The sequence below is a fragment of the Microplitis mediator genome, chromosome 10 (genome assembly GCF_029852145.1).
Source record: "Microplitis mediator isolate UGA2020A chromosome 10, iyMicMedi2.1, whole genome shotgun sequence".
Classification (NCBI taxonomy): Eukaryota; Metazoa; Arthropoda; class Insecta; order Hymenoptera; family Braconidae; genus Microplitis; species Microplitis mediator.
In genome coordinates, this window is record NC_079978.1 from 11011674 (window position 1) to 11083762 (window position 72089).

At 31.3% G+C, this 72089-nt stretch overlaps 2 protein-coding genes and 1 pseudogene across 2 annotated transcripts; 1 reads left to right on the forward strand and 2 right to left on the reverse strand.

The window, feature by feature from the left end:
- Positions 1-25013: 25013 nt before the first annotated feature.
- Positions 25014-29480, forward strand: LOC130675883 (uncharacterized). Its single transcript, XM_057481780.1, has one exon. It carries the CDS (start codon positions 25014-25016, stop codon positions 29478-29480), a length of 4467 nt encoding a protein of 1488 aa, XP_057337763.1.
- A 5161-nt stretch (positions 29481-34641) lies between these two features.
- On the reverse strand, positions 34642-36787 carry LOC130675885 (BRCA1-associated protein-like; annotated as a pseudogene).
- A 10269-nt stretch (positions 36788-47056) lies between these two features.
- LOC130675700 (uncharacterized) lies at positions 47057-54753 on the reverse strand. The gene is made up of 3 exons (XM_057481532.1): positions 54209-54753; positions 49354-49485; positions 47057-49289 (listed from the first exon to the last, which is right to left on the reverse strand). The coding sequence occupies exons 2-3, from the start codon at positions 49421-49423 to the stop codon at positions 48277-48279; spliced, it is 1083 nt and encodes a 360-aa protein (XP_057337515.1). The 5' UTR covers positions 49424-49485; positions 54209-54753; the 3' UTR covers positions 47057-48276.
- Positions 54754-72089: the final 17336 nt, after the last annotated feature.

Here is a 72089-nt window from a genome sequence, read left to right on the forward strand (position 1 = left end):
GGATTTTGTTGAATCCGTTCTTAGCTGACTTTTACACTGAGAAAACAGTTTGTTTGACTCAAATACGCAGATTTATTTGAAATGAGTCAAAAATATATATATAATGTTAACAAATTTCTTTCATTTAAATATATATTACCTTGAATCACATACTACTTCAATTTGGTTTATTTAATTGAATCGACTCATTTATTTCATTTAAATAAAGATTTGTTAACTATTAACAAATCTCGCTTAAAGAAAATTACGCCTGGTGCTGCTACGGTCGCCACTTATTTTATCCCGTTAGATTCCTATATTCCAGTACATTGTCTTTTATTATAATTTAAATTATTTTTATAGAAATAAATAAAATAAATATATATAGATAAATATGTACTATTGGAATAGTTTACTAATAGACATTTATAATTATGATACTGAAGTAAGCAGATATCTGTCAATTTTTGTAATTGTTATTACAGGTCAACGATAAAAAATATATTTCAAAAAAAATTTGCACTAATAATTTTTTTTAATTTTTAGACGTGAAATTTTTTAATTAAAATTTTTTCATAATAATTTTATTGTTATAAAAGTCAAAAAAATTTACAGATGTCTGTCAATTTATAATAATAAAGTTAGTCGACATTTTTCATTTTGCTTTGTGTGTGAAATTAGAACTAAATAATATTTTTTGACTTCCCGCTAAGAAAATCGACGATTTTCGAGAAATTGGGAAGTAATTGTTTTCACCCTGATTCGCGAAAATCGAAATTTCATCAGATGTCGACGTTTTGAGGTCCTAGGAAGCTATTCTGACTATTTTCAGAATGATGTCCGAGTGTGTGTATGTGTGTATGTATGTGTGTGACCAGTCTATAACAGTTTAACTAATGAACCGATTCATATGTTGAGGCGGCAATCGAAAGAGCTTGTTGGCCATCAACTTTTCTGAACATTTCAGATCATTTGATCAAGTAGACTCGATAATATTGGCGAATTACGAAAAAAAAAATATATTTTTTTTTAGTTTTTTATTGATTTCTCAGAAACGACTCATACGATCAACTCCAAAATCTAATCAGCTCTAGAACTTGATAAAACTCGTCGATTGCCGCCTTAGCCATCTCAATCGGATACTTCGTTCGAGAGTTATCGCGGGCAAAAGAAATACCCGGGAAAAAATGATCAGACCTGATCTGACATGAACAGGCATGAGTCTTCAGGCCTGATCAGACATGAAAAATGACCATGCCTGACCAGGCCTGATCAGGCATGTTCAGGTCTGATCAGGTATATTCATGTCTGTTCATGCCCATCCGGGTAAAAAAATTATATACAAAAAATGGCCCTATATAATTATATATAATTATGTATAACTATATTCAATTATACATGTATATAATTATTGCTATAAAAATAAAAAAAATAAAAAATTAGGGCGTGTGCAGGATTTGAACCGTGGACCTTGCGCTCGAAAGTGTAACTCGCTACCCACTGACCTAAAAGATTTAGTTGAAAAGTAAGTTTCGTATGAACTTCAAGTAATAAAAATCTTATACGTGATAGATTCTTGGTCAACAAAATTTTAGATCTATGAGCAGACATGAACAGCCATGAACAGACATGAACATGCATGAACAGGCATGGACAGGTATGATCAGGCCTGAGCGTATTTAACGCTTCAGTCATGAACAGGTACACGGGAAAAATGCTGGAGTAGAATTTACCACACCAAACTAGTAAAAATTTTACTACACTTTGTGGTCGCCGCAATGACAACTGTAGTAACATAAGCCACAGTGTGCGTGATATTTTACTACTATAGGAGTTCTGCTTACTACTGTAATGTGGTAAAACTTTGTAGTTTCCACAACTACTCAATGTAGTATAAAATACTTATTTTGTGGTTTTGGGAACCACACAATTTTATATGAATTGGTATCTGTTACTATTTTTGGAGTATACGATACCAGATTACTTGTACAATCTACTCCAATATGTGGTAAAATGATTGAAAGAAGAAAATAACAGCGCCACCTATAACTTTTTTACTCCATTCTGTAGGTATTCTCAACTTGTGTCATTGTATTTATTATTATAAATAATATTATAAAACATTATAAATAATAATATATATAATTAAAAATATTTATATACATAATTAAAAATCGAGGCGTGCAATTATAATTTATATAATTTTAAAAAAATATATATATAACAAATATAATACAAAAAAATTTGTTTTGTATTACCTGTCATTCTTCCTTTTGCTTACCTCACCTACAACTTCTATTGAATTTTATTTCTATGCTCTTATCAGTGAATCGTGATTTTAATGCAATTTTTCTAATCATTGCCTATTGAGTATTTGTTATTTATTAGAATTATAACTTTGAAATCGATGTTTTTTATATTTTCTATTAATAAAAATTGATACTTAATTATTCTAAGTTTATGCTTATACGAGAATTTATTAATTACAAATATATTTTTAAAATTATCATTATCGGGTATTGATAAAAAGTAGGCTTTTGAAATTTAAGTCCTTATTATTTTAAGTTATCCATTAATAAATTCATTTTTATATCATTTTAATTTGATATACTGTAAGTCTGAAGAATCTAAGATTAATTTTTATATTTTTATAAGGTTTTCAATATCATAAATACTAATGATCGTTATCTAACAGATATTTAATTAATACATTACGAATAAAATATATTCTACTATGTTGTGGAGTAAAATGAACCACAGTGGTTATTTAATGCTAGTTCTTATTACTACTTACTGTAGTAAATGGTACTACAGGTTGTGTACCACAGTGTACTAGTAACTGTTACTAAACGTGTAGTTATCCTATATATTACTAGTCAGTGAAGTAAATGGAACTCCATTTGCAGTAAATTTAACTACACATTTTTTTCCGTGTATGAACAGACATGATCATGCATGAACAGGCATGGTCAGGTCTGATCATTTTTTCCCGGGTAGTAAAAAACGGTTTTTTGCGAATATCTTCGAAAAAACTGAACCAAACAATTTCAAAATTTTATCAGCTTTAGAACTCAATAAAATACGCCGATTGCCGCCTCAACCATCAAAATCGGTCAATTCGTTCCTGAGATATCGTGGGAGAAAGAAATGCTAATATCGGTTTTTTTCGAAAACAATGGCACACAAAAGTAATTTCGAGCTCGAAGAGCTCGAAAAAGTGTCCACAACATTGTTTTCGAGCTCGAGGAGCTCCTCAAGCTCAAAAACAGCGGGAAGTTTTGGGGCTTGCCCGCAGGGTCAACCGATAGACAGATTTTTTTTTACTGTTATACCAGAAAATCAGGTAGTATATAGAAAATAAAAAATTATGCCGCTGGGCTAAAGGGTTTTAGTCCAATAGCGGCTTAGCTCATCAAAAAATTCGATTTCCCATTTAAATAACACGGGAAATTTTTTTTTGTAACTTTGAGTGTTTTTACCTCGTGAACAAATCAATAGATCGCATTGACTAATACATATTTTTATAGGAAATTGAACGCTCTGCAAAAAAGGTCTCTTATCATTTTTTGATAAATCCATCTGTTGAAAAGTTATGGAAGCTTAAAGTCAAGTTATCGTAAATTTCGAGATCTTTTTACTTTTCCGGCAAAACTATCAGACTTATCACAAAATATCAAAGAATCTTTTTTGTAGACAATTTTATTTCCTACAAGTTATTATCAGTAAAATTTTTTTAAATTCCGCATTGTTTTCTAGTTATTTTCATTTTAATTTCAAGCTTTTAAAAAAGTAGTGTTCTGATCGATTTCAAGAGCTCGACATTTAAATGAAAATAACTAGAAAACAATGCGGAATTTGAAAAAACTTTACTGATGACAATTTGTAGAGAATAAAATTGTCAACAAAAAAGAGTCTACAACATATTATGGTAAGTCTGATAGTTTTGCCGGAAAAGTAAAAAGATCTCGAAATTTACTATAACTTGAATTCGAGCTCTAATAACTTTAGAACAGATGGATTGATCGAAAAATGATAAGAGACCTTTTTTGTAGAACGTCTAATTTCCTACAAAAATATGTATTAGTCAATTCGATCTATTGATTTTTTCACGAGTTAAAAATTCTCAAAGTCCGTTAGATAATCATGGTAAAATTAAAACTATGTTTAAAGATTTAAAAAATTGTTTTGATCACTTGAGTACGGAGCATTTGCGGTCAAAATTTTTTGCTTCGTCTGGAACATTTATACAACCCATTTCATATGTGATTGATCGAGTTTATGTAACCACAGAAAATAAAAAAAGGTATACAGGTAAAAATGTCAATATATACCATTAAGCCTTTGATTTAAGTCTTTTTTTGAAACAAGTGATACTTTAGATGTAACATTAAATTATATGTCGAGTATACCAAAAGATTCAACAGTTATGGAAAACTTTATTCAGGGTGAATTGTGGGCCATGAAACGATCAAAATATTCCGAAAAGGATATTGTAATTCCTTATTTTTTATCTGGTGACAACGTCGAGGTTAACAATCCTCTTAGCTCACATTCGGAGAAAGTAATGGCTATGTACGCGTCATTTCCGTCTTCGCCACCAAAGTGTAGATCACAGTTAAAAAACATGCTTCTTGTCCTTCTTTATGAGTCCAGGGTGCGTAACACCAATAATAAAATGATCAGTGCGAATAACATCTATCGTCCACTCGTAAATGGAATGAAATTTTTAGAAGAAAAAGGGATACAAATTAATACGCGTACAGGTACCAAAACAGTTTATTTTGTATTAGGTCTTATACTAGGTGATGACCTTGGGTTGCATGGGTTATTAGGATTCACCTAATCATTCGTGGCAACATATTATTGTAGATTTTGTAAATTAAGTAAAGATGCATGTAAAAATACCTTAGTTACTTTACCTGAATTGAAAATAACTCCAAAAAATTATGAAGAAGATATCAAATTGAATAATATTTCGAAGGCAGGTATCAAAGAAGAATGTGTATTCCACAAAGTAAAGTCATTTCATTGTACTCAAAATTTTAGTGTAGATAAAATGCATGATATTAGAGAAGGCCTAGCTCACGATGATATAATTGCCATTCTCAGAGCACTTGCCTTCGAAAATAGCGAATTTTATTCTTTTTTCTTGTCTGAATCAAATAGTCGCTTGCTAATGTTTGACTATGGACCAATTGATTGCTCTAATAAACCTCCCCACATTCGAGAGGAAGATATTGTAATGGGTGCACTTATTATATTAATTGAATTTGTGGTCTCAATACAATAAGTGTCCCACACATATGCAAAACTTGAGGTATCTTGCAAACCTGTCTAGCTGAACTCAGTATCTCCAAGTGAGGGTAAGCCCCTTACTGGACCACACAGTATTAAAACTAGAAGAGAGAATTCTTATACCTAACTTGTCAGAAAGGTTGTGTTTAATTACTTTTACACGTCAAATTTAAATATAAACAATTGCATTTATTCAGACAAAGCCGCTTTACAGATAATAATTGATGAGATGAACAATAACCAAAATGATTGATGAAACTGACTCGACTTATTTAATTAACGACAATGTGACTCTACTGACTCTAATTTAATAAACGACTCCAATCATAAAATATTATTTTACAAAACAAATAGTTAACCCGACAATAACCAAACGAGTTCACTTACTCCAACAATCTCCAACCTTTACCAGTCCTTCTTATTCCACCGATCCTTTTCCTCCAAGACCAAAACCATAACCAGTCCTTCCTTTCAAGTCCACCAAACTATTCCAATCCTTTCCAATCAACCAGGTCCAATCCACAATAAATATTATATAAAACACAGTTTAAATAAACTTAATTAAAAGAATAAGCTTCCACGAGCCGTGGGCTTATATGCTCTTGGCCCATTTTAATGATGACTAGCAGCCCGTGTAGTAGTAGTAGTAGTGGATAGAAATTTGTGAAAACCAAGATGTTAGTGGTAGTTGTAGCAAGGCACGTCCGTCCACGGCGGTTGCTGCGAGCCAAGAGACCGATCGCTCGTCGTCTCTGGCCCTCGTACCTCTCCACTCAGGTTGGCCAACCCCTAAAATAAAATGTCGGGACTCGACCGTAGCGACCCCGGCGCATCTAATTTAAAAATGACGGCAACCGAATAAACAAAGTTCGTAAAATATCTTGGAATTTTGATAAAAGATTTAGTTAATGAAAGTAATCCTTACTGGAATTTATACATCTTATTGCGAGAAATTTTAGATTTTACATTAGCCAAAAAAGTAACAAAAGAGCAAATAAAAGGATTTAAATTTGTAGTAATGCGTCATCATATATTATACAAAGAAAGACTGGTAAACATATTATACAAAGAACTGACTGGTAAACATTTAAAACCTAAATTTAATTTTATTACACACTATTCAGAAATATGTCAACAAAGTGGTCCAGTGTCTCATTTATCCTCTAGAGTCCAAACATACAAATTTAACAGCTTCTGCAGCAGTAAATAAATGTCGAATAAATATTTGTCTGTCTCTAGCCAAAAAACATCAATTAATGATGAATTATTTAATTATTTTAGATCAGTCTATAATTCCGAATTTTAGATTAGGTCCTATGTCCACCATCGAATCAAATGATTGACATCTATACAATATGCCAAATGAAATAAAAAATTCCAAGATACGCGTTACAAATTGGATAGAATCACATAATATTAGATATGCTCCTAAAGTGGTGTTGTTGTTAGGATACGAAAATTTAATGCCTATTTTAGTGGAGATACGATCAATTGTATCCGTCGATAGCATTGTAAATAATGTATATTTTATGTGTAAAAATTTAATAGTTTTAGGATATAATGAACAAGTCTATGGATTTGAAGTTGAGCGTTCTACTGTGATAACGTGGATTAATTTAAAAAATTTATCTAATATATTTCCTTTATACACAGAAAAAAAGGAATTCTTGGGTCCAGAAGAAAATCGTTTCCAAAAATAAATTCTTAAATTAAAATATCCTCTTTTCTTGTTTGAAAAAATTTTCTCTTGGTAAAAAAATTTTTTTTTTTTTAATTAGAGTATATAAAGCTCTTCAATAAAGAAATTCAATTTTGATTTAAAAATATAAATTTTTGCTTTAAATGTTTTTAGTTTCTCCGAACAAGAAAACAACTTGGTTGGCTCAAGAAAATTTAGCTCTTGGTTTTAGAAGATACTAACTCATTCTAAAAACATCGTTCTCTCGAATGTAGTCGATATCGATTCATTTCGATACATCGAGTTTTTAAACGGAGGCACATTTAACTTACTCCAAGTAAAAATTAATTTATTTAAAGATTTGATAACATTTAGTTCAAAATCAATGTAGACTTTATCTGAAAACAATTAATTTTAGATTAAAAAAATAAAAAACTCATTTTAAAACTAAATTATACATTAATGTAAAATAAAAAATACTTTTATTTTAAAATACAATAATTCAGTTCAATTTTAAATTAATTGTTTTTATTAAAAATTCAATTTTCAGAGTATATACAATTAATCATCAAAATATATTTTGATTTTTTATTACAATAAAAATTTTTTTTTTTTTGTTACAAAAATAAATGAAAGGTTAGGTTATTTACCCTGGCTTCATTGACAGCATCAACTGCATGACATATACCACACTAAAAAGGAAACAATTTTATGTAAATTTAGGATCAGAAATGATAACAAACGTGACTATCTGATATGCGATTAAAAGAAGCATAAATAATAATTAACTTACTTTTTTGTGATTGAAACGACACCATTTAACTTAACGTGAATCAGGAAAAAAAACCAGATATAATGACTAATAACTACAATAACTCACATTTTTACCGAACACTTTAATTCAAAACAATTTATGTATATGAATTAATTAATTGTATAATTAATAAACTAATACTATTAGAATATTGGTGTGTAATATATAATTGCACATATACGGCGCGTTAAATTTCATAGAACAAAATATTCTATATACATAAATGAAGAAATTTAAAATATTAATTCAAAAAACAATTTACTTTCTTTATTTATTTTTCTTTTTGAACTAAAATCATATATTTTTAACTCAAAACTTTAACCCATTTGGATCGAAAAAATAACTTTTTGAATCAAAATAATCAAAATTAAGAGAAAACATTCTTCAACCAAGATTTATTCTATTTTCCTAAATATCCTCTTGACTCAAGATAATTCTCTTTGAACCAAGATAACCTTTCGGTCAGTGTATGTACAAACTAGGGTGGGCCGAAAATCCACTTTTTTTAAATTTTCGTTATTAATACCAAAAATGTTATTCCTCGTACAAAAAAAAAATTTTTCGCAAACCAAAAAAAATTTTAGGTCGATATCTTAGGCTCGCCAAATCCCGCTAAAGTTAGAAGTTGTTTAAAATTTTTTTTCCAACACATTTTGATCGGAAATTTAATTCTCTACAAAAAAGGTCCTATAATAAAATCACGTAAAGTTGATAGTTACTCAGATAATTGCAATTTTGCTCTAAAAAATGAAATTTTTCAAGATATTATTATTTTTTCAGGGTAAAAAATTAATTTTATCATAAAAATTTCGTAGGAAATTTAATTTTTTACAAAACAGATCTAATGAAAATTTATTCAAATTTGATAGATACAAAGAAAATAGCAATTCTTGGTGAAAACCACCAAATAACGAAAAATGTGACTATCTAAACATAAAATTGCCAGTTTCTGAATAACTGTAAATTTCAAGTTTTTACCAGAAGACCAATTTTGTAAGAAATTTGATTTTCAATAAAATTTATGTGATAAAATTTATATTTTACCCTGAAAAAGTGATAATATCTTGAAAAATTATATTTTTTAGAACAAAATTGCAATTATTTCAATAACTATCAACTTTACGTTATTTTCTTATAGGAACTTTTATGTAGAGAATTAAATTTCCGATCAAAATAAGTTGGAAAAAAATTTTTAAACAACTTCTAACTTTAACGGGATTTGGCGAGCCTAAGATATCGACCTAAAATTTTTTTTGTTTTCCGAAAAAATTTTTTTTTGTACAAAGAAAAATATTTTTGGTATTAATATTGAAAATTCAAAAAAAGCGTATTTTCGGCCCACCCTAGTACATACATCACTAGATGATGAATTTTATGTTATTTTAGATTACACAAAATGTTAAAATAAAACTTACTTCATTAAAAAGAATCATTTCATACTTTATTATTTATTATCAAATTAGTTCCTACTAAATTCAAGAAGCAAAACAAATATTCTGGCCTAGTTTCAGAGTTCCAAAAGCTATAGATTGAAAGCTACAAATTTTTTTTTAATTTTAACGCCCTTGCACAGCCCTCTGGGAGTGAAATATCATAAAATTAGTTTTTAGTAAATTCAAACATGCCGAAAAAATATTATATCAAAGTTTCAGAGTTCTAAAAGCTATAGATTGGAAAATACAAATTTTTTTTAATTTTTAGCACCCCTGCACAGCTCTCTGGGAGTGGAATATCATCAAATTAGTTCTTACGAAATTCAAGAAGCTGTTATGTCCGGCTATTATTTAATTAATATTCGGGTAGCGTGGATTAGGCGTTCGTACTAACCAATGCAATTTTCGGCTCAAATGTTTAGTTTGAACCTTATTTTATTTTTAGGGATACGTTTCGATGTGGATCTTCTTTTAACTTTAGCTTATATTTAAATAGTAATTTATGGCTTCCTTATTTCCGCCTAAATTTGAGGCTGATTGAAATTGGATTATTGAGTAGAGAAAGATAAAGTAGCCACTTATGAATTTCTTACCTTTGCGCTGATATTTTCTTTGTTTACTTTTTGCTGTGATATTCCTTCGCAGTAAGTCCCTGGATCCTTGAATGTATTCTTCCGCTGTAGACCCTTGAATTGATTGCCGTCTCTCTCGTACAACCGATCTTCGAAGGAGGGTAGGATGTTAATACTAACTAACTTATTTTAATTAATCAAACACAAGATTGTTTTTCACTTTGCTTTGTCCTTTATTTTAATTTTAAACTTCAATTTTTAGCAATGACAAAATGCCTTTATTTTTCTTAAAGGGAAATAGAGATGATACTCTTTAAAGGCCTCTATCTTTAGTTTTGAACATTTGTTACACTTTTTGTATACACTGAGTTTTTTTCTTCTATTTTCTATGTTTTTAATTTTTATGTGTTCCCGGAATAAAATTCCTTTTAATTTTCCTGAACGGAAATAGAGGTGATACTCTGTTAAAGGATTGGACTTTTATTTTTGAACATGTATTCACTTTTCATTGCAATATTTAGTATCTCAATTTAATTACACTGGACAATTCTATTAAGCACTAAACTCACAACTCATAACCGATAACACTATTATTTATGGAAATTTTCTTTTTCTTTGTATTATAATTTTTTTTCTTTTTTCGTTACGCGATTTTATTAATTGCTTTCTTTAAGCTGTATATTTTAATATATTTTTCTTTCACTGATATAACTTTTTCTTTGCTTTGTTTTCTTTGTATATTTGTTATAAATATATAGTATATATATTAGACTGTGCCAAATAAATCGACTATTTTTTTTTTTTCGGTCCCATATCAAAATTTCGTTGAGAGTGACAAAAAAAAAATTGTGTGAAAAATTTGAGCCCTCCATCTTCATTTTTCAGTTAGCGCTCGCAAAAATAAGAATTTTCGCCAAAAATAGTTTTTTTTCACTTATTTTTTGGTTATAGACAATTCAATATACCAAATATAAAAAAAACCCTTGGTATGGTTTTGTAGGAAATTAAATTCTCTACAAATATGATTTCTTACCGAACTTAAAAAATCAACAGTTTTTTTTTTATAGCTGATTAAATTACAATTCGTTCTATAATTTTTATTTTTAATTATTGATGATCACTTATTAAACTACTTCCTGACGATAAGAACATACTAATGCAATTTTTCTAGGAATATTTATGATCTAAAAAAATAGTTTTTATGCTTTAATTGATTGTTTCCATTTTTATATAGTGGAAACCTAAACATGCAAACCTCTCAATAAGACAATTTATAGATAAATTGAGAAAAATACAGATAGCCCGAACTGGGAATCGAACCCAGACCAATTCGGTATCGCGCCGAGTGCTCTACCAGTTGAGCTATCCGGCCCTTTACTATATTCCTTTCAATTTGATCTATAACGGTACTATAGAAGTTAAAAATAATTTTATCACCTAATAAAATGAAGACAAAAAGATTAATTTTTTATTTATAAGTCTCATTGACTTGAAAATTATTCATGCTTTAAAATTAATAAAATATATATTTTTCTGTCATTTTTATTCGTCAACGAATTCTTCTATAGCCCTCGTAACTCGAAACGGCAGTTTTAAAAACCCCGCCAGTGTGCAACTACAAACATGATTTAATAGATGTCGTTAACATATACGTCACAGCTGGTTAGATAAAGTTGGCTACATTGACAGCTGACTACCCTCGCGGTTTTGGAAATACCGAAATAATATCAGAATTATACGGTATAAATACTGCATAAATAAGGTATTATTCAAGTTATTTTGGCCAGTTTTTTTGCCGCATTACTACCAAAAATTTACGAAAAAAATTTAGAATATTTACGGTAATAAAACAGAAAAAATACGGTATTTTAACAGCATTAAAACCGTAATTAGACAGCATATTTTCGGCATTCTTGCAGCATTAAACCGTTCTACCCGGAACAAAAATTATATGTAATTATATAAAATTTTATTTAATTATATATAATTATATATAACATTATAAAGTTATATGTACAATAACTGTCATGAAAAAAAAAAAAAAATAAACCCGCCAACTCGTGGGCTCGATCCCGAGTCCTAATGATTCAAAGCCTGATCTGTTAACCATTATGCCAAATCGCTTATTCGAAAGTTTATACTAATTATATTTATATCTATACAAACAAACTTAAGAAAATTGAAAACCTCAATTTTCCCGGATTCTTATTTTCACTTACATTCTTTTGTTTCAATAAGAAATGTGTGAACTAATAGAATAAAATATAAAATTTTACACTTTGCACATTTTCGATGATTTTAACCGCAGAAGCAAATATAAAATAAAACCAAATTTTTTACAATTTTTCATTATATCAGGATAAATCTGGCAAAATCGCAGGATATCTACTGTATAATTACCAAAAAAATACGATTTTATTATTATTAAATTATCGCATTATTGCGGTATTTATATAGTATTTTTTCGGTAAAAGTTCGGCATTTTTATAGTTTTTTTACGGCATTTTTTTGGTAAAAGTTCGGCATTTTTATAGTAATTTTACCATAATAATCTGGTAACTCTACAGTATAAGTACAGCAAAAAAACTGGCCAATATAACCATATTATTACCAAATTATTACGGTAAATTTACGGCATGTGTATAAATGCCGAAAATTTACGGCATTCGCAAAACCGCGAGGGTAGTATTTATTTTAAAATTTGAGACTATATTGATATCTTCGGAGATTAATTGTTACTCGTTTTGTAGAGATTTATTAGCTATGTCGGAAAATAGTTTAAACAGTGTTTATCTTTTAGGTGCCGTTCATAATAATTTGCCATCACGCTAGCCGCCTAAAAATGGCGACGTTTTGAATTATTTTATGTTTAAGTATAAGATCTTAAAGAAGACAGTTCGTGAATGTGTTGCAGAGATTATAGAAGAAGTTCAAGGAATTTGGAGTTATATGAATACACCATTGATAAAACATCAACATGCAATTAAAAAAATGGAAATGCTATTTACAGAATGGAGAAATTTAGATAAAAGTCGACTTAAAAAACATTCGGAGTTTCATGTAAGGGTTTGCCCTTGCCTCCCCGTACTAGGAAGTTCGGACAATCCTCCGATAGTAACTTGGGTATTTGAAGTTTTTGGGTTCTGAAATGTCTGACGCAGCTGAGTACGCAGCTCGATTTGGAATAGGGGAAAGGTTGTTAAAATAATATAACAATGATTCTAAATATAACTCTAGCTCTTTTATTATTAATAAATAATTAATTGTTAAATATATACACTTAATGTTCAATTTATTCGTAACTAATAATTAATAAATTAGAGGTTTCGCGATATAATTTTACTGCGCATGCGCCGCTTCCGTTTCACCGGGATACAAGTCCCAACTTTATTAATGTAAATTTTCCCAATAAATTTGATTGTAACAATAATTTACGAGTCTTTTATTTAATTTAAACTAGTAAAGGAATTCGGCCATGTCGAGAGAAAATTCTGACAAATAAAATTTACTGATAATAAATTACCGCATGCACAGGGATAGAAAATAATTTGAATAAATTTAATAAAAAGAGTTTAGAATAAAAAGACGATAAAATAAATGAAGGGATCTCCTCCACGTGTTTGACAAACTGTAATATTATAAAATTCCCAAAACCTTTATTCCAAGGGACTTACATCGACCTGCCCAAGGTGTTTAGCATTAGTGGTCATCTTAAATGCGTCGGCAGGATCCTTAGTTGACGAGACTCAAGGTGGAACGTAACAACTCTTAAACTTCACTTAGAAAATTATGGCGTCTGCCTGAATAATAAACTCGTGGTAGACAAGATAGCACAAAAGACTTGAGCGACCGCTCAGTTCAACAAGTTGGTGCGAATTAATTTTTGGTTTTGTCGTCTGACGACGAAGTGTCCAACCTACCCCTACCGTCGCGCCGTTAAACCAAATTCGACGCAAGGGCGGGTGCACAAATTAAAAGGCGCGAAATTTAGTTTTTGCTGACCTGGCAGTCAAACACCAGGTCACCCCGTTACATTCATCTGTTGAAAATAAAAAAATTTACTGATAAACTAAATGAATTATTTGATGTGAGATTAAAAAAAGATATATCTCATGACTCCTGTCCTGAAAAACTGTTTTCGTTAGTAAGAAGAAGTAAAGGCCGGTTAACACCGATACCAGATGACGTAGAAGATGAAAGTTTTCCTCTTGAACCAATAGAGAACGATATTGATGAAAATGGTAATTATTATAAACTTCTTATATGCTGACAAGACATTAAAATCTAATTTTTCTTAAAGTTTATTATTTAAAAATCTAATCATTCAATATTTTTTTTCAGTCTTAAGTCAAGCTTTATCTGACACATCTATTTCTTTTGGAGAATTGAGCAGATCATCTTCTAGTTCTTGTTCAAGAGCACCAAAAAGAACGATATCTAATTTTGAAGACGAACTTCCGCAAAGTTCACATGAAAATAGAATAGATGTTATGACTCCCGAATTATCATCAGCTTTGGACAGATCAAATGCTCTAGCAGAAATGCTGCTTATATTGTTATCGCTGTCGCAAAAAGTTTGGGTCATGATCCTAACAAAATCAATGTTAGCCATAGGTCAATACATAGAGATCGTAATAAAATGAGAAAAATGATGGCGACAGATATAAAAAATAATAATTCTGCTGTCCAGAATTTAGTATTACACTGGGATGGTAAATTGCTCCCAGATTGTGGTGGTACTCAGAAAGTTGACAGGCTTCCAATAGTTTTATCAGGTCTAAATTATGAACAACTTCTAGCAGTTCCAAAATTAAACAGTGGTACAGGATTTAATCAAGCTCAATCGATAGTCTCAGAGTTAAAACGATGGTACATTGTCAATAATGTTAAAGGAATGTGCTTCGACACTGCCTACGTTAACTCAGGTATTACATTTTTGTGCAGCTAGATTAAAACTATGTACTCTAAGCCAAAGATTATGCTTTATCGTCATTGGATTTTTCTCAATGGTTATTTGTATTGATCATTACCCGATGAGAAAAGATTTTGTCTAATTATATATGATTATATATGTTCATATATATGATCATATATGATTATATATAATCATATATGAAGCTATGTATAATCATGCATGATTATGTATGGGGTCATATATAATTATATATGACTCCATACATAATTAGATCTGATTATATATGAGTCTATGTATAATTAGATTTGATCATACCTGACTGTTATAACCCCATATATAATCATACATAAGTTTATATATGATCAGATCTATTTATATATAAGTCTATATATAATCAGATATGATTATACCTGGCTGTTTTAACTCCATATATAATCATATATGAGTCTATGTATGATCAGGTCTGATCATATATGAGTACATATATAATTAGATATGATCATACTTGGCTGTTATAACTCCATTTATAACCATATCTAAGTCTATATATGATCAGATCTGATCATATATGAGTATATACAATTAGATATATATAATCATATATGTCTATACATGATTAGATCTGATCAGACATGGCTAATATAAATTCATGTATAGTCGTGTATAAGTTTATATATGATTGGATCTGATCAGACATGACTGATATAAACTTATATGTAGTTATATATGTCTATAGATGATTAAATCTGATCAGACTTTATTGATATGAAACCAATAAATATTTAATTATGTATATACTTCCAATAAATATATATATATATTAAATAATATGACAATTTTTTAATATCAAATCTATTAAATTTTTATTCTGTCAACTATCAATCAAACTTAAATCCCCAATACTTAAAAAATGTTCAAAGGTTTTGGCGGCAATTCAAAAGTACAAAGTATCAATTTGATTATTTGAGTTAAGTGATGCCATAAACTTTTGCACGCCTCGGAAGCGAAGCGGAGAGGTTGTGTTTTATAACCAACCTGTCAAGGTCACACGATTTCCACTCATTAAAGTGCATATATTTTTTTTCTATTACTCTTACACATTATGAAAAACACATCAATATAAAGCTGAAACACTAATAAATAATCCTGATACTTTTTTTAATTTGTCTAATATGTATTAATATAAAAAAAAGTTCATTAAAAAAAATTTATCGTGGACGTCCATTAGTCTTTGGTTCAAAAAAACGGCGTGGTGCGGATATCTCGAGAACGACTTGACGAAACTACTTAATTTTTTTTCAAAATTTTCAGAAATAAGCAAAGAAGGTTCCTTTCGAAAATCACTACTGTAGGCCTTCTCGTTTTTTCAAAAATAAATCATTACGGTTAAAACCGGCAATCTTACATGTAAACAAACACACACTGCCGCCATTTTTCATTAGGAATGTTCTCCTTATTAATTTTTTTTTTACTTTTATTACCGTATATTTACCATGGAAATTTCTATGGGAAAAGAGCGGGATATTCAATTTTATTCGAAATTTAACTTTTAAAAAAAACCATAACATGAGCGTTCGAGGCGTGCACTTTTGGATTTTCCAAATTTTTTTTAATTTTAAGTGTATAGCAGACTGGAGGATCAGACTACAATCCATCGATAACCAAAGTTAAGCAGCATCGGCATGGGACATTAATTGGACGGGTGACCTCGTAGTAAAATAGTAGTCAACGGATAATAATTTTTTTTTTTTTATTATTTAATTTTAACCGACATTTATATTGATGAAGACAATAAATCGTAATTAAATTACTTAACTAATAATTTACAGATATTCTAAATGAGATTCTAAAAATGATTATATTCATTCATGCATGGTTGTATATAATCATATCTGTTCATATATAAACAGATCAAGTTATGTATGATCAGACCTGGCCAATTTTTGGATCTGATCATATATAGACAATTATGCATGATCATATATGATTAGACAAAATCTTTTTTCATCGGGTATTGACTGTGTTTAAAGGTGATGAGAATGGAGCAGCAGTATACATTGAGAAAGCTTTGAATGAAAAATTGCTCTGGTTTCCCTGTCGGCATCATATTTATGAGCTAGTTTTAAAAAGTGTTGCTGAAGTTGTCTGGCCTGTGTCTTGTGGTCCAACTCCTGCAGTTTTCAATCGATTCAAACGAGAATGGTCTACGATTGATCAGTCCCAGTTTGAAACAGGAATGGATGATCTAAACGTCAAGCAAATTTCGTGTGAAAAAAAACAAGATATTTTGGAATTTATTTTATATCAAATGAAGGTAAACTTAATCAACTAAATATCACTTTGTTTTTATACGACAAGTATCATCAACGGATCAATAAAAATATTCTGATTATTTTAGGAATTCCAACCTAGAGGGGATTATAAAAAGCTCTTAACTTTGGTCTGTATATTTTTGGAAGAAGTTCCACCTCAAGGTATTTCTTTCAAGACTCCTGGAGCACACCATCATGATCGATGGCTGTCAAAAGTAATTTACTGCTTAAAAATTTATTTATTTAAAAGTCAATTTAAACTTGCTAAAGTCGAGCTTCCTAAACTAACACAAGTTTGTATCTTTATTGTCGATATTTATATCAAAGGTTGGTATAATGCACCAATCAATATCTACGCTCCGTATCAGGATTTCATGTTCTTGAGTAGTATATTAGATTTTAAACACATAAACGTAAAATTTTCCGAAGCTGCATCAACTAAATTTCTTAGACATCTCTCGTACTTGGCCGAAGATCTTGTGGCATTATCATTCTTCGATGAAAGAAGTCCATCGGCCATCAAGATAAAAATGTTTCAAGCAATAAAAAATCGACAGAGTACAACAGAAAATACGAGAAAGTTATGTTTGAAACAAGAAGACTTTAAATCAATCGGCTCAAAAGATATAAGTGATTTTGTTACTCAAAAGTCGATGGTTTTATTCGAGAAGTTCGGTTTATCTACAAGTTTTCTTGATTTACCTGTAGATCGATGGGAATTCGATGACGAGTACCAGGCTTCTTTAGAAATTGTTCGATCAATAAAAGTTGTAAATGATATTGCCGAAAGAGCTGTAGCGTTAATTGATAAATATAATGATAGTCTCACTTGTGATGAAGAACAAAAACAGTTTTTATTACAAGTTGTTGCTGAGCATCGCAAAAAATATCCCAATTGTAACAAACGAAATTTATGTGAGTAATATGTTTACTCGAATCTCATAACTGATTTCAAAATAATTCAAGTAAAGATCTTATTAGTTTCATTTATATATTACAAGATTAAAAGTGTGTCTATCATAATTATATTAATTTTTTTTTTAAAAATGTAAGCTCTTAAAAACTAGTAAAACATATAAATAAAGACAATAATAAATATTAGCATACCATTTTTTTACTTTATTAAAATTTTTTAAGATATTTCGTTTTTAGTAATTATCTATTTCTATTAAAATACTAATGACTTTTCATTTAATCATAGGTTTGTGCAATTCTCACTGTAAACAGAAATTTAACCGAATTTTAAATCAATAAGGTGAAAAACAAAAAAAAATAGAATTGACATGTAATTCATTATTTTAAAAGTAAAGAATATAAATAACTCAATAGTATTTACATTCATTACGGCATAAAAACTATTTTTTTAGATCATAAATATTCCTAAAAAAATTGCATTAGTATGTTCTTTTCGGTAGGAAGTAGTTTAATAAGTGTTCATCAATAATTAAAAATAAAAATTATAGAACGAATTGTAATTTAATCAGCTATAAAAAGAAAGCTGTTAATTTTTTAAGTTCGATAAAAAATCACATTTGTAGAGAATTTAATTTCCTACAAAAACATACCAAGGGTTTTTTTTATATTTGGTATATTGAATTGTCTATTATCAAAAAATAAGTGAAAAAAAAACTTTTTTTAGCGAAAATTCTTATTTTTGCGAGCGCTAACTGAAAAATGAAGATAGAGGGCTCAAATTTTGACACAATTTTTTTTTCATCACTCAACGAAATTTTGATATGGGACCGAAAAAAAAAAAAATAGTCGATTTATTTGGCACAGTCTAATATATGGGTCATTCCACCAAATAAAATTATTTTTACGGGGCGACCCTCGTCGATTTGGTTCAAACTTTGTAGAGTCGTTCTATATATTAAAAAAAAAATTCTCTGAAAATTTGAGCCTTTTATATGCAGTTGTTTCAAAGTTATGATTTTTTAAATTTTTTAAAAATTTTTGTTTTTAACTTTTTCATTAATTTTTTTTAAGGACAAAAATTTTTTTTTTAAAATGAGCACATAACAGTTTTTCGTAGGAAAAATTCTCAGCTTTCCAATAAAAATATCTATTTTTCATTTTATATTACAAAAGACCTTTTAAAATTCGATTAAAGACGAAAAAACAAGTTTTATGACTGTGCGGCGCTTGATACATCTAATTTGATATTTTTTCTGAAAGCTGAGACTTTTTCCCACAAAATATGTAATTTTTACGATGTGCATATTTTTTGTTTGAATAGAATTAAATAAAATATAAACTCTCTATGATTAAAAAACGTTAATCCTTATTTTTTTTGAGAATGTTGATACATTTTTACCACATATATATCCTAAGCTATCAACAATAAGTGAGATAGGGTGCACTGCTTGTGCTTCTTTCACCGTTAATGACTCAAAGTATTGTACGTCCAAAACATTTATTTTCTAAAAAAAGTCATCATTCCCTGATTAAACCAAACGATTCCAAACGGTTTGCAATGTTAAATGCCCATAAAAAGGGTGATTCAAAAGTATTCAAAGTATTTAAAAGCCTTAAAAAGTATTTAAAAATTTTTCCAATCGTTTTAAGTCGTTTCTTTTAATAAGGGATGGTTATAACAGTGAAATCAACGCTGGTAAAATTTTGAATAGCCCGAATGTATCAACTTGCGGTGTGAGGATATGTTTTCAGGTATGTATCTGCAGTAAAGCTCTAAAAACAAAAATTATAAAACTATTTTTCATGATACCAGCATCAATGGTTCAAGTCTAGGAATTAGTAATTTGAACTTCGATTCTTGTGTTTTGTTCAATAGTGATTTCAGACTATTGATGTCATCTGCGTTAATGACAGTTCTGACTTTGTAATCAAGTTTTATAAAAATTTGTGTGCATAATAAATAGTATTTATGGTTTCTGTTTAACTATAAATTGCAAAGCATAAGTTAGGCGTACACTAATGGTTGATCGCACCATTGGGTTTAATATAACTTGATTCTAACTGGCTGCTGACACTGATAATAATTTTCAATGCAGGTAATCATGAAAAAAATAGTGTGTAACACTAGATGAAACACGACTTCAGATTGCAGTTATTGTCAGCTTTTGCCTACGGCTCGGGCAGCCTACTTTACTTTCTTCTGACATCGTTTTGTTTCATCTCTTGCCACACAATGAACTATTACAGTTTGTTAAAACTATAAAATCAATGACTTGTATTTAAATAATTATTGATTTTGTTCAAACAAAAAATATGCACATCGTGAAAATCATATATTTTGTGGGAAAAAGTCTCAGCTTTCAGATAAAAATATCAAATTAGATGTATCAAGCGCCGCACAGTCATAAAAATCGTTTTTTCGTCTTTAATCGAATTTTAAAAGGTCTTTTGTAACATGAAATGAAAAATAGATATTTTTATTGGAAAGCTGAGAATTTTTCCTACGAAAAACTGTTATGTGCTCATTTTTAAAAAAAATTTTTTCCTTAAAAAAAATTAATGAAAAAGTTGAAAACAAAAATTTTTAAAAAATTCAAAAAATCATAACTTTGAAACAGCTCCATATAAAAGGCTCAAATTTTCAGAGAATTTTTTTTTTAATATATAGAACGACTCTACAAAGTTTGAACCAAATCGACGAGGGTCGCCCCGTAAAAATAATTTTATTTGGTGGAATGACCCATATATTTATTTTATTTGTTTGGTAATTTTATTTCCTGAATAAAATTATTTGAGAAATTTTTGGAAGGATACTGCTGTACCTAATTGCGACTCTTCGCTGAAACTAATCAACTGATAACCGAAAAGCAAACCGGTGCTCGGTAGAGTGATTTGCTCTTGAAAAATTTTGTAGATGCAACCATGGGGGTCCGAGTTTGGAAAAGAGGGAGTTTTCTGGTGAGGTGTATCGTATAAAATGTCCTGTTGACGCAAATCAATTTAAGTCAATGCTAGTTGTGGGCGTTACCACGCATTAGAATAATTGTTGTAAAAAGTAAGTGGGGAACTTAAAAAGGATAAGGGAATGAAAGATAGAAGAAAGAAATCTGGTATGACGTTCTGTACGACAACAAAAACGAATAAGTAATGATAACGAAACAATTTTGTTATTGCAACAAATTCATTTATTACGATGCTATGTCCGCCGCTTAGATTTAAATTAATTATCCGGGATTTCTCCCTTTGGTAGCGATAGAAGAATTTAACGAGCGATTTGAAGGATCCGGACAACAGTAAAGAATACGAGGAAGGTTTTCACTTCCTATATTTATTATTTAATGTGGGTTTTTCGAAGAGTACGGACCCAAACGCCTTCGAGCTTGGTTACGTTGCATTTATATATTGATCAATAGAGAGAAAATATTTTAATTGTCTCTCACTTACCTTTAGATGAGTCTTTCTTCTAGTACGGCAGGTTGTATCCCTCCAGGTCTTTGCAGCTCACTCGGCCTCTTTCTGAAGACGTTGGTTGAATTGGCGCGGCTGGGGTAGTAGGATAGAATCTTATGTGCTATTTTCGAATGAACTCACTAAATTAAGATTATGATCTTTTGTCTATTTATTTACTTTTTTAATTACAGCACTTAAACACTATAACTGTTACAATAGTTTGCACTTATAAAAGATATAAAACCACTTAATTTGGTTATTATTAATTTTATTTACTTTTACTTATTTTTAAATTGCGTCCTTATGTAGCCTTATGGCTTTTTATGCGCAGATTTTCTCGACCCGAGATCGGACTACAATTACACTTGATTTTTGTGTCACTATTCGATCGAGTCGGAGTGATTTTTATAATAATTGTAAATAACAAAAGAATACCGCTGCACGATATGAAAATATCGGCCAAGTACCTTAATCAATTTACAATTTAACTGAATCTAAATATAAGATAAACCGCTGTTAATAAAATAATACCGCTACACGCTGGTTTATCGACGCAACATAAAAATATATCCTAACGCCACCTTCCTTCAGCAAAGATGTTTAAACAACATTCTTGGTCAAAAATTGCTCCAGAATCGTGGCAGTAACTAAACAGAGCGTATTTTTATTTTCCTTTTTTCTTTTTTCACAGAGCAGTACAAAATACAATTCATAAAGACAGGAAAAAGGAACTCAAAAATTCTTATCAAACTCTGGCGCAAGTTTCTGGAGTAACAATCTGGAACAATAATTGTTCAATTTATGTCTCTAAGTCATAATTTTGACATAATAATTTTTGCACTCCATTGCTCAATACTGTAACTGAAGAGTTTTTCTTATATTATTGACCAATAATTTTTTTTCCCGTCATTTTATTTTAACTTCCCGCTGAGAAAATCGACGATTTTCAAAAAATTCGGTAAGTTATTTTTTTTTTTTTCATTTGGATCTCTATTTAATTCTATTAGAGAAAAATGAAAAAGAAGGAATAAAGCTATAGACTATCAGCTAGTGATGAAAATCTACACTACTGTATTATAATACTGAGCAGTTGTCATAATATTAGTTATTTATATTTATTAAAAATTCATTAAATGTATCGGATTCGACAAAAAATATATTTAAAATATATTTATGTATCAGTAGCATTAAAATTATATGTTTCGACGGCTACTCTGTCAGTTCATACAACAATATAAATGATCCCCGTTAGAAAATTTAATTCAATGGGTAATGGAAATTTTTCCAATTATAAAATTGAAGTTAAGGGGGTTTACTCGTTTTTGTTGCACTCGAATGGGAGAACGAAGCTGTCGTTGCCCTGCTTAGAAAATCCGATAGATTCTTATACCTGTATGGATAAGGCCCTATACTTAACTATAGCACTTCTCATAGAACTCATTCATTCTTATAAAATCTCTATACATTGATGAGGATCTATTGGATTCTATGAGATTTTTTAAACAGGGTGTTGCACTTGTACAATAGAAAGAGGCTTTGTCCAAATTTATTTGCAACCAAATGAAAATTTTTAATAAATTAGACCGATGATCACTAGATTATAGATTAGTGTATCGAGCCTTGTTATCTGTCTTGTGATAAGAGCTTTCATTTGGGACTAATGTTTGGACAAAAATATATGCCAACCCTTCTTAACGATTAAAAACAAATTTCCTAATCAAGAAATTAAATTTAATGATTAATTGAAATTTTCCTCCTTAAATTATTGAATTTAATAATTACTGGAATCGTCAATGCATTACAAATAGTAGTGCGTTAACTAAAACTCAATGAAAATTATCAAGAAAATATCTATATATTTTTTAGAGATAAAAAAAACTTTCAAGTATAGCATGTTAGTTCACTTTAACAATTTTAACTATGTTAAAATTGCATTTATACATTGTATCTATGGAAAAGATATGCCAGAGTGATTAGCTTGCCAAGTCTGGTCGCACCTAAGTATTATGGTCGAATATTAGGGCGCCACTGGAAGATGGACTCGGCCTTCCAGAACCGGATGTTAATGTAATTTTATTATATGCTCAGGGTCGTTCTTAAATTTTATAATTTTGTGAGAGAGGAGAGGAATGATGAACAGGCTGCAATAAATTTTATTTAAAACTTTACTTTTAATTTTAATAACCTTAACCACCTTGCTTATTATTTATTTAACCTTTTATAACAATTAATTATCTTATGACAAACTATATTCTTATGAAAAACTAATTTCCTTATGACAAACTAATATCTCGTCCCCTGGATGGTTTTCCTTATGACAAACTAATTTCCTTATGACGAACTAATAATCTCGTCCCCTGAACGGTTTTCCTTATGACAAACGAAATTTTTCCTCGTCCCCTGGACGGAATCTTATGACAAACCAATACGTCTCCCGGACGTTTCCACACCCACACACTCCCGTTAAAATACCGTCCCCTGGACGTTAAACCTTAATACCAAATAATAATTTGTCCCCTGGACATTAACTAAAATTATTCTAATATCATCCTCTGGATGTATAACTAAAATTTACTGTTGAGAGTCTAGTTTATAAATTCATAAATTAAAGCAGTGGACATTTTTTATTAAGAAAAATATCTGGGAAATACCCAAACACATTTACACCAGATGTTTAGTTTTACTTGAGTACAAATATTTATTGCTCAAGGAATATTTACTTAAAACGTTTTATTACTCGGGTCCTTTAAGAAGGATCTAATCCGATAATTGTCCACTTTCACTTAAGTATTTTGACAACTTACCATAGAAAATATTTAAACAAAATTCAGTTACCTTCTCAACTTTATGAGAGCCTAATTTTTTAACTGCAAATACCTCTTTGGAATTCTGAGATCCAAAAGTTTAAATGTTAGAGACACTCTTCTGATGTCCTACCCTCCTGTTAAGGACTTGACAATTCAAGACTCTAGTAACCTAAGTACTCCCACCAAATTTGTAATAACCCACTACCTAAGTCATCCCCACTTTGTAAAATTATACCTGGCAACTACTTGTATGAATTTTTGTAAAACCGATATAATTACTGAACCTTCAGCTCTCGAGCTGTACACACGTTTTCAAAATAAAGATCACAAAACAGATTCATCGTTCAGTCACCATCATTTCAATAACATTAAGACAGGACACATCTAGTTTGTCCTCGCACGTAATCAAGCAAGTATTATCTTGTTTGATGCAAGTGCCTATACACAAAACATATGGTCCTTCGAGCCGGATAAGACCTCATACAGTGTAACTTATCTGTGCAATTATTCATTTATTAAAATTCATAATAATCGCGCAAGTGCAATGCAAGTGACGCGAAATACATATACGTTGTGAATTCGTCAAGTTCGCAAAAATCATCAAGTCATACATCAATTCATTGACATCGTTGGGGGACATCACCCACTAAGGAAGGAGGGTCTCCAACTATCATTCGACGGTCGTCATCGCAGCCAAAGACAGAGCATCATCGGCCAGTAATACAAAATCAGCTAAGTGTGAAAATCTCTTGTCATATATCTATCCTATCCTGTCCGTAGTAAGTGGTTTAATTTATTCGGTTTAATTCGTCTCCTTTGTCTTTAATATCGCAATAAATCAAAATGCCAGATACAGACGAAGTTATTAAGTTGAAAAAACAACGGGCAAGTTTAAAAACGAAATTCACTCGTTTTCTCACTTTCGTAAATGATGAGAAAAATAAAAACAACATCACGGAAATTAAATTGCGCATGGAAAAATTAGATGACATTGTAGAAAAATTTGAAGATATCCAATCGAGCATATCGGAATTGACAAAAGAATCAGCCGATGAATTTGTCGCGTTTGAAAAACAGTATTTTGAAAATATTAGTCGCGTTCATGATATGATTCAAAAACGTAAAGCGGAAACATCGGTAGCTGTGACAACCGCGGAGAATGGAAGTTCTTCAAACTCGTCGAAAATTAATATCCGATTGCCTAAAGTAGAGTTAATGACGTTCAATGGCACATTTGACAAATGGTTAGCATTCCGTGAAACATTTAAATCGGTAGTAGATAAAAATCCGGATTATGACGACGGTTTAAAATTAAATTATTTAAAATTATGCTTGAGAGATGAAGCATTAGCGGTTATAAATGCGTTAGAAATTACTGAAGCGAACTACAAGGTCGCGTGGGAGCTATTAGAAAAACGATACACAAACAAAAGAGTTATTATACAAAATCACGTCACAGAATTAATGAAATTGGAAAATATTCCAAAAGAATCGGCAAGCGACTTGCGGAAGTTACTTGATACAACTTATACACATATAAGATCACTTAAAACATTAGGCGAGCCCGTAGAGCATTGGAATACACTATTAATATACATAATTACTAGTAAAGTAGATAAAAACACACATCGCGAATGGGAAAAATCGATAACAGGTACCGAAATGCCAACATGGGAAGCGTTTACAGAATTTTTAGAACAACGATGCCAAATATTACAAGTCACTTCTATTAATTTGAATAATTTTAATGGAAATAACGTAAATGGAACTCACAAATTACAACACTCAAATAATAATCATAAAAAACATGCATTAACTTCAACGAAACGCGCATTCGCATGCATTGTCTGTCAAGAGTCACATAAATTATATGCTTGTGACGATTTTAAGAAATTAGGAATCAATGAGAAATACAATAAATTAAAGGCCGCGAAATTGTGCTTTAATTGTCTTAATTCAGGACACCGAAATAGTGACTGCAAATGGGCAGGGTGTAAGACATGCGGTAGTAAACATAATACACTCTTACACGTAGACAGAAACGACAAGACTACAGAATTTCAAAGAAAAGAATTAAATTGTGACCAAGAAACCCAATCAAACATTAAAGTATACAGCGCAATCATTTCTACGCAAGTATTATTATCAACAGCATTGATAAAAATTCAAGGTAAAACCGGAAAAATGTTTCAAGCTCGCGTATTATTAGACAGTGGATCCCAATCGCATTTTATTACGAGAAAATTCGCGGAGTTACTTAAAATGCCATTTAAAAGTGTTAACCTTCCGGTAGAAGGATTAAATAGAGTTGAGACGCGCATTAAACATGCTATTCAGACTAATATCTATTCGAGAACCACTGATTATCGTGAGAATATAGAATTTCTCGTCATTCCGCGAATATGTGAGTATTTACCGAACCAAGTAATAAACAAACAAATATTAAATATTCCACATAAAATTCAACTTGCTGATCCTGAATTTAATGAACCCAATGAGATTGATGCACTGTTGGGAGCGGAAATCTTTTATGATCTTTTATGTACCGGTCAGATAGAATTAACAAACAGTAAAGCGAAACTACACAATACGAAGTTGGGTTGGATCATTTCAGGAAAGATAATGCATAATGATACAACTGCAAAATCGGGTAAATGCATGATAGCTTTAAATTCATTACACAAAACTATTTCGAAATTCTGGGAAATAGAAGAAATTGAGAAACAAACATTTCTTTCCGAAGAAGAATTTCAAGTCGAGGAACATTTTAAACAAACAACGAAACGCGATCCGGTTACCGGAAGATACATAGTCAGGTTACCGTTTAATGAAAAAATTAATAAATTAGGCGAGTCATATACAATGGCCGTAAGACAATTTTATTCTTTAGAAAAAAGATTAGCAAAAGATCTAGCATTAAAAGCTCAATATATTGACAGTATGAAGGAAGCAATTTCACTTGGGCATATGCGCGAAGTCAATTTAAAAGAAATTCAAGGAAAACATTGTTTTCTACCTCATCACCCGGTAATTAAAGAGTCGAGTTCCACTACAAAAGTCAGAGTCGTTTACAATGCATCCGCGAAAACAAGTACAGGTATATCATTAAATGATTGTTTAAAGGTCGGTCCAGTCGTACAACATACAAGTTTTGACATTATACTTCGATTTCGTACACATCAAATCGTTATGTTAGCAGACATAGAAAAAATGTACAAGCAAATTTTATTGGATGCACGAGATGCACAATATCAGTTAATTTTATGGCGCGAAACTAGTAGTGATGAGTTAAAGGCGTTTATTATTCCAGTAGTTTTATTCGGCATTGCTTCAGCACCTCACTCAGCTACCCGAGTATTAAATCAATGTGCTGAAGATGAAAAAACGCGATTTCCACTAGCTAGTGACACCCTTAAGCGTGATTGTTACGTGGATGACGTGATGACTGGTGCGGATAACCTAGAAGACGCAATAAAATTACGCGAAGAATTAATAGGAATAACTAAAGCAGGAGGTTTTAATTTAAGAAAATGGGTCTCAAATAACCCAGAAGTCATAAAATCTTCATCAGATGACACGCGCGATATCAATTTATTAACATGCAATAACTCTGAAATGAAAGCATTAGGCATTCAATGGAACAATGTAAGCGACGAAATTAAGTATAAAGTTACCGAAGAGTCAAATTTAACAGTTACGAAACGAAGTGTGCTGTCAAACATTGCACGCCTGTACGATCCAATAGGATTAATTGGGCCAGTAATAGTGTCCGCAAAAATATTAATGCAACAATTGTGGCAATGTAATGCTGGATGGGATGAGACACTGCCTCCGAACATCTATACAGCATGGAATAATCTAAGAAAGCAGTTGCCGGAATTAAATAAAATTAAATTCGATCGAAAAATTATAATAAATAACGCAAAAAGAATTGAAGTCCACGGTTTTAGCGACGCAAGCGAAAAGGCGTACGGGGCAGTTATATACGTAAGATCGATAGATATTAATAACAAAGTCACGACTAATCTTTTATGTTCAAAAAATCGCATTGCACCGTTGAAAACTATATCACTTCCAAAACTAGAACTATGCGCGGCATTACTTCTCTCTCGTCTAATAGATACGGTCTTAAAGGCAATAAATAAACAAATAGATAAAATATACTTATGGTCAGATTCGACAATCACATTGCAATGGATTAATACTCAGCCGTACTTATTAAAAACTTTCGTCGCAAATCGGGTGTCAGAAATTCGGGAATTAACAAGCACAATGCATTGGCGACACGTACCCTCAGAAGATAATATGGCTGATGTTCTTTCACGCGGTCAGCTACCTGTAAGTTTTGTTGACAATGAGTTTTGGAAAATAGGCCCGAAGTGGCTAAGACTTGACGAAAAATACTGGCCGAGCCATAATATAGAAGCAGTCCCTTTACCTGAGTTAAAACCATCAAAACACACATTTACAACCGTCCAAATGCCTAATCCCCTCCTGACAAAATACTCATCAATAGACAAAACCAAACGAATAATAGCATATATATTTCGATTCAAAAACAACACGACAAAGACAAACGAGAAACTATCCGGATATTTATCTGTAACTGAACTCGAAAATGCGCTAATAAAAATATTACAAATGACACAACAGGAACACTTTCAAGAAGATTTAAAACAATTATCAAAAGCAGAACAGGTTAAAAAGAATAGTAGATTGGGAGCGCTTGATCCATTTATCGATGACAAGGGGATAATTAGGGTAGGCGGTAGATTGAAACATTCATTATTATCTTATGCAGAAAAACATCCTATTGTTTTACCAACACAGAGTCACATTACACGATTAATTATACAAAAGTATCACGCCATGACACTACACGGAGGAACTTTGGCGACTCTGAACGCAGTAAGATCGAGATATTGGCCGATCAATGGAAAAACGATAACTAAGGCAGTCTTACGCAACTGTATTACCTGTTTTAGAGCTAAACCCACAGATTACCCGTATTTTATGGGTAACCTCCCGCGCAACCGAGTAGTTCAAACACGTCCATTTTTAAATACCGGCATCGACTATTGTGGTCCCTTTTTTATTAAAGAAAAAAAACATAGAAATCGCGGTAAAATTAAGGTTTATATATGTATTTTCGTATGTTTTGCAACTAAAGCAATTCACATTGAACTTGCATCTGATCTCAGCACTGAAACCTTTATAAGTTGCTTGAGAAGATTCTTTGCACGACGCGGGCGGTCTTTAAATTTATATTCGGACAATGCCACTAATTTTACCGGCGCTAAAAACAATTAGATGAACTAATGAAAATATTCAATACGGAAACAGAACGTGAAAAACTTAATGATTTCTTTGTAAAAAATTGCACCGTCTGGCATTTTATACCACCCCGTTCACCACATTTTGGAGGACTGTGGGAGGCAGCGGTCAAGTCGTTCAAACATCATTTCTATCGAACGATTGGAGATGAATTATTTACTTACGAAGAATTAACCACCTACACCACTGAAATCGAATCAATCTTAAATTCACGACCCATAACCCCTCTGTCCGAAGATCCTAACGACCTGCAAGCCCTCACTCCTGCTCATTTCCTAATAGGAGATACATTCACTACTTTACCTGATACAGATCTCACCGAAGAAAAGGTCAATCGTCTTTCGAGCTGGCAACATATCCAGTACCTTAAACAGCATTTTTGGAAGAGATGGTACAAGGAGTACTTAAATCAACTCAATACACGTGCTAAATGGCAGAATCCTGTGGCGGATACCGTCAAAATTGGAACAATGGTTCTATTGAAAGAAGATAACACACCACCTCTACACTGGCCCCTTGGCCGAATCATGGAAATCTTTCCTGGTGACGACAACCACGTACGAGTGGTCAAAGTGAAGACACATTCCGGAGAATACAAACGCAACATCACGCGGATTGCACCTTTGCCAATTGATTAATAGAGAACAACTAATTAATGATCGTAGTCATTAAATTTGCTTCAACAAATAGTATATAGATTATAACCATTACCATAAAATGTCAGGTTACTTAATCATAACTCTCAATTTAAAAAAAAAAAAAAAAAAATCAAACCCTCAAATTTTATTAGTTGAACGCAGTTCGTTCAAGGTGGGCGGTATGTTGAGAGTCTAGTTTATAAATTCATAAATTAAAGCAGTGGACATTTTTTATTAAGAAAAATATCTGGGAAATACCCAAACACATTTACACCAGATGTTTAGTTTTACTTGAGTACAAATATTTATTGCTCAAGGAATATTTACTTAAAACGTTTTATTACTCGGGTCCTTTAAGAAGGATCTAATCCGATAATTGTCCACTTTCACTTAAGTATTTTGACAACTTACCATAGAAAATATTTAAACAAAATTCAGTTACCTTCTCAACTTTATGAGAGCCTAATTTTTTAACTGCAAATACCTCTTTGGAATTCTGAGATCCAAAAGTTTAAATGTTAGAGACACTCTTCTGATGTCCTACCCTCCTGTTAAGGACTTGACAATTCAAGACTCTAGTAACCTAAGTACTCCCACCAAATTTGTAATAACCCACTACCTAAGTCATCCCCACTTTGTAAAATTATACCTGGCAACTACTTGTATGAATTTTTGTAAAACCGATATAATTACTGAACCTTCAGCTCTCGAGCTGTACACACGTTTTCAAAATAAAGATCACAAAACAGATTCATCGTTCAGTCACCATCATTTCAATAACATTAAGACAGGACACATCTAGTTTGTCCTCGCACGTAATCAAGCAAGTATTATCTTGTTTGATGCAAGTGCCTATACACAAAACATTTACTATAAAATCATCCCCTGGATGTATAACTATTACTAAACTGTCCACGGGACTAAATCACAGATTTTCCTTGACATTAAATTTACTTTACTCAACTTTGCCTCACTCAATTTTCCAACACTTCAAAATATTCAATACTCAGTATAAATTTTCTCATTCTATAATTTACTGTCCTTTCAATCAATTAATTTACTTTTGTTTAGTATAATTTATAAATTAATTAATTTTTTCACTTATAAATTTCCCTAATTAATTTTCTCTGATTAAATTTTATAATTAATATTGCCACAATTTTTATTCATTCATTATTTTCAATTTCTAAATTTTCCACTGACAATTTTAACAATAAATTTATTTCACTTTTAAAATAATCCGTTTTCACTTTTTACTCACAATCTAATTTATCCAAACTCTAGTATCTTTTAATTAGTTTTTAGATATTTTATTTAACTTAAAATTAATTTAGTAATCACGTAATGACTAGAAATTGATTTCGGGTTGACTAGAATTTTTGACCGGTGAATTGGCGTCACGCGGTTCCCGATTTTTATCGAAGTTAATTGAGTAATTCGAGTAAATTAATGAATCTTCGAATTAATGCGGCTGACGGAATAAATTCCAGCCTGTATTAATCTTAAGATCAATTAATAAATTAATTTATAACGGCTGGAGAGCCTGGAATGAATTAATAAATTAATAGTTTTAATGACCGGATTATTTATGCGATAATTTTATTTTATTCTGGCTGTGGAGCCTTGAATAATTACAATAGAGTTTAGACCAGTTTTTAACGACAATTGACGTGACGGAACTTTCGAGAACACGAGATTGAACGGCTGGAGAGCCTGAACTATCCGTTTCTTTACGCGAGATCAACGGAAAGATATTAAGTAATATATTATAATTAATTTGCCAGATTAATAAAATTAATCAGAGGCCTGAATTAATTATAACTTACCTCCAATTTTAATTTCAGCAGTCTTTGGAATTTTTAAGTGATGACCTGCTCCGGCTGCTAGCAATCTCTCTGGTGTTAATTGAGTTTTCAGGTTTTCCGTTGCCCGGCTTTCTTTGTCCTCGTAATTCCTCTTTTTCGCCATCAATTTTATAATTCCTTTGGATTGTAATTGATAACCTGTCAATGAACAGTGCGTATAAGTAATTTGTAATTTATTAATTGGTTACCAAATGGCTTTAGAGAGCCTAAATAAAATTTCATTAATTAATATAATCGCCTCGTTCCACGTGAAGTGTGTACAGACGTAATTACTTACCTTTTATTTATGTGGTCTGATCCCTTTAGATATCCGAAGAACTCTGTCTATTTCACGTTCCGTTGGTATTTTTATAGTCTCGTTCCACCATTTCGGTTCACTCTCGAAAAACTTAGTCTAGGGGAGTGGCGAATATTCGGGTCTAAGTGATCGTGCGACGCCCGGTGACGAGTGGCATCACTAACTCGAAACTTACGAGGTCGTTGGCCGGTTACCGGCGGGAAACAAAATTCAAATTCAAATATTTAATTTCGAACACAATTATAATTCACCCTGTTACAAAGATGAACTATATTGGCAGTTCAACTGATAAGTACGCAAGCGTAACAGCAAAGTACATAACACGAAAGTATAATTCAAGTAAATTATAGAAAATATGAGTGTCAGTGCAGTATAAAACACGTTTTTATATTTCGTGTAGAAGCAGCTTTACATTTAAGCCTGAGTGATTGCCTCGTTTATCACAAAAAATCAGCGTGTCTTTTCTTTTAGAAAATAATGTATACTTTTTTATAAAATTGTTCAGTTGCAATTTGAACGAATGTAGACAATTTGCAAGTGTATGCATTTCGGATAGCTCTATTTTTAACTCCAGAATCTACCAAGAAAACAATCCTTTCTGCCCAAAAAAATTATTTACAAATGTAAGTGAATATTATTCGGATTGAGTTAGTGTAGTAAAGATATAGTAACTAGAAAAATTTCATTTAGTCAAGTATATATAGTCTTACTTGATGTATAATCAATTTCTTTATTAAAAGAAATGATCCAAGAGAATAAGTCTTTTTTCTATTTGATTTCATGATTGTTGAAATATTCTATTTACTTTTGATGAACACAGTTTTACAACATTAAGTGAATTGATAATTAATTTAAACATATAAATACGACATTAAAATTTTTTTATATTTTTTAAAGAAAAAATAAGTATTAATGTGACGAAAAAATACATTGAACACTACAAAACACCAGCGGAAATGTTAACACTCTGATGGTATTACTGTGACAGTGCAGTCAATATTGAATTTAAATGCAAAATGTGCAACCTTATCCATCGTGCAGACTTACAACCGACTTGCAAACTGTACACACTTTTAGAAAACTAAAAGTTCAGCTTTCTAATTTACTTAAAAAGGAGTCTAGAATAATATTTATATCGCATTATAATCACAGCCGTACTTATAGCAAATCAAAATGTGTCGCAGCCGTACACACTTTTAGAAAACTAAAAGTTCAGCTCCCTAATTTACTTAAAAAAGAGTCTAAAATAATATTTATATCGCATTATAATCACAGCCGTACTTAGAGCAAATCAAAATGATTCGCAGCAGTACACACTTTTAGAAAACTAAAAGTTCAGCTTTCTAATTTACTTAAAAAGGAGTCTAGAATAATATTTATATCGCATTATAATCACAGCCGTACTTATAGCAAATCAAAATGAGTCGCAGCCGTACACATTTTTAGAAATCTAAAAGTTCAGCTTTCTAATTTACTTAAAAAGGAGTCTAGAATAATATTTGAATCGCATTATAATCACAGCCGTACTTATAGCAAATCAAAATGATTCGCAGCCGTACACACTTTTAGAAAACTAAAAGTTCAGCTCCCTAATTTACTTAAAAAAGAGTCTAAAATAATATTTATATCGCATTATAATCACAGCCGTACTTAGAGCAAATCAAAATGATTCGCAGCCGTACACACTTTTAGAAAACTAAAAGTTCAGCTTTCTAATTTACTTAAAAAGGAGTCTAGAATAATATTTATATCGCATTATAATCACAGCCGTACTTATAGCAAATCAAAATGAGTCGCAGCCGTACACACTTTTAGAAAACTAAAAGTTCAGCTCCCTAATTTACTTAAAAAAGAGTCTAAAATAACATTTATATCGCATTATAATCACAGCCGTACTTATAGCAAATCAAAATGATTCGCAGCCGTACACACTTTTTAAAAATTATAAATTCACAATTGCACAACTTATTTGCTCATTTAAAAAATGAACTATAGATAAATTCACTACACGCAGAGAAAATATTAAAGTAATAAAAAAAAAATAATGACAGCTAAATTTTTTCATGAATTGTCAATTTCAAGTTTTCATTAATTATAAATAAACCCAAAGGGTTCGGATAGTCGTTTTCACAATAGTTTTTCTATTTTAGAATTCAAGAATAATAAAAAATAAACTGTATGAATCACTTGTTTATGTCTCACGCTATTGTGTTTACCAATATCTGTATATATTGACGAACATCACAGGTTTTTTTAAAAGTGTTTGTTTTTTTTTTCAATCAGTATTTTAAAAAAAAAAACGACTTGAAATTGTGTTTATTTTATTCATTAATAAATTATCTTTCAAATAGTACGAATTTTGTTCTAATTCTAAGTGAAGTAAGTAAATAGGTGAATTCTAACTTAACAGCATCAACTTTTTTATCTAATGCAGCTCCTTCGCCTTTACTCGGCTCGTGACCTCCTTGGACCATCTTTTTATCTTTATCTTGAAGTAAGCAATGAACGACATTGTCCCCGACATAGTTCCAAACTCTATTATTACCCAATTGCATGGCGTAAAAGTGATAAATATCACGGTAATGCTCAAATGCATGGCATGCCCTTGATGGTAACGTGAGCAACTAATATGACAGCAATTGAACAAATCCATAGAGCATCTTTACTTGTACTTCCAGCTAACAAAAAAATTTATTGCATAAATTTTATTTTATAACAAGTAAAGTTTATGGATAAAAATAAATTAGTTACTACACTCCATACAATGACTGTCTTCTAACAGATCTGGGGTTTATGCATATTGACATGCAGGACAAGAAGTATCACCCCACTTAACTAGACAATTTAAATGAAATGTATGATTACTAAATATCGTTTAATATTCCATCAACGCTTTCATCAATTCGTTCTAAACAAACTGGACATGGTGGTAGTTCCGTATGTCCCGCCAGGGGCATTCATTATCAGCTACTTCGATTCTTGAAATAAATACCATGTGACGTACAACATCTGGTTCAAGAGAGTTATAAGGAGCACCATTGCACATTTCATAAAATTGATTGGCAGCAGCCTAAAAAAAAATTATATCAAGTAAAGAATGGGGTGTATGAATAGTTCGAACTTATGAATTATTCATATGGAATCGAACTATTCGTAAGTTTTCGAATTATTCGTAAATTTTCAAATAACTTCAAAATTTTTTTTTAATGACTTAAAATTGTAACATTTTTTCTAATAATTCAAATTTTTGTAAGGTAAATAGAACTCAGACACGAATTTACTAAAAAATAATTTGTTGTTACTTTAAGAACGAAGCTCTCCATTAAATAAAAGTTGAATATTTGAAAGCTGATCAGAATTTTCTCGATTCAAATCAAGTAATTTGAAAAGTTCAAAATAATTCGACCATGTCCGAATTATTCGATTTTATCATACTCTTGAAAAAATCGAATTATTATTATTCTAATCGCTTCAAACACAATTGGCAACCTATAATAAAGAAAAATACAATGAACATTAAACATTGTGATTCGTTTTTTTCGTTTTATTAATAAATGAATTAATGAGTATTACTTGCCGATGAATGCATTGTAATAAGAGCCATAAATCGATTTGAATTATTATCTTGTTAAATTCGAAAATGTTATATATCTTGATAATTAACAGCTGTAAATGTTAGTAACTCATAATATTTCATTGTGGCTGGTACTGATAGTATACAAATTATATGACTTCTATCAACCGCATGATGCATGTCTGTTAACTCACTAAAAAGTAAATACAATATTTTTTTAGTTCATGCTAGATTCATTCTGACTATTTTTTATTTCACTTATTTACTTTTAAATTATTGTATAAAAATACATAACTTATTGTAATAATTTTTCCATCAAAAAATTCGTAACTATTTAATGAGTAAAATTATTATCTAAATTTTAGTCAGTATCATTACAAAAAAATAATAATGTTAATTAAAAAATGGTCAGAATTATAGATACATATATATTTATAAGTTAAAAATAACATACTTTTATTTATATAAATGTGCAATTCCTTGTGTAACTTCAACAATTCGATTGCCAGAGGAAAAATTTATTTGTTCGGTTGAAGGACAAAAAGTCGACTGTATGCCTTTTACTGTCCCATTTGATGATACTATATTAATCGAATATGGTAAATCTTCCGATTCAGACTTCGATATAAAATTAGATTTATTAAATCTTATGGGCAATGATGGTAATAATTAAACAGAATCTTCTGCAACATCTGGATGTTTCGATAGTACTATTCGGAGGTTCTCTTCGTCTTCGCATTTTTTTCGTGGCCAGTTCACTTTAAATTCAAAATATTTATATTAATATATTGTAGAAAAATGACACAACATAATTTTATAAACTTTTACGTACAGGAAGCTCCTTCTGATTTGGTATTTACAACTTCTATCCGAATAACGCAGAGAGACACCAAAGTCAGGGTAGACATATTTCTTTTAAATTGAATTAATGATTAATTTATCGAATGTTTAGTTTCATTAACTTTCAATGAGTGTGAATGCAACTGACAATTATCAATTTTCTAAATTTTGAAATAAGTGAATTAAATAAAAATCGAATAAAATTAAAAAAATTCGCATTTATAGAATTTTAAAATGAGTATGTGCATTTTTTTTTTTTTCATATTTTTAATTGTTTAATTCGTTTATTTGTAATTTAAAACTTTTCTCTTGTCTGATACATTCACACTCATTAATTTTTAAACTTACCACATGTTATTTAATTGTTTTATGAATAATTATTTACCATTGTGTTCCACGTAAATCAAGTACAATATTTTAAAATTATTTAACTTCTTTTTTTAATTATTTAATTTACTATTGCATACCTCAAGCCCGAAAGCACTGAGGCTGCTTTATGAACGGTTTTTATTTTTTCGACTGTTTTACTCACACAAAAATATTTCTACACTCTTTTAATTACATCACAATGGGTCAAATTTTATACTAGCATAGAGAGAATTTATTAAGGAACCATTTGAACCCAAAATTAAGTCGATGCATTATTTTATTCGTTTAAAATAAATTATTTTAACTCAATAAACCAGTGCTGTCAATTAAAATGTAGGAAACTTCGTGAACACGATAACTCTCGATAGACACAATTAACCGATCCATTTTTTCTTTATTTTTCCTTCTATTTTTTATCACAAAAACTCTTATAAAAATCACTATTTACATCCTTTTGGTTTAATTATAATTAATTAAAAACATAAAACTGATTATTCATAAAAAATTCAGCGGCCATTTTTACTGTTTTTGTTGTTTTCATTTTTTTTCTCCATCAACTACTGGCAGCAGCACTAGCGTAAGAGTATAAGTCTGAAAAAAAGCGACATCTAAGACAAAAAGGCGGGATATTTAAAAAAATGTTAAAAACAAATTGATACTTCATAAGTTTAATAAGAATTCATTATAAAAAAATTTAATTAATGGTATAAAATAAAAGTAATAATTAAAGGTAAAATGAGCGATTCAGGTGTGCACTTTTGGATTTTCCGAGATTTTTTTTTTAATTACTTTCGTTAATTTTTGATTATCAAATCAATTACCGAAAAGAAAAAAAAAAAAAAATATGCACATGTAGAAAATTAAAAGCTATAAATGCAATTTTTTTTATAATTTATCGTGTTTAAAAGAATAAAAAAATTAATACATTAGATATCAGCTAATTTCAGTGTCTTCAATTTTTCATATACATCAATTTTTTAAATAAATAATATTGTAGTGGTTGGTATCTTAAATTAATATCACTTATACACTACAATGATAACACACTTATATTAGAAATAATAACACCACAATTAACAGCAGTGAAAGAAAGCAAGAGCAATATATAGTTTATTGAGATACAATGTTTGCTGTTTAACTGTCAATATAAGACTGACTGACTTTAATCGCGCATCTATAAAACAAGAGAAGAAGGCATTTGTTTTCTAGCTATCAAATATTTAAAAGATCAGCTTCACATTCGTTACACTACCCCCTTCTCAATAAAATTATCGTCCCGATAAAATTTGTGTTGGAAGAATCGAACTTTGTAACCGTGCAGCAGCGATTTTAAGACGTGAGAGTGCGGCTCTCTCGCTTCTATTTCTATTCTTTCTCTCTCTCGTATAATTTTCTCGTTTGCGAGTTCGGCTGAGTCTCGGCGCTAGTCTTAGCGCAGCAGGTGAGCAATTTTCTGTCACTGCGCATAATTGGGAGGGGTCAACACGAGGTGCTGACCCGAGACAATTAATCTGAAGACGACACTTGAGCACGAGAATTTCAATTGAGCAGTCACTTTTTCTTTCGGTTCGCTCTACTAAAAATTTTTAATTTAATTTACGCGCAACTCCATACCTTAAAGTAGTGAGCAATTAACTATTAACTTAACAAATAAATTTCATCAGTGTTTGTGCTTGTGTAAAATTTGTTTCGCCTCCTGAAGGGTCAACCAAGCTTTTCTGCCAACTTCAAGGACAATTACCGGTGGACACTAGCAGGATGGATAGACGACCAGTACCTCCTATAAGTTTTGATATTTGGTCGCCACTTATATATATTTTATAATATTGCACGTATATTAATTTTCTCTCTTCCACGCGGTTAAAATCTGTAAATTTATTCCCGCGCGTTTCAAGCCGATAAATTTCCTAAAGTTACTCGCGATAATTACACATATATATAGAGCTGAGGGGAAAATATTGTATACATGGGGATTTGGTTAAATAAAATTAGTAATTAAACTTTTATTGAGCATCAAATTTAATCATCACCAGAGTCCTATAGATTTTAAGTTTATTTTCAGCCGCGTGTCCGGCTCAGGACGAGCCGACCCTACCTTGAGAATACTAGTTTCCCGAAGTTGGCGACAACGACAATCTTCTTAGAGTAAAGATTAAATTAATTAATTATTAAATAAAATTAAATTCGGGAAACACTAATTAACTGTGGTTCGTGGCTACTAGACACGGAGTAGCCAGGGCCAACCGTTATAACTTAATTGAAATTGAAACTATTTACAATCTTCGTTCGATTCCGCTATGGTCCCAACACACCCTATCTATCACCCTACAGAGAAAAAAACACCACAGCCCAAAAACAACCCTGTAGGCTAACGCAAATATAATAAAAAAATAAAAAAAAATAGTCTATAGTTTAATTGAGCTAAGAATTTATAATAAAAAAATAAAATATTCTGCTAAATAGTTAATCGATACGCGTGACTCTATTTTCCTATTCAGCGAATCAAATAAATAAAATTAAAAAATGTAACCCTCCTCTTGATTGAATGGACCTTCAATGGGAATGGGAACAGGTACGGGATGAGAACAGGAACTCCTTCCTCTCCTCCTTGAAGGACTAGGAATGGACTCCTTCTCTCCTTCCCCAATGAAATTGGAAATATTATCTGCACATAATAAAGAACAAAACAAGTATCTCCAACATTTTATTAAATTTTATAGCTAAACATATTTCATCGTTACATCCTATTATTTATCAGTTGTTAATTATAAACTTTCATTATCGTGATCAATTCAATAATTTCGATCTTAAATGCTCAATGTTCTGCTGTTCGATTCATCCAGACCATTCTCCAATATGTCATCTATAGCTAACATATCAATGATACTGAATAACACACGTTGCAACGAATTTCATTTTTCTCCCTAAAAGCTCCTCGGAAACTCTCCAGGGCATCCATCTATCTCTTAGAAGTCGTGGCCATCAACAAAAGAGAAATGTCGACTGTGTCAACTCCGGATGGATCCCAAAGCTCCAGTCAGGTTGCTCTTAGCCATTGATAAGTCCTCAGAATCAAACTTTTGACCCTTGTTGAGCTCATTTAGATCAAAAGAAATATCCAGTCTCCGATCAATGACTGAGGAATCTCGGGAACCCCGCTACGATTAATCGTTCAGGGCCCACGGCCAGACTTCCCTTCAGCTAATATACTCAAACCCAGAACATTTCCAGTCCTTCTAGAATCCCGGGAATCCCTTGAACAACGTTACCACCGAGATCGTTCAGAGCCCTCAGCCAGACTTCGTTCAGAATCACGGGAACTCTTCAGCAACGTCTACAGTGTGGCTATTCAGGGTCCACTGCCAGACTTCTCCTAAGGACTATACCAGTCTTTAGCAGTCGTTGAGACATCTTCAATTCTATCAGTTTGCAAGATATCCTAGACTTACTAATTGACTACAGAATCCCGGGAACCCTTTACAACGTCTACACTGAGATCGTTCAGGGCCCCAGCCGTACTTCTGTTTTATTTCCTCTTATTGATCACAATATGGTATATGACGATTTACATGCGTGATTTTATATTTTCATTTGGTATTGTTCTAATTTTATAAAGTACGTTATTTAGCCTATTTTTAATTTCATAAGGACCCTCCCAATCGCATTGAAGTAAATAAATTTTTTAATTATTTCCGTTAGTATTGACTTTTCTTTTTTTTTTAAATTTAACTCAGGATAATAATCTCAGCAGTTTCATAAAACTTTCCTATTTATCCGTGTAAAACTTATTCATTGACTTGATAATATACTTGAGGTATTATATAGCCCAGATAAAAATTTTCAAATATTACTATCTATACAAAATCGTTTATCTATCGTTCTTCATCATAGAATCATCAAATGTACCCGGATTATTAATCATGTCAATCGATTACAAAACAAAAGAGCGGTTAGATTTCACGATATTTTTAGCTAATTTGTACTTCTTTTTAGGTAGATTTTTCTAAAATCTAACTATTGTATTTGTCCTCATGGTCGATTTTTCAAGGAATTTTGTCACAACCTATCATAATTAGTTGAGTAGGGTTCGAAAATACCATCCGTTAAAAAATTTATATATGTATGTATATATATATATATATATATATATATATATATATATATATATATATGGGATATAACGCAGTTTTGAGGACACGATTACGCCTACAATTCTTATCAGATCTTAATGAAATTTTTCACACTTATTCTATGGGCGGTTATCACGGTTAAGTTCGAAGATGGGCAAAATCTGTTGATTAGTTTAGAAGTTATGGCTTTTTGAAATTTCCATGATTTTTTGAAAAAATCGACTTTTTTCCACATTCAAGTTCATATAATTTTAAAACTAATACTCATAGACGATTTTCGTAAAAAGTATCTGAATAAAGCTTGTCTAATAAGCTTTAATTTATGACCTTAAACTTTGTATTTCGACCATTTCATCCTATAATTCGATGGCCTTGAAAATTTTAATGGAATCAAAAAATGTTGAAAATATGGGTTTCATTCCACATAACTTATGAATTATCAATTATAATCTAGTTTCAACAGTTGTATTTTATTGTGCACAAAATATCCTGTAAATTTTACAGTTATTTTATATTTTAAAAGTATTCCTTTTATTACTTATGATGTATCAAATGTACCTCTACTCCCTATGATTGTCACTGGTCTTTTCATTACAATAGCACCCAAAGTTCTTATCGGATCTTAATGAAATTTTTTACACTTATTCTATAGGCAATTACCTTGATCAAGTTCGAAGATGGGCTGAATCATTTGAATAGTTTTGAAATTATGGCTGCTTGAAATTTTCATGATTTTTCGTAGAAATCAGTTTTTTATTCACTGTTGAAGTTCATATAATATTAAAACTAAAACTGATAGACAATTTCAGTAAAGAGTATCATAAAGCTTGTTTAGTAAGCTTTAATATTTGACCTTAAACTTGATGTTTTGACCATTTCTTCCAATAATTTGATGGCCTTGAAAATTCTAATGGAATTAACAAATGTTGCAAATATGGTGTCATTCTACATGACTTATGCATTTCCCATTATAATACAACTTCGTCAGTTGAATTTTATTGTGAATAAAATAACCTGTAAATTTCACTGCTATTTTATATTCTAAAAGTATTTCTTTTCTTATTTATGATGTATCAAATGTACCTCTAATTTCTATGATTATCACTGGTCTTGCCATCGTAATAGCAATTAAAATTATGATCTCATATTAATTAAATTTTCTATACTTTGTTTACGTGAAGGTTAGTTTGGTACATTACCTATATAACGATTTGTCAAATCAACTATCTGAAGTTCTCTATCGAAAATAGTCGTTGTCTTTTTTTACCCTCACTCTAAGAAAACGAGCCTAATATCATATCATGTCTATACACTAACATGCATCACAAGATATGTATGTATGTAACTTTTTATATAGATTAATTGGCAAATCTACCTTTCATTTCGGCTGCCGAATGGCCTCTTTGTTTTTTTTTATTTTATCTAGCTATAATTATAATTAAATAATGATACATCACCAAATTTATCCTTTCCCAATTGTATTTTGTCCACAAGTTCAATTTGAACTCCTCAATCAATTCTATGAAAATTTTTACCGTCTTTTCTTTTTCCTGTTTTAAAAAAAAAATAAGATTATCCGTGGTTTGGTGTTTCGATCACTTTTATTTTATATTTTTATCACACGCGTAATTACTCAGACTCGCACTAACACAAATTGATAGAAATATTTTCACAACACTAATTCATTAATCACGAACCTTTTTTTTTACTTTGTGTAGTACATCACACAAATAAATTCAAATATGCACTTTGACACCGATTAAGAAAAATATTTTCACAAAACTTAATTATTTAATCACTGAATTCGTTTAAATTTGTAAAATGAGCGAATGCTCTGTGGGATTCTGGTGTAGGTGTGGTTAATTCAATAACTAACAATTAACACAAATTACAGATAAAAGAATAGATCTTTATTAAACAATATGTACACTAAAACTATGAGAAAAATAGCGAATGCAACTACAAGATACGCGATAGCGAATGCGACTGTAAACGAATACGCGTATAAATTCGACACGTGGTCGGTAGCGGTTAATGACGCGACAATTAATTTATAATTAATAAGACGCGAGCAACGATTCAATATATACTCAATAATTAATAGCCTTGATATACTAGCTAATTATTGAGAATATTTAAACAGAGATTTAGCGAAGCGGTTCAGACTTATATAACACGAGAGATATATTAATTTGAGCGAAGCGGTTGGATGGATAGCTGAGTTTGTACTGATCGATGTAGATTAGAAATAGACGTCGTCTTCTTCCTTCGTGGCTGCTCGGTGGTGACGTGGCAGCATGACTGCAGTAACGAATTTTCCCATTGGCTTAAAAGCGCGCCAACAGGAAATAGTTAGCCGCCAATTTCTCTGATTGGCCAGCTGGTAGCGAGTTCTCATGCCAACGTGGCACGGTCATGAGTAAGAAATTGCAGGTGTCGGGCCTAGATAGCGAGTGACCCGGCACTATTCTGACGTTCAAGTCAGTAGCGAGTTCGGCTGCTCCCGTACGTAGCGAAAGTACACGACGATTTTCAAAATGATTAAGCTCGTGACTGAACAAAATTATTACACGCACTTGAAATCTATATTATAAAATATACTCACAAATTTTAATTAATTCATCACCGTATTTATTTATATTACTACGCGAACTTTAACACTATAACATATATCCACAGAACTTTGTTTTTTTTTTTTTAATTCATCACCGAATTTACTTATTTTACTACATGCACTTTAATATAATAACACATATTCACAAAACTTATTCAATTCATCACTAAATTTATTTAAATTTACACGCACACTTTATCACAAATTAAAAAAAATATGTTTTCACTAAATTCGTTTAATTGATCACTGAATTTACGTCTTTTTTTTTTTAATATCAAAAACACGATCGTTTCAAACTTTTGCCTTTCCCGTCGCGTCGCAATATTTTGACAGCTATTTTTATTTTATATTTGTAAATACACACGAAGGTTACGCGCACTTCTGACACCAAATTGTAGTGGTTGGTATCTTAAATTAATATCATTTATACACTACAATGATAACACACTTATATTAGAAATAATAACACCACAATTAACAGCAGTAAAAGAAAGCAAGAGCAATATATAGTTTATTGAGATATAATGTTTGCTGTTTAACTGTCAATATAAGACTGACTGACTTTAATCGCGCATCTATAAAACAAGAGAAGAAGGCATTTGTTTTCTAGCTATTCAAATATTGAAAAGATCAGTTTCACATTCGTTACAATATGATATTGGATGTAATTAAAATTTATATCTGTATTAAACTGAACTTTTTTTTTATCACTTTCAAAAATCATTTGGCGGGTGACTGCCATATTTTTATAGGCTAAAAATTAAAAATTTAAATTTTAAGATTGAAAAAATAAAAATAAAAAAATGATATCAATCTTTTTTTAATGATAAATTTACAAACTATGAGAAACATTATAATTTTTTTTGGGGGGGGGGGGGTAGCTCCAAGAGCTAATCATTTTCTCCATTTTTTTTTAATATAAAAATAAATTTTTATTTAAAAAAAATTTTGTTTAATTTAAGTTAATAAATAACTATTTAATTTTATTTATTTTTAAACTTACCATTGTTTAACTGATAAATTGATTAATAATATTGATGGATAATTATTTATCATCTTCGTATATACTTGCATTCAATTCAATATTTCTGAACTGTTGTTGATAAATATATCGAACTTATTGTATTAATTATTTATTTTAGTTTTTTTTTTATAAACATAAAAATTTTATACTCTACTTTTAGAAGAATTAAATTTTAGTGACATAAACTTTTGTTACAATTTTAAGGTTATGAATGCTTAGATATAGTTGCCTAGTAATGAGTGTGAATGTAGCAGACATCAAACAAATTAAAAATTCTAAATAAATAGAGTAAATACTCATATCATACTCTCAATTCATACTCATATTCAATATTTTATTTATTTCGATAAAATTTACAATAAAAAATTTATTTGTTTATCATTATTTATTATTTTATTTAAAAATTATAATAATACTCTTAATGATCGCTGAATAATAAAATAATTTTTTTTTTATTCATTTTGTAGTAGAAAATAATATTAATATAATTTATTATCATTAAATCAGTCAATTAATATTAATAATTAATTTGTAGAAATTTGACAAAATTCTTACTACTAAGTACATTTAATTATTATTATTATAATTATTATGCTTCTACATTAATTTGTTTTTGCTTTTTTACAATTAATTGTGCAATGTGAAGTCTTACTAATTTATTCTGATAAAATAAATCATCTCTAAACAATTAGTAGTAATTAATAATAAAACTAATAATCAAGACTTAATCATCACTTTAATTTTAACATATTTGAAACAAAACGGAAAGCTTATAATATTTAAAAATCATAAATATAATTTAAATAATTGCTGAAACACTAGAAATTTTTTTCTCTATATAATTGTAGGAAATATTTTGAAAGTATCATTTATCATTATTAAATTAATCAATTAATAATGATAGTTAATTCATGAACTTTTTTGAAAACTTTCATCAGTCAGTAGACTTTATAATTATTATTTAACTCTTTCCTACAGAATAAATTGTATTTTTAACATTTAATAATAATTAATAATTAAAAATTTCCCGATAATTTTTTCAACTCAAATTTTTCAATTTAAAAAAAAAAGTAAATCATATTTAAATTAAATAATCATAACTTTTTGTAAAATAAGCGAATGTACTTTGGGATTCTGGTGTAGGTGTGGTTAATTCAATAACTAACAATTAACACAAAAATCACAGATAATAGAATAGATCTTTATTTAACAATATGTACACTGAATAACTGTAAGAAAAATAGTTAAGAGCGAATGCAACTACAAGATACGCGATAGCGAATGCGACTGTAAAGGAATGCGCGTATAAATTCGACACGTGGTCGATAGCGGTTAATGACGCGATAATTAATTTATAATTAATAACACGCGAGCAACAATTCAGTATATACTCAATAATTAGTAGCCTTGATATACTAGCTAATTATTGAGAATAGTTAAGCGGAGATTTAGCGGAGCGGTTCAGACTTATATCACACTACACGTATTTCTAAATATAGCTTGTAGGTAGCTTATACTATACCATACTATAGCACGCTGAACGTCGGTAATGGAGTTTTGAATTTGTTCTTTTTTTAATTTACTCGGAAAATTCAAACGAACCTAAAATTTTAGTTGAACTTCAAATATTTTTTTTTTATTTATGATTATTTTTTATTTTTTACTTTTATTGAAACCAATTTTACTATGACTAATTCATTTTACTTTTATACTCTTATAAAATATAAAATTATTGAAATTAATGGCATGGTTGTCGAATAAAAAAAGTGTTGATTACAGATGAAATTTTTTATTTTAACACTTTATGTCTGACATGAGCACTCAAGGCATGAACATTTGGGTTTACCAAATTTTTTTTTTTAATTACTGAACGATTTAGTTAAACAATAGAAACAAATTCAAACTTATAAATTCTTTCCTTCGACTTCTTTACGGGGATCGTTTTGCCCTCCGCTCTCCTATTACGAATATATATTCTAGTGTCCGGTAAATTTTCTTAATAGAATTATTTTATTCCTGTATAGGGTAAAAGACCCCATTACTGACACTTTCTTTGATTTTGGTACTTATTCAATTAATGAAATCATCAATTTCTATTATGAATATATATTTTCTCATCTTTAAGACCTTTACATCAAAAAAATTTTTAATTTTTATTCCAAGTAAAACATTTTTTCATTGAAAAAAAAAGTGCCACTAATGAGGTCTTTTACCTTACGTAATATTGAGTAAAAAAAACAAAAAAAAATGATGAATAATTTTGCACAATGCTTTATTATTTTAATCAGTAATAATTATCATAAAATTTAAAGTTCTTACATTGATATTTAATTTGGAACAGTTTTTGATAAAACTGACTTATGAAATGTATAAAATGAGCGAATGTACTTTGGGATTCTGGTGTAGGTGTGGTTAATTCAATAACTAACAGTTAACACAAAATTACAGATAATAGAATAGATCTTTATTAAAGAATATGTACACTAAAACTATGAGAAAAATAGCGAATGCAACTGCGAGATACGCGATAGCGAATGCGACTGTAAAAGAATACGCGTATAAATTCGACACGTGGTCGGTAGCGGTTAATGACGCGATAATTAATTTATAATTAATAAGACGCGAGCAACAATTCAATATATACTCAATAATTAGTAGCCTTGATATACTAGCTAATTATTGAGAATATTTAAGCAGAGATTTAGCGGAGCGGTTCAGACTTATATCACACTAGAGATATACTATTTTGAGCGAAGCGGTTGGATGGATAGCTGTGTTTGTACTGATCGATGTAGATTGGAAATAGAGACGTCGTCTTCTTCCTTCTTGGCTGCTCGGTAGTGACGTGGCAGCATGGCTGCAGTAACGAATTTTCCCATTGGCTTAAAAGCGCGCCAACAGGAAATAGTTAGCCACCAATTTCTCTGATTGGCCGGCTGGTAGCGGGTTCTCATGCCGACGTGGCACGGTCACGAGCAAGAAATTGCAGGTGTCGGGCTCAGATAGCGAGTGACCCGGCACTATTCTGACATTCAAGTCAGTAGCGAGTTCGGCTGCTCCCGTACGTAGCGAAAGTACACGAAGCTTTTCAAAATGATTAAACTCGTGACTGAACACTTTTATAATTGTGGAATAATTATAAAAGTTTTTTTTTTTAATCCATTCAATCGTTGGAAATATTATGAAACTATATATTTTATAATCACTTAATCAATCATCTTATAATAATCATTAATTTATGAAAATTTCATACATATTTATCAACAAATATATTTAATGATTATTAGTATTACTATTTTTATTATGATTCTTAATGTTATTATCATTGTTATTGTTTTTGTTTTTATTATAATTTCATATTAATTGTTTGTTTGGATTGAATCTATATAAATATTGAGAAATTAAAATTAAAATTTTTCCCTAAAAAGGGGGTAACTGAGGTGATACTTGAAATAGAAGAACTCCTTGGCACTCCGCAACGAATTGCACTTGGGGTTGGTTGCGAATGTAAGGCAGAGAAGTCTGATGATACTGGGCCACGGGGATCCGAAATTCGGGCCCGGAATGATAATTCGGCCAAGTATATTGAATCACAGGCTGATAAACAGGCTGATTAGTAGGCACCAGTTGAATTTGTACTTGTTGATTTTTCCGGGCCGAAGGATTAATCTTTCCCGGATTTTTTAGTACTGGTTGATGGTTATTCATCAGCTTCTTTGTTTTTTTTTCCATTTGGCGGAGTCTTTTTTTCATGGCTTGAAAAGCACTGGTAGATGGAGCACCCGCTGATGTGGATGGAGTAGATGCAGTGAATGAAGATGGCACACTGCCAGAAGTTGATGGAATTACTGGATTCACTACACCTTGACAACCTTGAGCAGTAATAATTGGTGGTATACTACCATTAGCAGCACTAGTTGAGGCACAAGTTGATGGATTCCCAGGATTCAATCCACCTTGACAACCTTGAGTAGCAATAATTGGTAGTGTACCACCATTAGCAGCACTAGTTGAGGCAGAAGTTAAGGGATTCCCAGGATTCAATCCACCTCGAGGATTCTGAGTAACAACATTTGGTGGTGTGCTACCATTAGCAGCAGCACTAGTTGAGGCAAAAGTTGATGGATTCCCAGGATTCATTCCACTTCGAAGATTCTGAGCAACAACGCTTGGTGGTGTGCCACCATTAGCAGCACTAGTTGAGGCAGAAGTTAAGGGATTCCCAGGATTCAATCCACCTCGAGGATTCTGAGTAACAACGTTTGGTGGTGTACTACCATTAGCAGCAGCACTAGTTGAGGCAGAAGTTGATGGATTCCCAGGATTTAATCTGCCTTGAGTATTCTGAGCAACAACGCCTGCTGGTGTCCCACCATTAGCAAGCCCAGTTGACCCAGAACCAGAAGCTGATGGAATTACTGGAGATCTCTGACCTGCAAAATTTAAAATAAAGCTCGTGTACTATTTATATAATTTTTGCAGTTACAGCTAACCCACCTCTGGATTGTAATGACGTTGAAGAATTACTGACGACCGATGAATATGAACGAGACGCTCGTGTTGTCATCTGGTTTGGGCGATAGGAAACTGGTCCTTTTTTTGTTTGACCTCGCGCTCGTTTTCCAAGTCCTAAAAATTATAATGCACAGAAGAAATAATACTTTCGCTTACGAATTATTTCCTTGATCCAAAAATATTTTTTGCAATCAAGAAAATATTTTCTTCGTCTAAGAAAATTTTTTTTTTGCTAAAAAATAATTTTCGCTAACTTAAATTTTTTTCACTTGTTTTCTTTATTACAAAAAAATATTCTCGGATCAAAAAAATTATTCCTAAGCTAAGGTATTCTATTTTTTCTGTGTGACTAGTTTTTCCGTGTAAGACAGAGTTCTAGTTAAAATAACAATTTGATAACTATTTATTATTATTTAATAATTATTAATGAATTTTGAATTTATTGTTTAATTATTATTTATTAATTAACTTTTTTATGTTAAATTATACTGCAAGTTTATTGACTATTTAATTTTTTCTGTAGTCAATAAATCTAAATTACCAACAGTTAGAACAGCCATCGAAAGTAGAAAAAAAAACATATAAAAAAATATGTGAGTAGCATAAAATGAAGAGAATTTGAAACGCGTTGACTTGAACTTTTTTTTTTATTTTTTCCAAAAAAAAATTAATAAATAAAAAATCTGAACATTTCATACGGAAAATCATAACCCGAGAAAAACTAATTTAAATCTAATTAATCCTACAGCGATCTGCTTTTTTCGTTGTTTAGATCCACCTTAATCTGAGAAGATCTATTCGAGTTAATTCAGATCTTTATAGATCTCTTTTGATCTACAATTTTGGGAAAGTTTCTCTTTTCGTAAAGCTTTAAAAACTTCATAAAAATCGGAATTTTCAGCTATTTTAGTTTAGTGATTTTTTATTTTATTTATTGATGATCGTAGATCTAAGAAATAGAAAAACCTAATCTCCGTAGATCTTAACTGTATGCGGGATTTAGATCGCTGTAAATCTAAATTATTTTTTCTCGAGAAACGAGTCGTCAATAATATTTTACCGCGCTTACACTTGCTTTTCCATTTCTACACATGCGATTTTAATAAGTTTGAAACTACAGTAACTCAAAGATGCGATGTGTGCAACAGAACGATAACAAAATCTTATAATAACGCTGAATGAAAAATAACGACCGTCGACGAATTAACAATAGGTAACCGCGCGTCCAGTCACTATCAGACCCCCAATCACGTGATCCTTATAAATAAAGTTGAGCAAAACAATTATTCAATCACTTGCAGCAGTTCAATATTTTTTTGATTATCATTAAGCTTTGATTAAACTTTAAATAATAAAAAATAAATAAAATTATTGCAAGCTAATGACGCAACTAAAGAAAAAAGCTATCCGCTGACTGATTATCTTTACTGTATTTCAAATATCTATTTTTTTTTTTTTTTAATTATTTTCTTGCGTTTTTTAATGGTAATTCCAGATATTTCATAAATTATTATTTTTTTTTTCTTTTTTTGATGAGACGAAATAAAATTGGACGACTATCGACGAGTCTACAACAATGCCCCGTGTGCACTCGCTCTCTCAGTCCCACTCACACGATCCTAGTAAACAAAGCAAGAAATAAAAATAATGATTTGATAATTTTTGGGGCTGAATTTAATTTATATTACTGCTAACTTTTAATAACAGTTGTTACCAATAAAAAGAAAATTATTGCAATCTAATGAGGCCACAAAAAAAAGACGTCCGTTAACTCAATTTTTTTTGGCCTTTAGTAAAATATTTTTTTTTTTGTTTTCTTCGAATTTTAGTGAAAATTCCTGACGTTTAATAAGCGACTTTTTTTTTTTTTTGAAAATGAAACGGAAAATCGTAAATAAGTCATCAACAATTGTTCATCGCACTTTTATTTGCTCACCCAGTACTTCGCTCAACATCCTAATAGTATAGAGTTTAATCTGCGGTGCCTCCAAAATTATCTGCGCCTAATAGAGCGCTAAATACAATAATCATCCTATAATTTGCAGCAGATGACTTTTTTTTTTATATTAATGTCTAATTTCAACTAGAGTTGACGTTAATAAAAAAAAAAAAATTATTGTAACTAATGATGCAACATAGAAATTTTATTTAAAATCTTTTTTTATTAAAAAATTGTTTTTTTATTTTTATTAAAAATTCCTGGCATCTGATAAGATATTTCTTTTTTTCTTAATTAAATTAAGTAAAAATAGACGACCATCGACACGTCAACAATATGCAAGCGCGTGTCCACTCACTCTCCGATCTCCACTTAAGCAATCCTCTAATAAAACTAAAAATCATAAATAAGTTATCAACAATAGTTCATCGCGCTCTTATTTGCTCCCTCAGTGCTACTCGATCCATTCTAATCGTAGGGGAGCCTGGGGCACGAAGGCCCCCTCAAGCCGGTTTTTTCTTTTTATGGCTTTTAACGATCAAATTCGTTTATTTTTCGTCTATTTCGGAACAATCAGTCGAAATATTGCAAAAAATTGAAAAAAAAAAAAATTTTTTCTGGGCCGCGAAGGCCCCCTTCCCAAAAAATTATAAAAAAAATTTTTTTTTTATTTTTCGTCAAGTTATGACCTCTATAATGTTTTTATCGTATTTTGGACCAATATGTGATATGTGGGGTAAAATAGACCACTAAAAAAAAAGAATTGTAACGAAAAAATTAATTTGATGAAAAACGAAAAAAAAAATTTTTTTTTTCGAGTGGTACATTTTACCCAAAATGTGACATATTGGCCTAAAATATGATAAAAACATTATAGAGGTCAAAACTTGACGGAAAATAAAAAAAAAATATTTACATAATTTTTGAGGGGGGCCTTCGTTCCCCAGGCTCCCCTATAGGGTTAAATCTGCGGTGACTCCAAAATTCTGTGTGCGTAATTGAGTGCTGAATAAAAATAAATGTTCCATAATTTGTAGCAGAAAAATTTTTTTTTCGACGACCGTCGACGAGTCAACAATATGTAAACGTGCGCTCACTTACTTTCTGACCCCCCACTAACACGATTCTCATCAACAATGCGTTGAGTAAAATAATGATTTAATAATTCTTACGACTGAATTTGATTTTTACTACTGTTAAGTTTTAACATAAATTGTAGCCAATAAGAAAAAAATTATTACTAGCTAATGACGTAACTAGAAAGCCGCCAGTTGAATCGGATTTTCTAATTTCATTTTCACTTGATTTCAAATCTTTTTTTTTTTTTTTAAGTTTTTGTATTTGTGATTTTTAGTAAAAATTCCGAACATTTGATAAAGGTTTTAAGTTTTTGATACTAAAACGGAAAATCATTAATCATCAACAATAGTTCATCGCGCTTTTATTTGCTTTACCTGTACTACGCACGTCATTTCAATAGCGTAGGGTTGAATCTGCGGTAACTCCGAAATTCTCTGCATATGATAGAGCAATGAATCAATATAATTATTCAATAACTTGCAGTAAGACAATTTTTTTCAATTAATGTTTAATTTCAACAAGAACTATAATTAAAAAAAAAATATTGCTAATTAATGACGCAACAAAAAAAGAACTATGATTTCGACGTTGACTCGGATTTTTCAGATATTATTTAATATTTTTTTGATTTTAATTTTTAGTAAAAATTCCTGACACGTGATAAATTATTAAATTTTTTTTTAATGAAATCAAATACAAATGACGACCATCGACGAGTCAACAGTATGTAACTGCGCATTCACTCACTATACGACTCCCACTTACACGATCCCGGCCTCCAACGCGTTGAGTTCAATAATTATTTAATAGTTTTTAGTGGCTGAACTTTCTTCTTATTATCGTTAAGCGTTACAAAAAGCTGTAATTAATAGAAAATAATTATTGCAACTAACAAAAAAAAGATGCCCGTTGAATCAGATTTCTTAACTTCATTTCAAATATCTATTTTATTTTTAATTTTTTTTTCTTTTTAGATTTTTAGTAAAAATTCCCGACGTTTCATAAATGATAAATGTTTTTCTTTTCTTAATAAAACGTATTGAAAATGGACGATTGCCGAATATTTGACAATAATTTTCCGTGTGCACTCGCTCTCTCCCTCCCACTTTCGAGCCGTAGGCGAGGGCTGACATCACCCGCAGTTTGAAATCGTGTTTTATCCTGAGTCACATACTATATTTTTCATGATTACCTGCATCGGAACTTGAAGATTTAGTGTCAGCAGCCAGTAGGAAACAAGTTAATTTCAAGCCGATGATGCGGAGAACTGTTAGAGAATGAGAAATATGTGATTTACAGTCACTTATTAAATAGTAAATAAGACAAAAATATTATTTTCACTGATTTTTTTGTCACGATCGGAGAGAGTGAAGGCGACGGGCGAAGGGTTATATTTAATTAATTATTTACTAGAAAACTACCCGTAATATTTATTCTATTACTCAACCAAGGAGCCAAAAATAAGGATCGTCACGTGGCTAGTGTGAGAATGTTAAATATTCGGTAATATTTCAAAATAGTAAATAAGTCTATTTTGTACCGAGCGGAAGTACAATAGACTATCCCGATTGTTGACCTGCGTGGCTTAGAATAGGTCCGGGATATTAAAGCGAATGGAAAGTAGGTAGGTGAATGTGGGCCCTCGAGAAGTCCCTGTTCTTTACGTCTGTCTCTTTCTGTACCCGTTCACTTGTGAATGTTAGAGCAAGAGGTATAATAAGAAAAAGATATATTTTGTAAAAGGAAAAGAATTGTATATTCTTATATGTTGTTTTACATAGGTGTGTTATACTTTTAACAATATTCAATTAGACTTACCACTCTGGTTGAAGTGGTTTACAATTTTTCGCTGATCACACTCTCTCACAGTTCACCAATTTGAATTTATGATTGCGAAATTATACAGTTTATGTCTTTTATTTTTAATTGCACTGGGACACGGCACTGTGGCTTCGTGAATTAGATTCAGCGAAATTAAAAGCACTATTCGGATTCGAAGCTACTGGGGTACCGAGATGATGCACTCCCCTATCTATCGAATACGAACGCGAGTTATTTTATTTTAATTCAGGATCTAGATCTAGGAGTCCGGATTCCTAGGCTGTGGACCGTCACGAGACCGATGATCCTGTTTTGAGTGAGTCGAATCAACCGAGATTTTAGCAAGTTTAAAATTTAAGTATTTGACCAAGGAGCCCGATTGCCTAAGCGGTGGACCGTCACGTGGGCAATGATTAAAATTTCAGACTCTGATTCGCGGCACTAATCGGACGTAGCCGTTTAGAACTAATCTTTAGGTTGATAGAATTTCAGACCAAGAACCGGCGATAGATTTTAGCTATTGGCTCGAGATCCGGCAGAGATTACTTTAGATTAGCGATTGACTGCCTTCGTTAGTTTTTCGGCAGTTTATATACCCTAGTTTTGAATGGGGGAAGTGTATTGATTCCTGTGGATTTCTTCCTGGTTTAGCTCATCGATGATGATCTAATGAAGTATTACGCAAGGGTACCAGATTCGGTGGTCATCTTTGTGACAAACAAATGAGTAATTCACGCAGTTGGTGTAGTGTTAGCTATAATTTCCGGGTTTAGGGAATTGAGATGCGTCAAAAACATGATGCGTAAGTCTTCCGGGTTTGCATGTGAAAAACAAATGCGTAAGCATGTTGAGCAATCTATGTTATAAGTCCGGTATTGGTAAAAGGGTGTCTAGATATATCTCAAAAATAAACAAAAATATGATGCGTGAATATTCCGGATTTGGAGGTCATCTTATGTGACAAAAACAACTGAGTAAGCCTATTGAGCAATAGTTTGGAAATCAAAATATGACTAGAAATATTGAATTTAAGTTATAAGTAACGTCAATCATTTAGCTCGTAAAGTTGTTTACCACGGATTTATCAAAGGCCCAGTGCACACGTGCAAGCGTCCCAAGTAAAGTGGACGATGATTTCATCATAATTTCGATCATCTATCTGATGCTATGCTTACACACACATACACACACATTCTATTGTAAATGTATTGTCGCAAGAAGTACGCAGGTAGGTGTGGATGCAAGATGAGTATACTTCTAAGCATCATAGTTAGACTGAGAAAAGATGACAAAGAGAAAGGGACAGATAGGTATAACGTAGTCCCATCTGTTTATCCCTGTCCGTTCACGGTCATCGTGCATACACGTACATAGATACCAGAGAAAGGTCGAATTATTGGGCGTAGTCGAGTATTTTTATAAACAAAAATAATGAGAAAAATAAATAATAATATAAACTATTGTTTTGATCGATTAAATCGCAATTTATATGTATCGATTGTTACATTTTATTAATTTTATTTGGTTAATTAAAACTGTCACTTGGGACAGGAAGGGATTTGTGAATTACGAATTTGCTAGCAGTTGTTTGCAGCATCGGCTTGAAATTAGCTTGTTTCGGCGGGCTGTAGAGACACTGAAACTTCAAGTTTCGATGCTGGTATCATGAAAATTATTTTAACTAAATTTATTAATTTATTTTCATTTATTATTTTACTTTTTACATAGTGTTAGTCTAGGCGCATGCGCCTCCCTTCAGTAACTTACATCGGTGATCGAATTAAAAAAATCAAATATCTCGAGTTAGAAATTTTATTTTATCATTTAATTTGGCTTAATAACTCTATTGCACGACTCATGATGCAAAGCATCAGAGTGTGCTTTATGATCAAAAAATTTTTTTCGCTTCACTTCGGCAACTATTTCAATTATTATACCTTTGTTAGTTCACGGAATTAAGATATGTTGCATACTATTTTGAAGATAATTTAATGGAGATTAATTCCATACTTTTCAAAAATTTATTTAGTTCAATAAAAATGGAAAATAGTTAAAAAAAAATTCCTGTCCGTCAACTATTTTTAATTAAAGGGTCCATTTTACCATTTTCTCCCATAATTAATTTTTGTGCAGCACTATATCAATTTTTCGATCGTCATTAATAGTCGTTATTGATCAGAAAAAAAAAATTTTCAATTATTAATAAGCTTTTTATTTTAATTATAATATGACGATTGAGATGTAGACATTGGAATTTCCCACCATTTTTTTTTATTTACTACAATTTAAATCAAATGTTTAAAAAAAAAAAAAATCTCTATTTCCTCAAGGTTTCGCACACGGTGATACAGACTATATATATGAAAATATTAAAATATATAGTAATGCTATACATATAGAAACAAAAGAAAACATCCGCGTCCATCGTCCGCATGTCGCTCCATCATTTGAGTTTAAGACTGCGTATCAGACAAACGTGCGTCGATCCAGAACAGTGCTTCATCGTAATTTCATCAAGATGAACCCTTTATCATCAAAATCAACTCGAGGTAAGTAAATAACCGTGAGCTTTATTTTATAACATTATTTAACATAAAAGTCAATAGAGACAATCATAACTTGACATTATCGGTGTAATTTTTTTATTCGTTTACTGGCGTCATTAACTTCAAATGATTTTCGAGCATCAATTAGTTAAAGATTATTGAAAATTAATGATATTTAAAAAAAAAATTCAGTCGCGAATAACTATTAAATAATTATTATTCGTTATAATTCTTTGTTTATTATGATAGTGTAAGGGAATGTGAGAAAGTGAGTGCATGCGGTCTTACACATTGTTGACTCGTCAGCGCTCGTCCGTTGTTATTTAGTTCCATAAAAAAAAAAATGATAATTTATCAAATGCCTGGAATTTTCACTAAAAATCGCAAAAAAAAAGTTTTCAGAAAAAAAAACTTGCAAAAAAAATTACAAATATCCGGGTCATCCGACATCTTTTTTTTTGGTGGCGTCATTGGCTTCCAATAACTTGTTTCTTTTATAGATTATAACTTTCATTAAATCTTAAAAGTTATAAGTACAAAACTATACAATAATTATTTTTATTTAGTGCTTTGTTTACGAGGACCGTGTGAGTGGGGGTCAGAGAATGGGTGAACGCGCGGTTATATATTTTTGACTCGTCGACGGTCGTCGATTTTTGTGTAATTTCATTAAAAAAAAAAATAACAATTTATCAAACGCCAGGAATTTTTACCAAAAATTGCAAAAAAAAAATTATCAAAAAAAAAAAAAAAAAATAGATACTTGCGCTGAAGTTAAAAAAATCTGAGTCAGCGGACATCTTTTTTTTCGGTTGCTTCATTAGCTTGCAATAATTTTTTTAATTGGTTACAATGCTTATCAAAAATTATTAGTAATAGAAATAAGATTCAGTCGCTAAAAATGATTAAATAATTATTTCGCTGGACGCGTTGTCGCTAAGAATCGTGTAAGTGGGGGGTCGGAGAGTGAGTGGACGCGCGGTTACATATTCTTGACTCGTTGACGATCGTCCATTTTTATTTAGCTTAATTTAAAAAAATAATAATAATAATAATTTCCAAAAAACCATATTTTTTTAAAATTAATTATAACTTGTTTAAACTAAACATTAAAAAAAATGTTTTCTGCTGCAAATGATTGAATATAATTATTTTTACTCAGCGCTCTATGACGCGCAGAAAATTTTGAAATCGTCTTGTTTCATCCCTTGTCACACAATATACTATTCATACTTTCTTCTTTAATAAATAATTTCTATAATAATACTAATTTATGTAAAATTTTATTTATTATCCAAATCTTTTCTATCCTGTAATTAAGTTGCGTACTCAGCTATGCTAGGTGTTTTCAAACCCAGTCGCTCAAGTTACCTGAATAACCTGATCAGGAGGATTGATGGAGTTCTCTAGTACGGGGAAATAAGGTCACACCCTTACAGTTTAAACAAATTTTGACGATTTTTTTTATCAGTACCGGAGTTGGAAGAAATCCATTGTTTAAACATTTAGTTAACAAAAACAAATAAGTTCTCCGGAAGTTACCAAAGAAATCCGTTTCGGAAAAAAAGCTATCGATCTATACTATTGATATTTTGTCGATTCTTTTATATTTCTATTAATTTTTCATAGGAAAAACTTTAAAATATTTTGCTTTAACGACAGTCGGATGCTCGCTGGTGGAGAGCGCGAGCTTTCAAAGCTTTGGTGAATACTTTTGAATCTTTCGAAGCCATACATTGTAAATCGACGTTTTTTCATTTCAAACACTTAGGTGTGTTAAATTAAAACACTTTATGTAATAATTTTATATTAGAAAAAATTTACAGGGGTTTAGAGGACCACAAACATTTTAGTCCTTCGGCTGAAGAGGAGAGCCCGTATACATTTTGCTGGCACTGGCTACACTCAACGGTTTCTTACATATTTTGGGCCAAGGATCACGAAAATCGGGTCCACTTTGTTCAAAAGTGGTACAAACAATTGTTAATAACAATTTAATTGTTTGAATCGAAATAACTCCCGAACCGCTGGTTTGTTGAGGCAGTTGATTTAAAACAAAATGTTCAGAATGAAAAAATACAAAAAAAAAGGTACTGTAGTGTTTTTTCGTATCTCGAATATTTCGCGGGATATGACGAACATACGAGCCAGGCGCTCGGACCTCGCCCTTACGCTCGAGCAGCTGCCTATGCGGAAGCTCTCTCTCCGCCACACCGCGTCAGATGCTTGATAGGCCGGAATTTTTTTAAGTTTTTTATATTAAAAATGAAAGAAAAAAAAAATCGACAGCATTTTTTCTGAAACGAATTTCTATCGTATCGTCCGGAGATGTTTTTTTTTTTTCTTAACTAATGTTATAAACAAATGGTTATTTTTAAAGTCCAGATTAGATTAAAAAAATCGATAAGATGTCGATACCCCAAATTTGGACTTTGAAAAAAGCCATTTGTTTATAACTTTAGTTAACAAAAAATAAATTTTTTTGGACGATATGACAGAAATTCAATTCAGAAAAATGCCGACAATCGGTGCTATCGTCATTTTTCCGATTTTGTCAAACCAAACTGGACTGAAATAATCTATTTGTTTGTAACATTAGTTACAAAAAAAAAAAAAATTAGTCTATCGGTTGACCCTGCAGGCCAGCCCGGCAACTTCCCACTATATTCAAGCTCCTTGAGGTCGAAAACATTGTTGTGAATACATTTTCGAGCTCTTCGAGCTCTTCGAAAATACTTTTGGATGCCGTTGCTTTCGAAAAAAAACGTTTTCTCAAACGAATTGACCGATTGAGACGGTTAAGGTATGTTAATCGACGGGTTTTATAGAGTTCTGAAGTTGATCAAATTTTGAAATTAATTTATGAAATCGTTTTTGAGAAATTTCAAAAAAAAAAAAACAAAAAAAAAAAGTTTTTTTTTAATTCTTTCGTTTTCGGTTTCTCTTGAACGAATGAACCGATTTTGATGATTGAGGTAGCATTCGACGCAGCTTATAAAGTTTTAGAGCTGATTAGATTTTGGAAACGATCCATTGAGCACATTGAACGTTATCTAAAGAAAAAAACGTTTTTGAAACAATTTTATTTTTGGAATATCTTCGAACGCACTCGATCTATCAAGCTCAATTTTCACAGCTTCTAGATATTAACAAGCCGCGTCGAATGACACCTTAACGATCAAAATCGGTTCATCCGTTCAAAAGATACAGGTATTTACATTGTGACATTGGGAAATGTCCGGTCCTCGGCGGATCCCACGCGTTCACATGAGTCTGATAATTTATCTTATTAACTAAATTGGTTGACTTATCAAGTATAATTATTAGCGACCTGCGAGGCACACGGGAGTGACGGGGAGAAAAAAAAAAATAAGGTAACGCGACGGGTAGCAGGCTTCCAACAACGATTCTCGAAGGCTCTGGTAGGTGAAAACTATGCTATTGTTAGTTAAATAAGTTAGTTAAGATAAGTAGTTTTAAGGTACTGGTGACACACGACCACTCACCTCACCGGATCAAGACCACGATCAACGAGGGAGTCACTGGAGCAGCAGCTGCAAGTCGAGACCCACGTCAAACCAGCCCCCAAGGTTGAACAGCTAGCTAGTGGGGAAACATTCAAACGCGTTAGCACACGCGCCAAAACTCCGAGCCATGGACTCGGATAAACGAATTATGGGACAGCTGGCGCCATCTCTGGGAACACAGCCGAACTGGTCAACGGAGTGGGGAACCGAGAGGGAGATCGACGAGTACCCACGTTGTGGCGTCCATCTTTGCTGGAAGCTTGTTACAGTAAACACGTGTTGGAATTTACTGGACCGCGAACTGCTAATAAATGAGTCAAAATTAACGCGAACTGTTAATTAATAAATAAATTGTCACAGCTGATTGTTTTTTTTGTTGTTTAAATAAAGTACGTGAACCGCGTGGGCCATAGTCACCCTGCCCCGGGTAAAATAAAGTTGACCACTTGTTGCCGTACCGCGTGTGCTGAGTAGCGTCGGAAGTTTTTTAACTTCCTGCTAAGAAAATCGACGATTTTCGAAAAATTGGGAAGTTATGGTTTTCACCCCGATTTGCGAAAATCGAAATTTCATCAGATGTTGACGTTTTAAGGTCCTGGGAAACTATTCTGACTACTTTCAGAATGATGTCCGAGTGTCTGTATGTATGTATGTGTGTGTGTGTGTGTGTATGTGTGTATGTATGTGTGTGACCGGTCTATAACTTTTTAACTAATGAACCGATTTGGATGGTTAAGGCGGCAATCGAAAGAGATTGTTGGCCATCAACTTTTCTGAAGATTTCAGATCATTTGATCAAGTAGACTCGATAATATTGGCGAATTACGAAAAAAAAAATTTTTTTTTTTTTAGTTTTTCATTGATTTCTCAGAAACGACTTTTACGATCAACTTCAAAATCTAATCAGCTCTAGAACTTGATAAAACGCGTCGATTGCCGCCTTAGCCATCTCAATCGGAGTATTCGTTCGAGAGTTATCGCGGGCAAAAGAAATGGTAAAAAACGGTTTTTTGCGAATAACTTCGAAATAACTGAACCAAACAATTTCAAAATTTTATCAGCTCTAGAACTCAATAAAACACGCCGATTGCCGCCTCAACCATCAAATTCGGCCAATTCGTTCCTGAGATATCGTGAGAGAAAGAAATGCTACAATCGGTTTTTTTCGAAAACAATGGCACACGAAAGTATTTTCGAGCTCGAAGAGCTCGAAAAAGTATCCACAACAATGTTTTCGAGCTCAAGGAGCTCGAAAACAGCGGGAAGTTTTGGGGCTGGCCCGCAGGGTCAACCGATGCCCAGATTTTTTAACTTCCCGCTAAGAAAATTGTAAATTTTCAAAAATTCGGGAAGTTATTGGTTTCGGTCCGATTTACGAAAATCGAATTTCCATCAGATGTCGACGTTTCGAGGTCCTAGGAAGCTATCCTGACTAATTTCACGATGATGTCCGAGTGTATGTATGTGTGTACGTACGTACGTATGTATGTATGTAAATATTCATAACTCTTGAACGGATGAACCGATTTTGATCGTTGAGGTGTCATTCGACGCGGCTTGTTAATGTCTTGAGGCCGTAGAACTTTGAACTTAATCGGTAGGGTGCGTTCAGAGATATTTCAAAAATTAAATTTTTTCAAAAATGTTTTATTTGGATAACTTCCAATTTGCTCGATGGATTGATTCCAAAATCTAATCAGCTCTAAAACTCTATAAGCCGCGTCGAATGCCACCTCAACCATCAAAATCGGTTCATTCGTTCAAGAGAAACCGTTGACGAAAGAATTCAAAAAAAATTTTTTCCTTGGTTTTTTTGAAATTTCTCAAAAACGGCTGAATAAATCAATTTCAAAATTCGACCAACTTTAGAACTTGATAAAACGCGTCGATTGCCACCTTAACCATCAAAATCGGTTAATTCGTTCGCGAGATATCGTGGAAGAAAGAAATGCTAAAAAATGGTTTTTTACAAAACAATGGCATACAAAAGTATTTGCGAGCTCGAAGAGCCCGAAAATATATTCACAATAATGTTTTCGAGCTCAGCGAGCTCGAAAACAGCGGGAAGTTTTGGGGCTGGCCCGCAGGGTCAACTGACAGACCGATTTTTTTTTTTTGCGGTTGTTGGTGACGAGTTTGGGGAGTTGCTGACTCGACCTGCTGGGGAACGTCAAGGACCGGACTCCCACGACATCCCGGACGACGGATACCAAAGGGTGAGTGGTAAACCCGTGCTGCTCTCTTCAGCATTAATTTTGTTAAAATAATTGTTTAGTTTTTTTTTTTGTGTGTGATTGTGCCCACTGTCTGTAATTATTAGCCGTAAGGATTAATTTGTATCTTGGTAATTGTTTTATTTATTTCGCGGTTACATAACTGTCGGTGTTATAATAAAAAAAAAAAAAGAGGACATTGTCAGCCAGAGCCAGCAAGTATTCCGCGTCTCCGCGGATCTTATAAAATAATTTGCAGGTATTAAATAATTTTTTTGATAATTATTTACGTTTATTTTTTTTTGTTTTGTTCAAGTGCGGTTATTGTTCGCGAATCTGTGCAGATATAGTTCGCAAGTCGTATAAAATAATTTGCAGGTATTAAATAATTTTTTTAGATAATTATTTACGTTTATTTTTTTTTGTTTTGTTCACGTGCCGATATAGTTCGCGAATCTGATAACATAATTTGCGGGTAGTAAATAATTTGTTGAGAGAATAATTTACGTTTATTTTTTTTTTGGTGTTAAGGGCAGATGCGTGCCGCGAATCGCATAATTTACAGGTAGTAAATAAGTTGTTAAAAAAATAACAGTTTCCGTTTTATTTTTTTTGTCAAGTGCGGGTAGATTTCGCGAATCTTATTACGGAATTTACCGGTAGCAAATGGTTCGTTTACCTAATTAGGTATTCTTAATTAATTTTTATTTAGGATATAATTAAGTACGTTTTTTTTTTGTACTCGTAAGACACCGTGCGCCACTCGATAATTGTTCCGATCTCACTATAAAACTGTCTGCGTGTTGATTGATCCGCGGTCTACGTGACAATAAGTGCCGTATGAGACTCGAGTGATACCCCGGCAAGGTATTGTAATTGTATGGCCGGCAGGTGTGAACTCTATTGTTAACATTTTTTTTTTTTCTGGTGTGTAAAATAAATCTGACCGAGGTCGTGGTACCTTAAGTTGGTATTATTAATTATTAGATTGTCTACCCCCCCCCCTCCTTGTCGGTGTTACTGTATTTTTTTTTGTGCTGGTTATTTTTTTTTCTATTCTTAACCTAATTCAGTCTCGTTCCCGTCGCCTGAGGATCTCGTTTTCCCTGAACTGCGATCAGAGCAAATTCCGCGTCGCGAGTTTGGTAATTCTCTCGAAAAATTACCTGGCGTCCAACGACCAGCTACAGGTAAGCCAGAGTTTGATTGCACGGAGACTTTCCGCTGGTTAGATTCCCAGTCGGGAATATCCCGTGACAACATACGTACGTACGTACACACATACACTAAGACATCATTGTGAAATTAGTCAGAATAGCTTCCTAGAACCTCAAAACGTCAAGATCTGATAGAAATTCGGTTTTCGAAAATCGGACCGAAACAAATAACTTCCCGAATTATTAAAAATTTTCAATTTTCTTAGCGGGAAGTTTTAAAAGAATTCTCGGAACGAAACGGCAAAAACTTGATTTAGAAAAAATGTTGTCGATTGGTGGTATCAACATTTTGTCGATTTTTTCAATCCAATTCGGACTTTGAAAAAATCATTTGTTTATAACTTTAGTTAACAAAAAAAAAAAATGATCTTTGGACGATAGAATATAAATTCGTTTGGAAAAAAATGCTGACGATTGGTGGTATTGGCATTTTGTCAATTTTTTGTTTTATTGTCTTTGATTTTTAATGTAATAGACTTAAGAAAAAAATTTGTTGCGAGAAGATGTATATAGAAGAGGAAAAAAACAATTTTTCCTCTCAGTGTGAACTGCTAAATTAAGTATTAGACTGTCACAGTTTTTTTTTCTTTTTGTTTTTAATAAAAAGTATCTCAAAAGAAACTTTAATAAAAAACAAAAATTCAAAAATTCCAGCTCAATATCTCAAAAATTGATCTGGCACACAGAGAGTTCCCCTTTTCCATTTAAAATACAAGAATAACTTTATAAAAAAATTTTTTTTCGAATTTTGGGTACTTAAATCTTTTAGGAAATTTGATTCTCTACAAAAAAGGTCTCTTGTGTCTCATAAGCTCAAAATTGTTAAAAAAAAAGTTACAGGGATTGAATTTTAAGGCGAAAGAGTCGAATTTTGAAACAAAAAAAAAATTTTTTTATTCGTTAATCAACAGGAACATTTTGTTATCATTTTGTAATTATAGCTCTTATAAAAAAATTTTTCTATTTACAAAAATGGTCATTAGGATTATTTTCATTCGGCTTATAGAAAAAAGGTACAGAGCTCTAACGCTCTGAAGTCGAGAAATGTACATAAAACGTAGGATCATTAAGAAAACTTTTTTTTTATTTTTGTTAAATTTAATTATAATTGAAATTTAAAATCCAGGTTTATTGTTTATATTATTTTATAAGCTTCCGTTAATTAATGAGTAAAAAGCAAAAGAAGTTTTTTTTGCTTCAAAATTCAATTTTTCTTCTTCAAGTTTCAATCTCTGTAATTTTTTTTTTTTTTTTTATTAACATTAAACTTATAACATAAGGGACCTTTTTTTTTTTCGTAGAAAATTCAATTTTTTAAAATACATCAAAACGTAAGATTTCGAAAAAAAATATTTTCATTAAGTTATTCACAAATTGCGAAAATCAAAATTTTTTACATGTATTTTATATACACGGAAAGATTGGATCCTGGCTGGTTATTGTTCTGCACCCGACTCAGTACGGTGCTCGAAGATAATGCTCGATTCTGGTGCAGCGCCACACTGATTACTGTGCGAAACCTGACTGAGTAATATGCGCGCACGACTCAGTCAGGTCCCGCACAGTAATCAGTGTCATTCTGCACCTCAACCGAGTATTTCATTCCAGCAACGTACTGAGTCGGTTGCAGAACAGTAACCAGCCAGGATCCAATCTTTCCATGTATATAAAATACATGTAAAAAATTTTGATTTTCGCAATTTGTGAATAACTTAATGAAAATATTTTTTTTCGAAATCTTACGTTTTGATGTATTTTAAAAAATTGAATTTTCTACGAAAAAAAAAAAAAGTCCCTTATGTTATAAGTTTAATGTTAATAAAAAAAAAAAAAAAATTACAGAGATTGAAACTAGTCGGGTTCCAATCTTTCTGTGTAGGATAGGGGAGTCCCCTGTGCTCCAGTTCAATTGTTAAGATATTGACTTGAATTTTTAGGATTTTTTTTGTTGTTGTTATTCATGTAACTTGAGATGCATTTCATCTAAAAAAAAAAAAAATGTTTTTTTTCTGACAGTGATAAATATTTCATAAGCATAAACTGTTATTTGTAGAGAGTGCATTTTGCGATCATTGTGATCCTTATATTTCTAGCGGGTATAGTTTTTATTTATATTTTGTTTGGTTTCGTCCGGAACGTGAATTTACTAATTAGTAAGCAATTAGATTTTTTTTATTTTGGTATTCGTGTTCTGCCTTATACCACTTATGATTTTAATACGTAATAGAATATTCATATAATAACACTCTGATAGTCACAGAAAAATTGAAATATCTACCAAATAATATTACTAACAGTAAAATAAAATTTAAGTTTATCATAAATTTATTACCTTGCTAATATTTTTTTTTCAACTATATTTGACCACGAGATTGTGTGCACATATCTCTAGCTAAGTGGTTATTAGCAACAGGTCATATTATTTTACTGTTCATTTTATCTGTGATACGAATGTAATTATGAATTTATATTTTTTCAGCGCGATTTTCAAGACTCATCAGTAAGGCTTTTAAGTCGCGTACTACGTTCTAATTTTTAGTAGATTTCATAAAAATCTAACTATTGTATTTGTCCTCATGATGGAATTTTTGAAAAATTTTGCTACCTCTAAACTCAGCTCGACGAGCTGAGTCAGGAAATACATTCAGTTCAAAAGTTTATATATGTATATATATATATATATATATATATATATATATATATATATATATATATATATATATATATATATATATATATATATATATATATATATATTAGGGTGGCGCAAAAAAACCGACTATTTTTTTTTTTTCAATCTCGCATGAAAATTTGTTGGTTTACGATGTTTTAAGAAGCCTCTCCACAAATCAGCTCGATAAAAAATTTTTAAGAGGTCGCTCACGAATTTTGAAAATATCGAAAATGATCGAAATTAGGATTTTTATTTAAAAAATTTTTTTTTTCTCGTGGCAGCAATAGTTTATATTTGTAAAATCATGACTATGCTGAAAATTTCAGCCCAAAATATAAATATTTAAACGGCGCTCAAGAATTTCGAATATTTACTGATAATATGTAATTAATAGTTTGAATTAGTTTTTATAACTCAATTGTTGTCATTTCACTTAAATATAACTTTTGCATACCCAAAAATATACAGAACAGTCTTAAACAATGAAATTCGGTCAGTTTTGAATAAGCGAAAAAACCTACAAATTGGATTAAAAAATAAAAAAGTATGTAAATAACTTATTATTTCTATTTCTCGGGTTATATTTTCATTCATTGTCATGCAAATTGATGGTGAAAAAATCGAGAAGCTTTATTATTAATATTTAAGGGTCGCTCAAAAATGTCCAAGAGACTGCGCTCGGAAACATTCAAAATTCTTGAGCGCCGTTTAAATATTTAAATTTTGGGCTGAAATTTTCAGCATAGTCATGATTTTACAAATATAAACTATTGCTGCCACGAGAAAAAAAAAATTTTTTAAATAAAAATCCTAATTTCGATCATTTTCGATATTTTCAAAATTCGTGAGCGACCTCTTAAAAATTTTTAATCGAGCTGATTTGTGGAGAGGCTTCTTAAAACATCGTAAACCAACAAATTTTCATGCGAGATTGAAAAAAAAAAAAATAGTCGGTTTTTTTGCGCCACCCTAATATATATATATATATATATATATATATATATATATATATATATATATATAATATAACGCGCCGTTCTCCAACGATAGCGTCCGCAATTCTACACCGATCTTAATGAAACTTAGTATACTTATTCTATGGACGATTACCTTGAATGAGTTCGAAGATGAGCCATTTCGGCCAATAAGTTTAGAAGTTATAGTTAATTGAAATTTTGCAAAATTTTCAAAAAAAATTTGTTTGCTGCTCTAACTGGATGTAACTTCTGAACGGTAAGATATAGCTTATTTTCGTTTGTTCTATGTGAAAGCTCGTCCGATTGCCTACAATTTTGACTATACAGCTCATTAATTTGACCATTTTTTCTAGTAGATAAATGGTTTTGAACATTTACAAAATATTATAAAAACTAATTTTATGCGGGTTTTCACTTTGATCATAGCCACAATTTCACACCGATCACCTTGAAACTTAGTATACGTATTTTGTGGGTGACTACCTTGTTCGAGTTTGAAAATGAGCTCAATTGGTCCATTAGTTTAGAAGTTATAGCATTTCTAAATTTTCAAAATGTCCAAAATTCATATATTTTTATTTATTCTTCCTTCAATATCTTTTGAATGTGATAACTTATCGACTTTACATCAAATCCATCTGAAAGCTCTTCGAATAAGCTTTAATTTTCATGCCTATATATATGCCTAGACCACTGGAATTACTTACTTTACCATTCATTCAATGAAATTTTGCTATTGCATTAGTTCTCCTACTCCTTAGTACATTCATGGAGCTACTTAAATTCATATAATCGCAGTGTGACACTTATAAAATCCATACATCTCAATTCAGTGGGTATATATAATTTTGTTTTATCGACAGTGTATAAATGATAAGATATATCAATAACAAGATTAACATTAGTTATGATGATAATATTCTCTATATCTACTCGTCGTTCGATATTCTAATAGGCTTTTTATTTCAAATATTAGTACTAATTTCAAGTATGACACTTTGATGTATCGCAATCAATTTTTAATCTTAGAATATTTTATTAGTAGATTTCATTGAAAGCAAATTATCGGCTTTGTCCTTATGGTAGAATTCTCGAGCCCTAAAACCATAATCTTTCATAATTTTTCGAATAGGGTCCGGAATACCATTGGTCCAATAGTTTGAATATATGCATACGAATCTTTAAATAACGTCAAATCAAAACATATAGTGCATTATCAAAAATTCTTCTGAAGCTCATTTAGTTAGCTTCAATTTTTGGCATTATACTTATAATTTTTGGATTTCTTTTGTTTTAAGAATTTTTAAGAAAATGTAAAAAAAAATTTGATTTTATTATCAACTTTTATTTTAACAGTGAAAAAAATTAAACAATGAGAAATCTACTTCCATTTCGGCTGCCGAATGGCCTTTTTTTTATATATCTTATCTACCTGTAAGTGGTAAAAAATTTAGTGAACGGTTGATTTTGGAGGTCAATCCTAAACAGTTCATTAAACGTAAAAATCATTTACCACGTTTTATATTAGTTATTACAGTACATATATTGGTTTTTGTAATTTTAGATAGCAACTGTTTTTATCTTGCATCGGTAGTATGTATAATATTGAAGTGATTATTCTCAATACTCACTATGATAATACAGGTAACTATTGTAGTATGAAAAAATTAAAATGAATTCACAGTTTTTACCAAGACAACATATTAATTTTTTTCACAAGAAGGGAATTATACTAATTGCCTTACAGAAATTACCCGATAATACATGTGTTGCCGCATCACGGCTGCATTTTGTGAATAATCAAAAGCAGCTGGATCTCCTCCTAATGCAACTGTTGTGGCGTATGCAGCAGCATATACTCCACATGTACTACCATCAGGTTGATGAGTAACTTGCTTAAAAATTACTCGATTCTGTTTAACTTGTTTCGGATATCGTGTTTTTATATAATTTCTCTTAACCTCAGACATTTTGGAGAAATCTCCTAAATTCATACTGTCGTAAATTATAACAGACTGCCCTTCGAAGTATAAACAACACCAATGCTGGTTGCTTTGATGTCCACCAATGATTTGGAAATCATTGTTCGACCTTGATGGGTTAAGAGGATTCAAAATTGTAATAGGGAATTGGATAGAAAAACCTTTATCTTCAAGTATTAATAGAAATGAAGATATGGTGATATCATCCAAGTAATTGTCATTAGTCAAAATATCAACCATATATTCATAATCTGATCGTCCCAAAACAATTTCACGATAGGATTTAATGAATTCTTCATCATATTCATGCATAGAAGAATTTCTAAATGTTTTGGATTCTTCCTGCTGCAGTTGCTGTTGTTTTCGTGACAATCGTTTTTGCTGTCGCTGCTCTTTTTGCTGTGGCTGCGACTGCTTTTGAGCTTTTCGCTCTAATTTTGCAGCACTTTTTTGAGCTTCATTATTTCTTGCTTCAATAGTAAATTGAGCTTCACGTATTTGCATACTTCGCTCTATTCTACTGTCAACAATCTCATCGATTAAAGCTTCGTAGTAAAACCTCTCAAGCTTTTCTTTCATGTGAATATTCCAAAACACATCATCTTTCTCAATTAAATCAGCTTGTTTTAGGCCAATTAGTGTGTAAACAGCAAAATGACAAAATTGTTTGTCACAAACTTGAAGCTGTCCTTGAATATTATAATACATTGGATGAGTTGTATTAATCTGCCCAGCAAATTTCGTTGTAAATAAATTTTTTAAATTTCTGCTGCTGTTTAATGCTTCATCAACACTTGTTTCTTCGTTTTCTGAGATACTACAAACCACAACTATGGAATCATCTCCAATAGTTCCATCTGGTTTGGCATTTAAATAGAAGCATCTTTCATCATTAGACATAAAAATACCGAACTGTGAAATTTTATTTTCAATTTCCAATTCCAAGTCTTCAAGAGCTTTTGCTCTAAGACTTTGCATATATTGAAGTGTACTTTCAGGAAATACAAGCGGATTAATAATGTTTGTTACAACAGGTATACGAGATGATGTTTCTCCCATTCGGCAAATTTTACCAAACAGAAAAGAAGGAATCATATCTGTTTCGAAAGGGTGAGATTGGCCATAAATTATTTCTTCCCTTGTTTTCATTTCAAGCTTTACACGATCTGTTTGTCGCTTACGAAGCTTTTCATGATGATCTTCTTTTCTTTGTTGATAAAGCGCCTGGTCGATATCAACTAAATCGGGTTGAGCTGCATTAGGACCATTATCTGCATTAGCACCTTGAAAACGTCGTGGACGTTTATTTTTGTTGGCTTCACGACATTTTTTATTGTGAAGTCTTTGTAAGGTGTGTTCTTTTTCTAATTTGATAATATTTTCAGGCACATAATTTTCACTATAACTATAAATTTTAGTCAAAGGCGTTCCTGAAATCTGATCAATAGAAGATACATTTACTCTATCATGATATCCACTTCTGCTAAAATAATTAATTCGTTTACCAGTAATATACTTAGATACAAGTGCGAAATATTGTTCTATAGGATTATTAGTACATTTATAAAGTAAATGTCCAGCATTCAAGCTAAAAGTATCCATAACTTTTTCCACACCTGCGAGCAAACCGTATTCCTCAATTTTCGGTATAAAATTTGGCTGTGAATGATCACATGGCCATTCTGAAGGGCACTTTTCGTGATTACCAAAAACATGATAAGGGACAAGCTAAATAATTGTTTTTAATTCTTCAGTTTTTTGTTTAAACTGTTCGCATTCGTCTGTGCTCATTGACAGTTCATTTAAATTAATATCTTTCGTTAAGCGATCTACTTGAGCACTAATAATTTTGCGCATTTTCATTCCACTCGCTTTAATTTTTTCTCGTATAGGTCCAACACCCGATGTCTTTGTTGGTGTACCTTCAGAAGCTTTACGAATGTTTTTACCCAGCCTGCGGAACATGTGGTTTGTACATTTGATTTTTTCTAAAGTGATATCATAGTCACGATACGGATTAGCATCAAGAATAGCTTTGAATGAACTACTATTATCATCGGAAATCACTATTTTATAAATTAATCCATTTAACTTAATGCTGCGGTTAAATATTATTTTAGTACCAGCAGCTTCCATACTTCCAGAGCTTAGATTTCGACTATAGTTTTTATAGCATGGGTGTTTTGGTGGAATAAGGTTACGATTTTCATATAAAGTGCATACACCACAATATTGGTTAAGCACTTCAACATCGATTAATTTCTGTGTAGCTTGACCAATAACACCAACTACAGCACTAAGAGAATCGTACCTCCCTCCAGGATAGCTTCTCTTTCCATAAGCTCCATCTAAACTTTCTAATAAAAGGAGTACCATCTGAGGTGATATCGCCATTTTTTTTAGCGATATCTGCTTCTTTCAATGCATTTACCTTCATTTCAGCAACAAGAGTAGCATCAATGGTGGATGTAAATTTTTCTCTGTATTTACTGTAAGTTCTGTGCGAAATATATGGTATATCAAATACTGCTAATGTACTTTGAAAAGCTGTAAAAGTACTGCCAGTTCCTATAACTGCTAATACAGCAGTTTCATTGACATGAAAATCATTTTTAGGTTTTAGTGGGTTCGTATAAACTTTACCAATGAGATTACATTTACGGCATTTGAAGTAGCACAAAACATTCAATCCTATATCTTGATAGTCGAACAAGTCTACGTTTTCCAGACGTCTAGTACAAC

Coding starts and splice junctions, on each gene's coding strand:
- LOC130675700 (XM_057481532.1), bottom strand. CDS start 49,423: ATGACAACACGAGCGTCTCGTTCATATTCATCGGTCGTCAGTAATTCT. Junction 49,290..49,353: donor AACGTCATTACAATCCAGAG/GTGGGTTAGCTG, acceptor TAAATTTTGCAG/GTCAGAGATCTCCAGTAATT.
- LOC130675883 (XM_057481780.1), top strand. CDS start 25,014: ATGCCAGATACAGACGAAGTTATTAAGTTGAAAAAACAACGGGCAAGT.